This window comes from Delphinus delphis, chromosome 16 (assembly GCF_949987515.2).
Source record: "Delphinus delphis chromosome 16, mDelDel1.2, whole genome shotgun sequence".
Taxonomy (NCBI): domain Eukaryota; kingdom Metazoa; phylum Chordata; class Mammalia; order Artiodactyla; family Delphinidae; genus Delphinus; species Delphinus delphis.
The window spans coordinates 36,989,259-37,061,347 of NC_082698.1; the positions used below are offsets into that span (position 1 = coordinate 36,989,259).

Here is a 72,089-nt window from a genome sequence, read left to right on the forward strand (position 1 = left end):
TGCCTCTTTCTGGAAGGTGATGAATTTTCCAAGGGTTTGAGCTAGAATCTACCTGGCCCAGACGACACGGGTCTCTGGAGCTTTTGAAACTGTAGGGGCCTCTAAGGGGGGGCTTCGGCACGCGTCTTCCTGGTCAACTGAAAATCCAATATAACAAACTGTTATAAAGCACTTATAATGGAGATTCATTAGTTAATCGTGCAAAAAAGTTAACGTATTAAGGATTTCCTGCTCTTTGCCTGTTTCTAGCCAGCTCATTTTCATCCTGTCCTGAACTTTCCAGACAATATTTGCTAAGAACCTTCTGTGTGAGGCACTCCGCTGGGAACAGAAGCGGTTCCACAGTGGACTTGTAATTTAATTGCCCTGATGGATTTGGGGGTGCGGAATGTAATGTCGAACTTATACACTTTGTGGATGGAGCCTGTATTGTAGGAGAGTCTGCAGTAGGGCAGGTGGATTTTGTGTGTGTGTGTGTGGTACGCGGGCCTCTCACTGTTGTGGCCTCTCCCGTTGCGGAGCACAGGCTCCGGATGCGCAGGCTCAGCGGCCATGGCTCACGGGCCCAGCCGCTCCGCGGCATGTGGGATCTTCCCGGACCGGGGCACGAACCCATGTCCCCTGCAACGGCAGGCGGACTCTCAACCACTGCGCCACCAGGGAAGCCCGGGCAGGTGGATTTTTACCGCCTGTACAAACCATGTTTGTATCTCGCTGACAGCTGAGCGTGAGATTGTCCGGGACATCAAGGAGAAACTGTGCTATGTAGCCCTGGACTTTGAAAACGAGATGGCCACTGCTGCGTCCTCCTCTTCCCTCGAGAAGAGCTACGAGCTGCCTGACGGGCAGGTGATCACCATCGGTAACGAGCGGTTCCGCTGCCCAGAGACCCTGTTCCAGCCCTCGTTCATCGGTAGGCAGCACACCCTGCCCCTGCTTCCGGGGAGACCACCCTCTCCTCCTGCACCCAGCCAACCCTCAGCCCCCAGCACCCTTCTGCGTGTGGGGACATGTGACAGGGGCCACAAAACCAAGTGCATTTCTAAACCAGGGCAAAGGAAAGAATGTCACATTTTTAAGAGTTAAGGAGACCAGAAAAGGAGTTTTCTTTTTAAGAAAACATTGTCTATGTTGTAGTCAAGCCCAAAGCATTCTTGGTGTGTGGTTTACAGTGAAAGAATCAGATACTCTCTGTGCTTAGGACACAGTGGAGCCGCCGGATGGATGGATGGGAAGGATAGGTTGAATGCTGAGTTTGGGAATAATAGGGGGAGAGAAAAATGGAAATGCCCAATCCTACGTTAGCACTGACCTTGGGAGACGGGTTAGCACAGTTGTCTACAGAGGGCAGGCTCCGGGAGGGGTGAGCCTGGGTTTGAGTCTTAATTCTCTATTCATGACCTTGGACCCTGAAGTCTCAGGGTCCTCCTCTATAAAATGAGGACTGTCATAGTACCTATTTCATAGGGTGGCTGTGAGGATTACACGAGCTGGGGGGGGGGGGCACTTAGCCCAGGACTTGGCTGACATGAGCATTCAATGCTTATTAGATATTGGCTGTAATTAATCACTAAGCGTTATTAGTATTACATCACAAAACTGCAAAGATTGAAGAAAAGCGAGTCTTTGTCCGAATAAAAGGAAGCTTTTTTTTTTTGGATGATTCAGCATCATAAAGCTTTGAGGAGTAAAAACAAGGCAGCAACCAAAGAGAGACTTGGGGAAAGTTCTGAGCAACGGCTGCAACATTGGCTCAGCATGGAAGCTTCTGCTGGCAATCTGAAGACTTGGCTTCTTATTTGAATCATTTATAGTAGTGAGTCTATTAAAAATTAGGGATATGATGTTGTAGCCCCCCACCCTCCCAGAGATGCTGAGGCAGGGCTTCCTCCCTAGACAAGAGGTAGGAGGACATGGGGCATTCGAGGACCTTTCGGTCCTGAGATGGCTGGTTCCCAGAGCATCATGCCTGCCTAGCTTCGGTCCAGTGTAAGATCATCCAGTTGCTCGCATCGTCTTCCACGTCAACCTGGGCTTTATTCACCACCCAAGGACCATGGCCTGTGTCTCTTTTCCAGGGATGGAGTCTGCTGGCATCCATGAAACCACCTACAACAGCATCATGAAATGCGATATTGACATCAGGAAGGACCTCTATGCTAACAACGTCCTGTCCGGGGGCACCACCATGTACCCCGGCATTGCCGACCGCATGCAGAAGGAGATCACGGCCCTGGCGCCCAGCACCATGAAGATCAAGGTACAGTTCCGTGACGGACCCATGTATGCTGCTGGCAATGCCAGCCCTACAGCCAAGAGGTGAAGGACTCTTCAGAGGCTGCATCTTGGTCACACGCACTCACGGGTTTTAGAGCTAGGCAGTGGTTAAAAGTCTGCAAGTCCCATACTTTAAACGATATAGGTCAGTTCAGTTCATAAAGAAGTTGAATTATCTTGTACAAAATTTAATCTGTACTTATCCTTGTCAATCAGCTACTTTCAGCAGCTGCCGTGAAGGTCCGTAGAGCCCCCCATGTGTCCATATCTCACTAAAATACACATTTTGTTGTTTTTCCTCATCATAAAACTAGTGCATGTCATGTATAGAGCATTACAAGTATTACAGATGAGCCAGACTTATTCCTGAAGAGGCGTAAACCCTGTAGATTCAATAGTGTACACTCCTCCTCCAGTACTAAATGTGACTCCATCTCAGTGGCCAGGAGTTAGAATTTTACCTTCATCTCTCCGTCTGACATACCCTTTGATACAAGTGCTCAAAAGCTCAGCATGACCCCAGGATGACCCAGCTCAGTCCTTGAGCCATCAGAGCCCCTACACTGTGTGAGTTTTGAGTGACAGTCAAAGAAACTCAGATTAAAAGGCCATCATTCTTTGGAGGCAAACTTACACGTGGCTGGTGACTTCTCAAAGGCTGTTATCACTCTGAAATCAGGAGGCCAGGCTGGGACCTTCTGATCCATGTCCCAGGGAGCAGGAGAAGGGGCCCCCTGGGGGCAGTTCACACACGAGAGGTGTTCAGACAAGTTCTCTGTGATTTGCACTCCATTTTTGAAAGGGTCTGCAGCTAACATAACAGGGAGGGATAGACGGAAGCCTGCTCTCTCTCCACCTTAGAGGCTCGGAATTCTGCGGGTTAAGAGGAGAGAGACTGTTTTCTGAGGATTTGTGATTCTCGGATGCCCCTCCGATGGGCACTTACCACCTCATCTTCCCACTCCGGAGGGAGGGACATGAAACCAGCTGCTAGGGTTGCTGACAAAGCAACCTAGGTTGGGGGTATATGACAGACACCCAGCTAGAGTTGGGTAGTTTCTAGTTCTTCAAACTTGGAGTGTTGAATAGAAATGAATGTAGAACTTTGAGATCCAGTGTGATGAGAGCAAACCATTAAAAACCTGGCACAGTAAGATGGTGACATTAGGGGAAACTGACACTGAATGGGGGTGGGGGGTGGTCTATAGGAACTCTCTGTACTGTCTTTACCACTTTTCTGTAAAACCAAAATTATACGAAAATGAAAAGTTATTTCTAAAACAAAACAAAAACATACCTGGGAGAGGTCCAGGTTTGCATACTGGGTCTGATACGTACCAACCGGTGTGGTGTGATCAAGGTCAATTACTTAAACCTCTCTCAGCCTCTGTGTCCTCATTTGGAATATGGGAGTAATTCAGTACTTACTCTTCAAAGTGGTTATGAGGATTAAATGAGACAGTACATGTGCTCGGCACATGATAAGTGCTCAGTAAATATCACGTACTTGTATTAAAAATAAATGTTCAACCAGAGCTCAAGGGATAAACAGAAATTAAACCCTTTCACCACCGTTTCAGAAATACCTTATCTGTTGGCCCAAGTGTCCATATTCATTTCTACCCAAGTATCCAAGTCTGATGTGGAATTTGGAATTACTCAACTATAGCTATTTTTAGAGTTGCTGTAGGGAGACATACCCTGCTCTCTGAGCCTAAACCATTCATTGATTTAAGAAATGTCAACATGTCCTTACATGTCAGGCCTATGCAGTGGGTAGGGCCAGCCAATGCAGCCTAACCCGGACCTATCCCAGGGGAATGTTCATCCCAGTGGGGGACGCTCGGGTCCCTCTGTGTTAAACAGTGCGTCTCAGTGTACTTAATCAGGTCTATAGCAAGTTCCTGTGTGGTAAGCTCTGGCACAATCAAAACTTCTTCTCGAAGTTGCTGGTGTTCGTGTCCACAGAGCGTATGTGTCGTGCTGAGTGCTGAAGAACAGCTTATGAAAGTCGGGGACATTGTCAGGGCTTAAGTGGAGGCCGTGCAGGATTTGGGGCCAACTTTCAGTTTGCCCAGTAGTAGACTGAATGCAGCAGGGGTGTCATAGATGCTTTGGAATAGATTGTGTAAAAGGAAGCTGGGAAACCAAATGTGCTCATTGAAGAATATTTAAATCCACAACTTATTCACACCCCATGGGTTAGGGTTCAGGTTCGGGTTCAGCATCTAACAGCCAAGACTGTCCCTGTTGCCCACAAAGCTTCAGCAGGGGTCACCAAATTCGGACCATGCTGGAATGCCCAGGCCCCGTTCTAGTGCATTAACGGCCCTTCTTCCTCATCCTGACCAACAGATCATTGCCCCTCCCGAGCGCAAATACTCTGTCTGGATTGGCGGCTCCATCCTGGCCTCTCTGTCCACCTTCCAGCAGATGTGGATCAGCAAACAGGAGTACGACGAGGCCGGGCCCTCCATCGTCCACCGCAAATGCTTCTAGAACACTTCCCTGCTCTCTGTCTGTAGCACACACTGTGAATGTTTTGTGGAATAATGCCTTCAGTTCTTTTCCAAATCATTCCTAGCCAAAGCTCTGACTTGTTACCTATGTGTTTTTTAATAAATCTGAAATATGTTACCTGTAACCTGTAGCCTTGGCCTCTGATCAGCACCGGGCTGATCACGTTATTTCTGTTAGGCTGACCTCACCCATTACAGAGTGGCTCCCTCTAGTGGTACGGCCGAGGACATGACAACCAGGATGTGTAAGCTTCCCAGGAAAGGGTGGAACCACATTAACGCGGGAAGTGCCAACCCATGCCGTAAGTCGGAAGGATTTGAAAACACACAGGAGATAAACATAAACATGGGTTAAAGGGTATCAGCAAGATAATCCACACTGACTCACAACTTGCTGAGTCATTATATAACGTTGCTCTCTATAACTTCCTGACTGGTAGCCTGGTGGGTGAAAATAAAACAACAACTCTGCGTGTGCGTGTGTGTGCTTGTACACACACATATATACATATATTATACATGCACATATATATGACTTTTTATATATAACATATTAAACTTAAATATCTATTAAAAGAAAGTATGACTTAAGTTTACCAGGGGAAACATAGATTTTTAAAAAACAGAAACAGTGCTCTAAAATCTCACTACACATCTAAACCATCTGTTTCCCTTCTCCTAATCAATATCTGTCTCTGAAAATGATACTACAGTTACTTTCACACCAGAAGGGATGGGAAAAATAACAATACTTTCCAAGGACCACTGGTGTCAATCATCACCACTAAGGGATTCACACATATCTTCACTCATTTGTTCTTCAGAACACTTTGGGGAAAATATTATCATGTCCATTTTATTTTACTTTATTTTGACATTAATTTTTTATTGAAGGATAGATTTACAATGCTGTGTTAGTTTCATGTGTACAGAAAAGTGATTCAGTTATACACACATACATATTTCTTTTTTCAGATTCTTTTCCCTTATAGGTTATTACAAAATACTGAGTAGAGATCCCTGTGCTATACAGTAGGTCCTTGTGGGTTATCTTTTTTTTTTTTTTTCCTGGCCGCACCACGCGGCATGCAGTATCTAGGTTCCCCGACCAGGGATGGAACCTGTGGCCCCTGCGGTGGAAGTGTGAAGTGTTAACCACTGGACCACCAGGGAAGTCCCGGTTATCTATTTGTTATATAACAGTGTGTATATGTTAACCCCAAACATTTTATAGAGGAAGAAACAGAAGTGTTCCCTTAATATCATTATATAGGAGAGCTGCCAACTTCTCTTTTACCCAACTGGCCCAGGAGGTACAAAGATGTATATAAATACTTTCCCTGCCCTAAAGCGTCTTTGTCTCAAAGCACTTTTCTGCCCAGGCTGTTTAGCATCCTCGCAGCTCCCCGGCTGGGTGCCACTTGTCCTCCTGGGTGTAAACATCTGAGTGCGGTCAGCAGCCACTGGCTGTCCTTGGGAGTTAGGAGGTGGATCTCCATCCATGGAAGCATCTCACTGCGGAGACCTCAGAGTCAAAGATTTAATGCCTATTTGGTCCAGAAAATCCAAGCTTCCCCTGGTCTCCTCTTCCCTGTAGCTTCAGCTAATTAAGATTAATACTACAAATAATAAGAGCTGGCATGTGCTGAGTAACTGTCATGACCAGATCCTGCCAAGCCTTGTATATTAGGATCCCATTTTATCCTACAACAGCCCTATGGATTGGATAGTCTCACGGCCTTTTTACGGACGGAGCAACCGAGGCTACGAGTGGTTAAGGAACATACCCAATGTTATACTACTGGCAGAGATGGGACTTGGGCTTTGTTCCAAATCCATACTCTTAGCCTTGAAGCCAGCCTTTCTCAGAGCAGGTCACAGAGGTCAACCTCATCGGGACCTCATTTTAAACGGACAGATTTCTGGGAAACCCAAAGCCTGCCAAAGTAGGAGGTCTGAAGCTGTGGCTGGGAACTTGAGCTTTATTCAGATTTCTCTGGTGATTCTTCTGCACGTCAAAATTTGAGAACCACTCTTAATGTGCTATGATTGAAATTTTCCAGTTGCAAGTTTATGCTTACCAGGCAAGGCACTCCATGCCCACTAAATTGAAACTTAAGGATTAGTGTACAAATGCTTGGAAACAGATTACTTTCAAAATTGAGGCAAAGATCACCAAGCATTCCCGTTGTAGTCACTGCAGGGTTTAGGTAAAGCGAACCAAGTTGACTGTAGTGTTGTACTTCACATTCACCACCAGAGGGCGAGAGCTCTCCGGTAAAGAAAAGGACGTTTAGAACACTGTCATCTGGAAACCGGCGTGGCCCGAGGCAAAAATCAGGAAAACCTGAACCACCCACCGAATGTGCATTAGTGAAATGTTCTTTCCTTGTGAGCACCCAGCCGCAGTGCCTAAGCACCTTCTCCCAGTCATAGATCAGTGACTCCTCCCCTTCATGCCACAGATGCCCATGACTTGGAGGACTGGACAGGTGGCAGCATCTCTCGATGAGCCTCACATGAATCTCCAGAGGAGGTAAACCCAGCAACAGACAGGTTTGGCTGCTTCATGAGTCCTCTTCTCTCCCCTAACAATAGCAAACCAAACTCTATCTAACACTTCTCCTATGACCACCAATTTTCCCAGAACGGGCCCATAGAGTCCCTGAAGATGACATGAGTTTTTAATAACATTGATCAGGCAACCTTTGCTGCGAGCATATGAGCAAAAGGAAGCACTATTTTTTAAAAACGAATAATTCTCCGTTGTCTGTGTGGCATCATTTGTGTAGTCAGGCCGAGCTTGAGTACTTCTAGCAGGATTTCAAACAAAGAACAGCCTGGAAAAGAATTTGCAGTTCCCGCAAGGGAGGGGCCTGTCTGGGCCAACACAGTCACTGACTGCAACTAAGCTTATTCAAAAAGATCGGACCAAAAAAAAGAGAGAAGGAGATGGGATAGCTGGGGACGTGGTTCTTCTGCATCAGAGTAGGAAAACCAGACGTTTAAGTAATGTTTATTCCTGGGACAACCAAGTCAATTCAGGTAATGTTTGAAGGGCACACACTAGAGATACAAAGAACAAGGTTCTGTCTGTATGGGACTTACAATCTGTGGGGAAAATGGACATTAAACAAGTAGCTAGGGTGCATCGTGAGGATTACAAAAGTGGAAATATACGGGGTAGGAGCTCTTATGACCTCAGGGGAGGCCTCCCTGAGGAAGTAGTGCTTAAGCAGAGGTTTACAGAGTAAGAGATAACTAGGAAAAAAAGCGTGGGGGGCGGGGGGAGTGAAAGGATTGAGGCTGGACAAGGCTGACAAGTAGGGCATATAGGGAATGTGTTCCAGGCAGAGGCCCAGAGATGGGACAGGGTGCTGCAGAAAAGAGAACACAAAGAATTGAACCCACACATAGATTTTAGAAGTACGACTATACTTGACTATAATTTTCCAAAGTAGAGTTCATAACATTTTCTCTGTGAAATGTCTGTCTTGAAATCAGACACCGATTACAAGCTATTAAGGCAACGCTGAGTGAGAACTTTGTTATCTCTGATTCGCTTGCCATTCCCGAGCATTTTCTTACAGGTTAAATCAATTCCTCATCTCAATTTCAGAAATGTATCTGGGAAAAGAACACCCTAAAACCACCATCTCTCACTCTAATTTGTTCCTGATGGCTCCAGCTATTCCAGACTGTTCTTTACGTGGCAACTTCATGCCCCTTAAAGATGGAAGGGAATATAAATGATTACCATTTGCCTGATTGGTTTTGTAACATGTTATCTTCAAGGAAAACAGATGATGACACAGGCTCCTCTGTAGCATAGTTCATGACAGTTTTCAGTGGCCTAAAGCTCAGGGGTCCTTAAGCAGCTTTCCTCTTGTTGGAGAAAAAGCACTGTACTCACACCAAATTAAAAGATGTCCTTTTCACATTCTCATATTCCTCTTAGATCCTGTCTTCTACTTCTTTCCCTCCTCATTCAGTTTTTGAACCTTATTCCTCAGTCCTCTCTTTGGATTACTTCTTTCCTCCCCCACTTTAGATCTCTCTGCATCTGCTACAAAGTAAAACTCCTTAAGAAATGGGCTAAAATCATTTAACTTCAACCTTCCTTTACAAAACGGCATCACCTAATATATTAAGCAGGTGAATCGTATCCTCCAAATTTAGAACTAGCCCTCATTCTTAAAAACAGAAAAAGTTGTGATTTCAGATGGATGTTCTGATGTAATATTCTTGTGAATTCATACACCACTGCATTTAATGAAAAGCAAAAGTAGTATTTTAGAGCGCTATTACTGTGGCGCTAGTTGGTTGCAGCCCAAATAGCTGACCATCCTTGATAAAATAAAATTCTTCTTCTGAATTTGGTTCTAGTGAACTTGATAAAGGCCTGGGACTGGTCACCCACAACAATAAGACTGTGATGAGAGTGCGTTCTAGAAACCTCAGGCGCCTTCATCATCACCTCTGATTTTATTATTAAAAGTTGGCTTTAAAAGAATTAACTTAATAATGTATTGCTCTGTCAAAACTACAATGAGATATCACATCACACCTACTAGGATGGCTATAATAATAAAAAAATAAGTGTTGGCAAGGATGTGAAGAAATTGGAACTTTGTACATTGTTGGTGGGAATATAAAATGGTTTAGCTGTTGTGGAAAAGGTAAGCGTAGAACTACCATGTGACCCTGCCATTGTACCACTAAATACATACCCAGCAGAATTGAAAACATACACTGAAACAAGTACACGTTTGCACTTGTACAAACAAATAAGTACATGCATGCTTATAGCAGTGCTATTCACAATAGCCAAAAGGTGGAAACAACCCAAATGTCCATTGATGAATGAATGGATAAACAAATTGTTGTATACACATACAATGGATGAAAAGGAATGCACTGATATATATGTTAAAATGTGGATAGACCTGTAAAAGGTTACGTTAAGTGAAAGAAGCCAGACTCAAAAGTTCACGTATTTTATGATTTCAATTATATGAAATCTCTAGACAGAAAAACCCATAGAAACAGAATGCAGATTGATGATAGCCGGGGGTGGGGGAGAGGAATGGGGCTAAATGGCTTAATGGGTAAGAGGTTTTACTTTGGAGAGATGGAAATGTTTTGGAACAAGAAAGAGGTGATGGGGCTTCCCTGGTGGCGCAGTGGTTGAGAGTCCGCCTGCCAATGCAGGGGACACGGGTTCATGCCCCGGTCCGGGAAGATCCCACGTGCCGCGGAGCGGCTGGGCCCGTGAGCCATGGCCGCTGAGCCTGCGCGTCCGGAGCCTGTGCTCCGCGACGGGAGAGGCCACAGCAGTGAGGGGCCCGCGTACCGCAAAAAAAAAAAAAAAAAAAAAAAAGATAGAGGTGATGGTTGTACAACACTGTGAATGTCCTAAATGTCACTGAATTGTTCACTTTAAAATGGTTAATTTTATGTTATGTGAATTTCACCCCAATAAATTACTTTTTAATAAAAAAATTAAGATTATGTATTGCCCTGGAAAGAATGTCAGTAAGTACAAAGCTTTATTGCTGAAAAAAACCTGCTACATCGGTTAATTCACACACCTCATTTCTGTAGGTAATGAAACCTTGCCCAAAGTCAAGGATAGAGTAAATTCCTTCTGGTTGTTTGTTTTTCTTGTTCATCAGCTTTATATTAGGAGGACACAAAATGGAGCTTATTTTTTGAACAACCTATAAATGCTTTTTCTTGAAAAATTGAAGAGAGGAATTTTAAACATCCTCTTGGGACTCAAGAATACAGATTCACCACTCATTACATAGACACATCTGGGACGCACCCAGATCGTGACTAATTTGAGTACACAATTTTAGTTTTTCACAGTCAATGCTGGTTAACTCGATGCAGATGAATAGTTAATCCTCCTTGACAGAGGTAAAACAAGACAAAACTAAACTAAACTATTTGTCTCCATTTGGTTTTAGAATGTCTTTTGGTCTAGATAATGCCCAAGACATTGACTTCAAACAAATTAAGTAAAGCCGGTCTGCGGTCTACAGTATTCTAATTCTACCCTCTCTCCCCCAGGGTCCTTCTCCATTTTCCTGTTTTCTCTCCCTCATCCTCTGCATCTCCCCAGACTAACTAAACTAATATTTTTGTCAGCTGCCCCCAAGAAAAATATATTCTTGCCTCGTGAAAAGCCAAGATGCTAGAAAAGGAAACAAGTTTCTTAAAAAAACAGAAGAGTTCTTTGCATATTGGTGTCTTCACAATAAATCACAAGCTAATGTCTTCTAAGAATAAGGAGCTGAAAGTTTACCTTTCTTCCTTTATCTCTGCCAAATACATGACATTTCTCAAGCATCCTTTTCACAGAAGACATTCGCCTGCTAGAAAATTCTGCAATACATGCTGGAAGAGAAACATCTGCTTTCCACATCTGGGACAACTGTAGCTGGTTTTGCAACAGAAATTTCGATATAAGTCCAAACCATTATAATAAGGCAGTTTCCAGCACGACCGAAGTGGGTGCAGCAGGGGAAGAATTGGGGGGAAAAATACTGAACCAATTCTAGGATGTGGCCTTAACTGATACTGTATCTCAAATATAATGCCACTTTTTCCACAAGTAAAATTCTACTAAAAAGAAACCAAGAATAACTTCAGTAGCTGAGAATAATCCACAGACATCCTGCTTTGCTCCAAGGTCTATGGAGAAGAGAATGATTTCTGCATGAAACAAAGAAAGTCATTTCCATTCCATCTCTGAGAAAAAAAGAAAACAAATTCAGTAACTATTTTCTGAGTATTATATTAGTTTGCTAGGGTGGCCATAACAAAATACCACAGACTGGTTGGCTTAAACAACAGAAATTTATTTTCTGGAGGCTGGAAGTAAGAGATCAAGGTGTTGGCAGATTTGGTTTCCTCTAAGGCCTCTCTCCCCGTAGACGGCCATCTTCTCCCTGTGTCATCACAGGGTCTTCCCTCTGTGTCTGTGTCCTGATCTCTTCTTCTTGTAAGGACACCAGTCACATTGGATTAGGGCCCCCTCTAGTGGCCAAATTTTAATTCAATTACTTCTCTAAAGGTTCTTTCTCCAAATACATTCACCTTCTGAGGCACTGGGGGTTGGGACTTCAACACGTGAATTCTGCGGGGGGGACACAACTCAGCCCGTAACAAGTACATACCAGGTGTCAGGCACTGAGTACAAACAGACCAGCATTCAAAACCAAAGGAAATTCTCAATACTCTGTAATGACCTATATGGGAAAAGAATCTAAAAAAGAGTGGGGCCATATATATATATATATATAACTGATACACTTTGCTGTACAGCAGAAACTAACACCACATCGTAATCAGCTATAGTCCAATAAAAATTTTTAAAAAATACAAAGGAAGCTCAGGTGTAATTGGTTCATTTTCTACAGAAGCACAAATCTGAAAAGAAATGAACTAGCTTTGCCTTCGAAGGTAAGGAAGTGGCAAATGGGGCTCTGGAATGGATTCATATTCAAAAGAGGGAGCTGCACTGCCTGCTGGGAATGAGATCTTCCAGAGGAAGCTCTTCCAGGGAACGTCTATGGTCACACACCCACCCACTCACACACACACACACACACACACACACACTCACACTCATACAGGCCTCCACGGTGACTCACGTGGGCTCTGCTCCCGGCCAGCCCAGCCCTCCGCGGTGTGGCCACATCTCTGATGGTTCCTCTTTCAGACACAGAACATCAGGAACTCATTCTTCCACGCAGGGCGAGTCATAGGTTTGCAGCCTCCAGGAGTCCTTCAGCTCTGTGACAAGGTCCTCCTGGGAAGTCTGGTTAGTTGGGTTTGCACCTGGCAATAAGAAAACCATACGCCCTTCAAGAGCAGCTTTTCAAACTTCGTCTCAGGCCTGAGATTCTGCGTCCCCTTGCAAGGGAATAAAAATGCCAAGAATGCCCCACTCCCTTAGGGAATATGATATATCTTTTTAATGAAAAATGAATTCCCTTCTAATTCGCTGTTCAGAAGCGATATAATTGGCTCTGAATGCTCAGAGTAGCTCTTTCTATTCTCTCCAGAAATCTAAGAAGCCAAATGTTCTTGGCTTTCAATTGAGTCCTTTCTATCTCTAGGTACCATTCAATGCATCGTTTTTTCATCAGACACCTCTCATTGGACACCCTCTTGGTCTACTACTGTATCTTTGGTTTCCACTCTCAGGATATCGTTCATTTCTCAACTCTCCCTAGTCCCAACAGTCATTGTTACTTGAATAAATTACATAATCTTTTCCTGTGATCAAGTATGTCAGAATATCATGCTGTCCTTAAATGCTAAGACGTCGAGGACAGCATCACTCAGGGGAAAGTGGGCTGTCCGTGGAGCCAGGCTCGCAGAGCTAATATGCCCTTAGCTGTGGGAGACTATAGACTCAAGTCCCCGTGCATTGGGCAAGCAAAGCTCTTGCTTCTGGAGTCTGGGACCTGAACTCTCCAAGCCTACAAGTTGTCATAGGCAGAAACGAGTCACTGAGCTGCCCACAGTAGGCTCTTTATGAATGAGAACTAGAGTAGAAGCTAGGTGACATGATACCTGTAGTAGGGAAGAGACAAGTGGGGGCGGAATGTTATCTCGTCCAAGCACAGAGTGCCGGGAATATTCCTTCTAGGAATACAGAAATCCTTGAACTAAAAAGTGGATGCTAGGACATGCAAACAAGATCATTTAGGCAACTCAGATATAATGCCAGGAGGACAGCAAAGTCTGGGAAAGCTGAGGTTGGCACAAAAAACATTGGGAAGAGAGAAGGTTAGATCGGATGAGATTGACTTCCATTCTCTCCTTTTATTGGGGCTACATTTTCTTCATAATGTTTTCCTACCAATTCAACTTGCCAACATACTCCGCCAGTCCCCCATTCCTTCTGTTAATCTATTATCTTTTGATCCAGGTAAATGCCTTTCTTATCTGGGTACCAGTCACAAATTCCATTCCAAGCCTTGGTCATATTATAACTTGGTATTCATGATACCCTATTCAGTTTAAATATATTTTTCTTCCTATTCCCTGTGCCTCGGTTTATATAGATACTTTAATTATGAACTTTCTTTCCAAATGATTTTATTTATTCTTTTTGGTTGAGAATTATCAGTATTTCCTATACCTCATTTTTTCTCCCTGTCATCCCTATTGACTTTCACAGAAATAGGCTTTACATTTCCATCTGAGCCTTTTTTTATTCCTCTCTCAAGTGTCTCTGCTTTTAGTCCTCTAAATCAAGTTAATGAATCATCGGCTATCTCAGGTCCTCTGACACCTGATCCCTGAGTAGAAGCTCAGGGCTCTGGTCTCTACACTAAGATTGACTACAGACTCTGAGCCAGGATTCGCTGACACTGAAAACACACGATGGGCTCAGCTGTCTGCAGCCGTGTTTCTTCTCACATCCTCTTTGACCACCGCAGGGAAAAGTCTCAGAAACATATGGCCTGTCTTGGAAACCCCCTGGTACTCAGAATTTCTTATGTGGAACTACATTTTACAGGAATAAAAATAATACAGCAAAACATCTAAAGCTCTGAAAACACATGCAGAGACCTCTAAAAATACAACAGTATAACTTTTAAAAATTGTGAATCACTACGTTGTACACTTAGAACTTATATAATATTGTACACCCACTATACGTCAAAAAAAAAAGTTAAAAAATTCCAGACATATTGTTGTTTGCGGCACAATTTATTATCTGGTCATAGTATTTGGGCACATTAATAGGTATTGATTTAACTCCATTGTAACCTCTCTTGAGACAAAGCAACCCAAAAAGAAAGCTTCAAAATGTGCAAAAGTAATAAATATCAAACTTTCTGATCTAAAATGTATAAATATAAAATGTCAGTCATTTCTGGAAACATCTTAAGAAAATCCAGCAACCACAGGTCCATGGGTAAGTGTCTGGCGTGGACGGTGCTAATCTTCGGAACATATCACCTCAGATCCAGTACGATTATTTTTATGTCTTTTACCAACACATGTTTGCATATCTAGGAAAGAAAAAATTGGCTTTACCTCATGATGTTTAACATGATTCTCTTTAGGGAGGGAGTATGGATTTCCTAATTTAAAATGTTTCTAATTTTCAAAATATTTCCACTCAGAACAAATACAATCGTATGTATTCATTTTCAACAAGAAGAAAATGTTTACAAAAGGTGCAAGTAATTTTCATTTGAAATAAATTCTAAGTTCAAAATACTTTCTCTGACGTCACAGCCAGGGAACAGCCAAGCAAACAGAAAAGGACTCAAATAATGTTACTTTGGGGCTATACAAAGCTAATCAAAAAAACAGGATTACAGTTTTCATTGAACTGTTATGAAAAACTAATTTGGCCATATCAAGCAGAAATAATTCAGGACACATTTGATATCATTTTCTTTAATAATCGTTTGCTTGCTGGGACCCTGGAGAAAACTGTTAATTGTTTAAGTATCACACAGATATGTAAATGGAAAGGAAACTTTATGTATAATCAACTCTGCTACAGAAATACTGTCATTCTTTTGTAAGTAAAATAGTAATGACAAGAAATCAGAAGAAAATACAAAGACTGCTTAATTTTATGAGATAAGAAAATTCCAAAGTAAGCAATAAAGTGTTTTATCCTATATTATATTGCTACTATTTCTCTCCTTAAAAAAAAAAAAAAAAAGAGGCTTATGTGTTTTATAGCTGGAAGTCTCTACCTCTTAATCTCCTTCACCTATTTCACCTGCAAACCCCCTTCCCTCTGGCAACCACGCATTTGCTCTATTTATGACTCTGTTTTGTTTTGTTTTTTAGATTCTACATATAAGTGAAATCATATGGTATTTGTCTTTCTCTGTCTGACTTATTTCACTTAACATAATACCCTCTAGATTCATCCACGTTGTCGCAAATGGCAAGATTTCATTTTTTTATGGTTAATATTTCATTGTGTGTATGTATATATCTCACATCTTTTTAAGCCACAGGGGTGTAATATATAGCGTAAGGAATATGGTCAATAACATTTTAATAACTTAGTATGGGGACAGATGGTTACTAGACTTACCATGGTGATCATTTCATAAGGTATGAAAATGTCACTATATTGTATACCTGAAAGTAACATATTACATCAACTATATTTCAATCAAAAAAAAAAAGGAGGGGGTGAAAAATAAACACGATGTGCAAAAAATAACCAACGTTGTCTACTCACACTGAACAGCCTGGGGTCCTTGGTGTGTGGATGAAAGCCCTTCTTTTTACAAGCGGAAACCTCAAGCATGCCAGCACTGGTGAGCCTGAAGATGCCGGTGCTAAGTTTCAGAGTGAAAAAAAGGTACAAAAATTAAGGATCATTTGGGCTTTCCAGATGCTTTCATTTGAATGGCACAAGCATACATATTCTTCAAATGGAATGGAGAAAGAAACGACACACTAAAAATTCTACAGTGATTTTTTTAAACTAGTGTTGTGCTGATGGCCTAGAGGAAGACTGAAGAGACCAATGCTACTGCCAAGTGCCTGAACTGCTGTGTGAGACCTTGGGAGAAAAGCTGAGACCCCATAGGAGGAAATTACAGGTGATGGATATTTCTAATTTCTCTAATACATGCATATCTCATTTTATTGTACTTCACTTTATTGCACTTCGAAGATACTGCATTTTTACAAATTGAAGGTTTGTGGCAAGTCTGCATTGAGCAAGTCTACTGGAGCCATTTTCCAGTATTTGCTCACTTCACATCTCTTTGTCACATTTTGGTAATTCTCACAATATTTCAAACTTTTCCATTATTATATTTGTTATGGTAAAGTGTGATCAGTGATCTATGACTCGCTGAAGACTCAGATGATAATTCGCATTTCTGAGCAATAAAGTATTTTTAAATTAAGGTATGTACATTGTTTTTTTAGACATAATGCTACTGCACACTTAATAGTCTGCAATGTAAACATAACTTTCATATGCACTGGGGAACCAAAACATTCATGTGACTCATTTTATTGTGTCAGTTGCTTTATTGTGGTGATCTGGAACTGAACCTGCAATATTTCTGAGAAATAAATAGTATTTATAGCTGCAGCAAATATTTACTGAGTGCTGGCTGTAGTGCCAGGCACTATGCTAAGCCCTTTATGTAGACTATCACCTAGTTTCACCTTCACATCAATCTGTGATGGATAAGTATCAGGGATGAAGAGACTGAGGGTCACAGTGGTCAGGTATCAAACCGGGATCCCAGTATCAGTTTGTCTGATTCCTCTGCTCATAATCGTGCTATGATAGTCACTGTCCTTCACATTTAGGAAAGTTTTGGAGATAATTAAGCTAAGGCTGGGAATTTTCTTCTCTCTCTCTCTTTTTTTTTTTTTTTTTTTTTGGGCCGAACGATTCAGCATGTGGGATCTCAGTTCCCGGACCAGGGATGGAACCTGTTCCCCCTGCAGTGGAAGCGCAGAGTCCTAACCACTGGACCGCTAGGGAAGTCTCCAAGGCTGGAAATTTTCTCACAGCAGAAATCATACAATAGAACTAAGATCTCAGACGGCAAACTGGAATAACATCTGCTTTATCCACTTCAAGGTCATGTAAAGAAGGAAAACCAGTAATTCTACCACGGAAAGGACCTTTAAAAGCAAAAGATGGCAGACCTACAAGTTATGGAAGCCAGCAGGCACCAGTCTCTTTTTCCCAAGGGCATGGTTTGCCTACTTATCCAAGTGCTACAACCTGGTGTGTGGACACACTTGAACCTAGCAGACCCAGACAAAGCCTTACTTGAACCCTCTCAATAGCCACACTTACTCTTTATGCTTCGGTGAACAGACAATGGCAATGGCCTCTGGCAACATGAGCTGATAAGAACAGTGAGTGTGGAGGTCAACACTGGATAAGAATGCAGTTTGGGTTGGATGTGTCTATAAAAAGAAAAGAGGACACTCTTATTGGACAATCCTATTGGACAATCAATAGCTGAGTGCTGGTCAAAGTCAGAGCCCACGCCAAGAAAAAACTCTAGTTATTTGCTTTTTCTTTTTTACCGTCATTAATCAAATGAGGATTCTGAAAATGTCTTGCTGACATAATCCTTCCCTTTATGCATCTATAGAATAACTACAACTTTGAGAAGAGGCTCTTGGGAGCGTTTATGTACTTTCTGCTTATTAGGATAACATAAAACTGAAAATTTGCCAAAGCCTTTACATAGATCTTCATTTAATCATCACAACTCATCTGGGAGATATTTAGTGTCTCAGTTTTATGTACAAGGATCCTGAGATTCCTTTAAGGAACTAGCTTGCAAGGAGCACAACTGTGACTGGAAACCCAGAGACACTTATATACAACACCGTGGACATAAAAGGAAAAGTTTCGCTGAATGTTCCACACTATGCTGGTATCCCTTCATGGATCCCCATTCCCTACAGATGAGGGAACAGAGCTCTCCAAGGTGTTGAAGATGTTTGGGACTCATCTCGCATGACGGGAGGGAAGGGGAGACTATAAATTAAAAGAGCTGTCTTCCAGGTTTGGGGCTATATACAGACCTGTGTTTAGGAGAGACAAACACATGCACCCACATGATTTGTAATTCACAGTAAACCCCAACCACCCTTGAAAAAGGGTTGCAACCACTTAAATCATGTATCCAACATCCCCGTCATGCTGGGTCCTGGCTCCATCACTCCCTAGTTGTATGACACTGCAAAGATTCCATAACCTCCTCATGCCTATTTCAGCAATTGTAAAATAAGGATAATAATCATTTTCTTCATGGTATTGTTATGAAACTTAAATGAGACAATCCATGTAAAATTCTTAAAACAGTGCCTAGCACAGCGATAGGAATCAAAATCATTAGCTTTTATGATTGCTGTTGTTATTGCTGTTTTTATTATAATGTTGTCATTTTTTAAATTTAATTTTTATTTTATATCGAAATATAGTTGATTTACAATGTTGTGTTAGTTTCAGATGTACAACAAAGTGATTTGGTTATACATATACAGATATCCATTCTTTTTCAAATTCTTTTCCTATATAGGTCATTACAGAATATTGAGGAGAGTTCCCTGTGCTATACAGTAGGTCCTTGTTGATTATTTTATATATAGTAGTATGTATATGTTAATCCCAAACTCCAAGTTTATCCCTCTCCCCCTTTCCCCTTTGGTAACCATAAGTTTGTTTTCTATGTCTGTGGGTCTATTTCTATTTTGTATATAAGTTCATTTGTATCATTTTCTTTTAGATTCCATGTATGTGATATCATATGATATTTGTCTTTCTCTGTCTGGCTTACTTCACTTAGTATGATAATGTCTAGGTCCATCCATGTTGCTGTAAATGGCATTATTTCATTCTTTTTCATGGCTGAGTAATATTCCATTGTATATATGAACCACATCTTCTTTATCTATTCCTCTGTCGATGGACATTTAGGTTGCTTCCATGTCCTGGCTATTGTAAATAGTGCTGCAATGAACATTGGGGTGCATGTATCTTTTTGAATTATGGTTTTCTCCAGATATATGCCCAGGAGTGGGACTGCTAGATCATATGGTAGTTCTATTTGTAGTTTTTTAAGGAACCTCATACTGTTCTCCATAGCAGTTGTACCAATTTACATTCCCACCAATAGTGCAGGAGGGCTCCCTGTCTCCACACCCTCTCTAGCATTTACTGTTTGTAGACTTTCTGATGATGCCCGTTCTGACTGGTGTGAGGTGATACTGCATTGTAGCTTTGACTTGCATTTCTCTAATTTAGCGATGTTAAACATCTTTTCATGTGCTTTTGGCCATCTGTATGTCTTCATTGGAGAAATGTCTATTTAGATCTTCTGCCCATTTTTTGATTAGGTTGCTTGTTTTCTTGATATGAAGCTACATGAGCTGTTTGTATATTTTAGAGATTAATCTCTTGTCAGTTGCTTCATTTGCAAAAATTTTCTTCCATTCTGTGGGTTGTCTTTCCTTTTGTTTATGGTTTCCTTTGTTGTGCAAAAGCTTTTAAGTTTAATTCGGTCCCATTTGTTTATTATTTATTTATTATCTTTTTTTTTTTTTTCATTACTCTAAGTGGTGGATCGAAAAAGATCTTGCTGTAATTTATGTCAGAGAGGGTTCTGTCTATGTTTTCCTCTAAGAGTTTTATAGTATCCCATCTTACATTTAGGTCTTTAATCCATATTGAGTTTATTTTCGTGTGTGGTGTTACAGAGTGTTCTAATTTCATTCTTCTACTGTAGCTGTTTTACACTTTTGCCAGCACGTCTTATTGAAGAGACTGTCTAATGCTGTCATTATTAACTTGAGGGCATAGGCGCATAGAAACCGCTTCATGCCTTTACACATAACTATGATCTGTTGAAGAAATGCAAGATTTCAAAACCCCTTTCTACTTTATTTAATAAAATGAAGGTAAAATCCATTGATACCTATTTATAGAAAGATAAATGTCCGGCAGGGAAAAAATAACTATTGGTCTGCATAGACCTAGATCAACTGAAGAATAGAAATTAACTTTTAAAGCCCAAACCTTTAGTGAGGGCATGAGTGGGAGGGTCTGACTGCCTGTTACCTGATTCAGTGAAAACCTTCTATTCATACATAGAGCCTTCTATGCCTTGATGAAAAAGTAAGAAGTGTTCAAAGAAGCTCTATTGCTATGGAGGCAGCAAGCAGATTGTCAAACAGACAAATCACTTTCCCTTCAACTTATTTCCAGACTGAATGCACACTGTTAAGACATTCTGTTGTTTGTTTGTTTTTTCATCGTTTCTGTTTTGTGTCTTTGTGTTGCACCTTAAGATATTCTGAGTCCTTCATTTCTGCCAAGAGGAATCACTCCAGCTCCAATAAGGACAGCTCTCCCATGGGAGAATGGTGCTCCAATCCCATGCCCCCATTCTATGGAGATAAAAATGATGATGATGATGGTAATGACGATGATGACAACATCAGCAGCTGATGCCATTTATCACAATTGAATAACATGACAGGCACTGAACTAATCACTTTTCCAGGAATTAATTTTACAAGATGAGATGAGTGCTGTTATTATCCCCATTTTACCAGATGAGGAAACTGAGCTAAGCAGAAGAGTAAATAACATGCTTAAGGGCATAGAACTAGTTAAGCTGAGACGTCTAAATTGAAATCCAGATCCGTCTGATTCTGATTCAACCTTTCTTTCCGATGACAATTTATATCCAAAAAATGTTAGCTCTGGAATTTGTTGCTATCGTTATGCCAATAAAGACCATCACAAAAAGTCATTACAACCACTGAAGTTTAGAAATACAACATGTTACTGATTTCCTTGAACCACAACAATCTGACATGGTAAAATTTAAAAAAAGCAAAGTCTTAGGATTCTAAAATTATGCTAAATTCATTATTTAAATGACTTCATTGTTGCATACATTATATGTACATGTCATAAGGGAAAATCTTTTGTTTCTGATCTGGGAAATGTTTTATGAGATAAACTAACACTGACTTTTCAACATAAGCATAATTTAACTGTCATTCTTTCTCAGTTTATGTTACAATTGCTTTGCTACAATTTGTTTTCCTTTAAAATGCATTCTTGTTACATCAAACTAAATAATGCCTTTAAAATGACCCAGTTTCTAAGCAAACGGTAAGGCGCATACTGGTAAGGAAAACAAACAGACATACAGAAAATTTTTGCAAAGTCTTCATTATAAATAATTTCTTGTATTTGAGAGGTGATTTATAGTTTTCAAGGGGCTTTCACATCTAGTATGTTGCTTACAGCTCACACAAATCGGTGAGGGAGAGAAGGCATTCATTAGCTCTACTGGATCAATAAGGGAACCTGGAAACAGGACGCTAAGAGTCCTGATCGAAGGACTGTACCGGCACACAGTAATTTGCAGGTGGAGCTAGGACTAGTCTCCTCTGCCCTCCTGAATTACAAAACACCAAAAGCTTGGTGAGTGTGTGTGTGTGTGTGTGTGTGTGTGTGTGTGTGTGTGTGTGTGTTGAGGTGTGGGTGAGGATGTGTGTCCTGCCCCTCCTCAATACTTCTCTATAAAGCAAGTAAAATAAAAAATGGCTCCTTCTCACTCTTCAGAGGCCCTTGGAGGTCCGTAGGATGTGCCTGGAAACCCTGACTAGCATCTCATGCCGTGAGATGACTTGTTCCTACCCCAGGCCCAGATGCATGAGACTGAATGGAAAAATGTCCCCAGATAGATGAAACCATGGATAGGAAAAGTACACTATCATCACCAAATATCATCAGCTACAATATTCTGAGCTCCTAGAAAAAATGTGCTAAGAAGTTCACTGACATTATCTCACTGTCACATGAAGTCCATTATTATGGTCCCCATTTTATGGATGATAAGCTGATGCTCACATGGCTTAAATAACTTGCCAACATTCCTATAGTGAATTCCTAGCAGAGCTGATATTTAAACTCATGTCTTTTGATTTGTAAGCCCTTTCCTGCTCCTATGGTGGCCTGGTGGATGTTGGAACCCAATGTTTTTGGCCCTACTCCGTGGCTGTTTATACAGCGACGCGTACATCCTTGGCCTGTAGGGGAGGTGAAGTGGAGGGTAAGGTCCCTATTTGATATGTACAAACACGTTTTTAAAAGAGACCTTTTCAGAAATTTTCTTAAAATAATTTACTTTAGACCCACAGCCATGGGAAAGAGAATGTTACTAATTGTCTAATCATACTAGTTAAAAATCTGCCTAGGTCTCCATTAGACTACATAAAATCATCAAAACAAGTCAGCTGATTTCCAAATGTTTATCTCTCTTTCAACTTGAGATGGTAGGAAAGAGCATACTATAGCCCTCTCCAAATCTGGATTTGACAGATGTAGACACGGCCTAACATTGAAGAAAATGCTTTAAAACGATGACATTTATTCCACTTGAAAATTTTAAAAATAAGAAACTATTTCTTAAGCTAAACTTCCTCCAGAAGGAGAACAGCCCGCCAAAAAAAATAAATAAATAAACTGAAACCCCAAATGTGAAACATACATGGATCCATCCCAGAGTGAGGAGATTGTGCTGATCCTGAACACCGAATAATTCTTCTACATTCTCCACGTCACAATAGTCTGGTCCTGCAGACTGTTTTGGCACGATTAAGTGGGTAATAGTAAATTCATTATGCGTCTGAAAAGCAAATAGCAAAGAGAATAATAAGCATCTGACAGAAAAAAAAGGCCTGAGTAGGAAGTATAATGTTTTAACAAGACTAGAAAGTGCCCACCACTTACATCATCATCCTCTCACCCCGACCCATCACAATTCAAAAGCAAAGCCCCACACCTGAACACGGATCATCTGCCCAAAATTTGAGAGTCAGTTGTTTGGAGCCTGAAACCCATTTTCACAATATAAAATGTATCATAAATAGGAATTAGCATCCTGGGCTGGTCCTTGGAAGTTTAGCTAGTAAATAATGGTGTGTTATATTACATCTGCAGTGGAAAAACTCAGAACAAAACAGTAGCAGGTTTATTTGGCGGGGAGATGCTAAGTAAATAATTTTGTGGTTTTATTGAAGGACATTTCTAAGGTTTGTGAAGGTTGATGGTCTTGTTTTTAGTTTATTGTTATTTAATTTCGCGTGAAGATTTACGACTTTCTTCTACTATGGTGGGGGGCGTAGAATTCACTGGGATTTTCCATAATTAAGGTAATGTTTTGGATTGGCAATTAGATAAAGAGAAAGGAAAAACAAATTGCCCCTCTTAGGTAAAAGATAAGAGTTGAAAGGAAGAGGGCTGTAAAGTAGTGATAGGATCCTCAGAAAAAAGAAGTTTGTGTGCTGAGGAGCTGTCCATCCTTGCCCAGCGCCATCTTGTCTCTAGTCTTAGGGCACTTCTGCAAACTGGGCCCTATTCCTTTGGCCTTGATTACAACACTTCTCTCCATCCCAGCTCCTCCTTTCATGGCTAACTTTATGTATTCTAAACGTATGTAGTATAAACATCGGCTTTCAAGGAACCCCTTCTTGACCTTCCCAGGCAGGGTTTCCCAGGTACACCTTCCCATGATACCCTGCACTTCCACTGAGAGCACCCAGCTCCATTTATAATTAATCATCTCTCTGGTTCTTTATAAGCATCACATGGCAAAGACTGAGGCTGTCGTAGGTGACTGAATGCCTGTCTGATGAAGGAATGAATGAAGAATGAATCAATGAATGAGTGAATCAAACTAAGTACAAAATGTGGTGTTGGGGAAGAAGCGTCCATAGCATACTGCCCCCTGCAGGGCAAAGAAGGTGGCTGTGGGGAGGAGATGCCAGGTCACTCTCCTTTGCTTGTCTCCTGTGTTTCTTCTGCCTTGGGGGAAACGTGATGATGCAACACTGGAATACAGTAGGAGAATGTGTGTTGAATGAAACATCCTATTCAGTTAAATAACAGTTTCCAAGTAAATGTTTAGGGATGAAAATGTGTCTGGACTTAGAAACATAAACTGATACCCCACAGAGGGTACAAAGGCACTTCCAAAGAAACACTGTTCCTCTTTCTTGAAGTAGGAAATTAAATGTATCTTCTCTCTTTTATCTCCTTCTAGTTTGATATTGTCTTTCATCACTTATTTCTGATAAAATCTTCCATACTTAAATATGACCTGTGCTATAAGACTGCAGTTTGTTGAAACTACTGCCTTAAAGAAAACAACAAAACCCTAGCTTTATTCTGCATGTATCTGAAAAAGGGTGGTGAGATTATACCTACCACAGACAAAAGCAGGTTGAGTTAATCATAGGAATATATGTGAAACTAACAATTGCAACGGAAATTTGATTCAGGAAACTAGATGGTTCTGGAAATCTGAAAGCCACCCTTTTTCTAAACAAAGATTTAACTTATGGTTTGATTAGTTAGTTCTTTACAATAAACTTTCATAGTATCTCTGAAATTTTACAATCCATTTTCTAGAAGGATAATTCCATTAATAATGACAGTAGTTTTATGAAATTAATCTATATTGAGTTAATTTCATAATGTTTACGAAACTTAGGATGCTTTTGCTCTGCTCAGCTTATCACAAGAAAGCCAGCTCTACTGAAAGTATCCTGTGCAGGGAAGATATGAAACAAACACCATACCAGTTTCCCACAGAGTATTCCACAGGTTTCTATTCCTCTCACTGTATTAGATTCTGCCAGGAGCAGAAATCTGTGGCAAAGATCTCTTGATAAAACGACGTATCTCAGTCCTTCAACCACTAAATCTAAGAAACAGAAAAGGGAGAGAAGACAAAAAGAAGAAACCTTACATCCCATCCTTCAAAACTGTTTTTAGCAAGTGACTGCAGGTAAATATAAATTTCAAAAATGAAACAATCAGGTGCTCCACTTTCTGTATTTCATTTTAAAACTTGTAAAAGTGAACATCGACTAGAAGGAAGGTAAAATTACCCCTTGCGTATAAATTATTCATATACAAGTGGGAAGGTGCAAGCACGTTTACATCTTTGTGCCTCGTATCCACTATTTACATGTATGTGTGTGTGTTCTTTTGGCGCAAGGTGCACAGGCTGCATAGACTACATCTCATATTCTATAAGTGGTAGGATTAACCTTTTTTGTGTTTGCCATGTGTTACTTATATCTTATGAAAGTTGGTGATCATTAGGTAAAAGCCCATGTTTTTTGAGATAATTGGCAGTAGAGTAATTTATAAAATGGTTGCTTATCATAACTCTTTCAAAATAAATGGAAATATAAATTCCACTTAACAGTGTCTGCTGGGAAATTTTCCCGTTTGGTTTTGGAAAGCTGCCAGCACTGATGTAGCAGTCCAGGCAGCACTAACTTTTGGCAGAAACACATAACCCCTTTGGAGGTTAACACCCATATTTAGGTTAACGCTAAATATTTAAATTTAATGACTGAACAAGGTTCTGAACAAACAAGTTTTCCAGCATCTCCTTTCCTCTCCAGTGTGTTTACCTTTAGGATTCAGTGCTTCTTGGTCAAAATACGTGAAAGGAAAAAAAAATGCTTGGAATTTTTCTCTCTTAAGATCTCTGTACCACGATCAAATACAGTGCTGTTTATCATGGAGCCTCTGTTCTACCAGGGGGTAAATCACGTTTCCGGAATTCTGAGGTTACATATAGCAAAAGTCAGGTGATATTGTCATTCACACCACATCATGTAGGGGAACTACCACAACTAACAATAAAATGAGAGGACCCCTCCCAGATGTCACAGAAATATGGTTCCACTAGAGGAGATTCCACGTCTTGTGGGGTGCATGTCCTCACTTACTCTGAACAGCACTTAGAGTTGCAGCTGGCTTTAAGGCCCTGTTTACGGGAGGCGAGCGGCCAGCGTAATTGGTTGCATCACTTTTATTAGGCTGATCTGCAAATACATTCAGCAAGGAATTGTTCTGGTGTGTGGAAAAGCAGGACAAAGCACTCCCATCAATCTGCTCTGACTGCGCTGGAGTTTCCTGGCTTCGCATCTGACTCCGGGCTAATTCTTGCTTCTTGAGCTGATCTTCGAAAAACAAGAACTGCTCCGATTCTAGCTGCTGCTGGCGCATCTGAGCGATCCGCTTCCTTTCTGCCTCTATCAATCTCTGATGCTCCAGTTTTTTGAGAATTTCAGCTTTATATTTGTTCTAAAAAAATGTGGTTGCCAGAAGAAAAGGTTAGTTTCCAAGGCAAAAGCATCAAACTGGGATTAGACAGTTTCAATCTTCTAGCAGACGGAGAGACACAGCTAGATACTGCGATATGCCCACAGGGACACTCCTGAGACTGCCAGGAAAATATGTAACATCGTGGCAAAAGCCCCTTAATCTGATTACAGGAGCAGTTCTAAATCCACTCATATTTTACCAGAGACGGGCCAGGACAATCAAGTTCCCTCCACCCTCCGGTGCTTTTAAATATTAGTAATCAAAGTCAGGATTGTCTGCACAGCCTGACTGATCAGACCATACCTCAGAAATAGTTATATCACCCTGGACTGCACTGTCCAATATAGTAGCCACTAGCTACATGTGACTACCTAAGTTTAATTCAAATGAAATGAAATTAGAAATTCAACTCCTCAGTTCTCACTAGCCACACGTAAAGTACCACGGGCTAGTGCCTCCCGTATCAGAGAGTGCCAAATAGAGCATTTCCGTCATCATACAAAGTTCTGTGGGACAGTGCCACCCTAGAAGCTTTTGCATTTGACTCTATAACTCATAGTGCTGGAACTTTATGGAGAAGGGGGAATCACTAACAAATGGTTCTCAGAATGTGGTCCAATCAACTCTATCAAAACAAACTACTAGGAGTTTTGTTAAAAATGAAGATTCCCAAGCTCCCCAGTCTTAACAAAAATATCCAGGCATTATTAGGTCAAAGAATAAATCTTTAACAAGCTTCCCAAATAATTCTGATGAAAACTAGACTTTGGGAGCTACTATAAGGCAGGGGTGAGGTAGGGGACAGAGCTTACAGCAGTGTAAGCTTACATCAAAACAGCTTACGCTTTGATATGCACTCTGGGTCTTGTTATAGAGCAGACTGGCCTTCAGCGGGTCTGGGGTGGGGCCTGAGAATCTGCATTTCAACAGGCTCCCCGGTGATGTGAGTGTTGCCTGTAGCAAAGGCTTTTCAGTGTGTCTGTTCATCTGTCCAAGGCATAAAGCCTGCCATTCCATCCCCCAAAGATTTCTACATGTCATATACTTGGGATCCTACTGTGGACTAGGAAGTAACTGGTGTCACCAAAGGCAGACCAGGTTAACAACTGCTGAGGCCGCTCCTCCCAGAGCGCTCCTGAGAGGACCAGCATGCACATTGCTGAGTAGGGAAGGGAGCTTAACTGGGCTGTTAAATTAAATCCCTTCCTGCTGTTCTGTCCAAGCCGCCAAAATCACTTTTATCTTTCATAGTTCAAATCAAATCATGAGTAACCACACTGGAGGAAATCTTCTCATCTCAACATTCCTTCTGTCACTCAGTGCAAACAGCTCACTCAAACCTGCCTTCTAGCTATACCAAAGGAAGCAGAGAAGGCCTGTGACCACACTCCGAGGTAACAAGATTGGACTGAACTGAGAGTCAGTAAAAGTGACAACTTCCAAAGCACATAAACACATAGCCAAACAAAAAAGCAAAACAACCTTTATCATTATGCTGTAAACATTAAGAGTTCAAGTGTTGAACTGGAGTATCTTACAGACTGACTGGTCAGCTGCTTCTTTCAATGCCCTTCAGTCTCAGACATCATTTTCATTTTCACTCTCTATTTAATAAGAATCCAGGAGCCATCGCCCCTTGGTGATATGATTACATTTCACTCATATGGTTAGCCATTATTCCATCTGATGTTATACTGATTACAATATTTAAGAATCAAATTCACATTTCCAAGGCATACGTAATTAGACACATCAGAAACTATATACTGTTCTCCCTACCGCTCTTACTGTCTCCTTTCATTGCTAAAACGCAGCCATCTGGCTCAAGATTACATTGGCAAGAGTTGGTCAAAAAGCTCTGCTTAAATCACTGTAAGAAGTCTATTTCCTAATGCTTCACTTTATTAGATGTTGACAGGAAATAAAAATACCACATCCTTGGTGCAAGTGCTTAACCAGGATATCAACATGAATTTTTTATGGGTTTTACGTCACTGTATTTTTAATTTTTAATTTGAATGCATACGACATTTGAAAAACTCATTAAAATGAAATTCAAAAAATATTTGCACAGAAAACAGTCATGCAATAAATGTATCAACTGAACTTACTTCGCTTTGCAAATATTCTTGGTATTCTACGTTATATTTCTTTAAAAGGTCCTTTTTCAATTCATCTGTCCTTGGGAATGCAATCTCCTTCAGTTTCTTTTAAAAAATATATATATACATATTGATTAGTGGGATTTTCAGTATAGTCAGCTTTCAGATCATCAGCTGAGAAAGAAAAACAGCTGGTATGTGCATTAGAAATCAAGACACAAGTAACCAAAGATGATCGCGGAAAAATCAATCTTTTCTAGGGCTCCAAAATATAACTTTTCAGTAGAGAAGAGAAAAAATTATCCCCCTTGTAAGACCTTTATCGACTTCACTGGTTAGATAAGCATTTTGTTTAGTAGGTACCTCATTTTTAGGTAGTGGGTTTGTAACCGCACATTCCATGGTAGGTAAATTTTATGGCATCATAGTTAGAAGGGACCTCAGAGAACACCGTAAGTAGGGATCCCTAGTCTTAACAGACTGTAAAAAGGAACTCAGGCACTTTTTATAAAAATATAGATTCCCAGGCCTAACCCAAGACCTACTGAGACAACATATTTAGAGAAGGGTTTGGGATCTGGATCTCAAACAATTTCCCAGTGATCATAATTTAGGAAAATCTGATACAGTCCAAGCACCCACCAGCCCCGCCTTTGTAGAGATGAGGAAACAAAGGCCTAGAGGGATTGAAAGGCTTGTCCAATGTCATACAACTAGCTAATGGCCTCATTAGGACTAAAACTCCTAACTCTAGCCAATCTTTTGTCATCCATCCATCCATCCATCCATCTATCCATCCATTCATTTATTCAAGCACAAACAGAAAATGTATATGCTTTTGGAGAATTCTTTCCCTACAAGTAAAAATAAGAATAACCCTAAATTAGAGTCAAAGATCCACCTTGGCAGCCTAAGACCTTGGTTTCCATACAGAATTTTCTGAGTTTACGTGAACAAGAGAGTTGAGGGGAAATGCTACTCAAAGGCCTGATAATGAATGACCCTTCAGATAGTGTACAGAAATTTTAAAATGTAGATGACCATTTGACAAAAATTTGTGTTCTGCTTACAGGCACCCCCAGGCCTGACATAGCTGGTAAGAAAGCTTTTATTCTGTTATGTGGTAAAATATTTTTTGAGAGTAATTTAAAAATTCATACTGTGATTGACTTTGTATACGTTGTTTTACCTTCCATCATATAAAATCAATCCAAACTACCTAAGACAAATGGAAAACATTTTAAAATGTTATCTAAAAGGATATATTCTTAGATAATGATATTTGGAACTATATATGCAGCAAATGTTGATGGTAAATAAATACATTTCAACAACCTTCTTTTTCCTTTGGAATATTTCAGGCCACTCACTAAACACTTTGTTGTCTCATAGGCTAGTACTATAAGAAGAAAATACTAGAACTTTGTGGCTGCCTTAATAATCAACACTGATATTCAAATAGGTTTTGGGTTCAGAATTGTATGGAATAATCAAAACCAGCCAAAATGACTGTCTCAAATAAGTATGGGGAAATAGACAACCATTCTCTCAATCTCTGGGAGGAATCATAAAATAATTCCTTCTTCACGTCTTAATATGATTAAGTACATTCTTGATCTTTTTCTTTTTTTTTTTTTTTCTCGTTTCAAGTAGCCATCCCACAGTAATGATGATTAAAGGTCTAGGAAGAGATCGAAACATCATAGCTAATGGAATGAATCTTTTGTGCTTAAACTCTTGAGAGGATGAGACAGAGGAGGAGAGGCAGGGGATGAATCAATAATGGATACTTGTGGAACATTTGAACCCCCCGGGGGAGAGTCTATCCCACAATACCTTCATAATATCCTGCTTTTCGGGTACTGCACATTGCTGGTAATCTCGATGGTTAGGAAGCTTTTCTACAAACAAACTGCAGAAAAAGAAAACACGTCTTTAGCATTAAATGACAGGAAAAGCTCAATGATGGCTTCTAATTTGAGAGTGAGCCTCCTTTTCACAAAGGACATGGTTAATAACATTATTTAATGTTCTATATTCTTTCCATTTGCCTTTCCATCAAAGGTTGGCCCAAGTATGATTTTGGTATTACAGGGTAGTTAACTGTAAGCACTGAGGTTAAGAGAGTAAAGTTGGGATGCTCCCTGAAGAGACCACATCACTTTGGTTTTTCTGGGGTCTTTGGCACTATATCCCACTTGAGCATCATTTTACTTATGTGTAGTGCTGGCAACACTGAGGATCACGTGAAAATGTAAGAGTTTGGAAAGATGGATGTAACCCCTTCTCACCATTGAAAGACTCAAAGGGCCACTGATGAATCAGTAGTGGCCATGGTGTCTATGTTAAAAACTCTTAAATGAAAATTCATAACTCAGAGAAATGTCAGCCAGAATCCTTAATGGATTAAGAGGTGCTAATTAAGAGTTAATTATTTTTCACCACCTTTTGAGGAACAAGGGACAATAAAAATGAAGGGAAATCAGTACAGCAAACCAGATACGTTGCTTCCAGGTAAAGTGAAGATATTACTTCCACGAGGGCAGGAAATTCTGTTTTTGTTTTTTCCTTATTGATGTATTCTTAGCCTGTAGAATGGTGCCCCTCTCATAATGAATGTTCAATAAATATTTGTTAAATGAATGAAAAGCTCTTAGAGCAAATACTGTTTTTGATCAACTAATATGTTATAACTACTGATGTTCTGTTGTTTACAAATCACACATACACTCATCATCTCAACTACAGAATACAGAGGAATGGTATTATAACTCTTATCTCTCAAATAAGAAAAAGCCTAAAGAAATTACATAAGGTGTGTCAGTTGCCTAGGGCTTTTGTAAGTAGCATAAAGTCGTAGACTTTTGAAGAGACCTCAGAGATTTTCACCCATAAGTCTTTCATTTATGTAGATGAGGAACTGAACTCACAGAGGAAAACTGAATTACCTATGGTTATATCGTTAATGACAGGAGAGAATTCAAATATTCTGATTACTCAGTAACTCAGAGAGTGTAGTGGCCCTTTACCACACTTACATGTTGTGTGCAAAACCCAGAAGAAGGTGAAAAAAATATTATAATTTAGTAACTTATAGTTCAGAAACTAAAATGGAAAATATGTGCTATCAATAACAGTTTATAACGTCCGATTTCATGGTTATTGCTTAACTTGATAGAAACTTGATTTTTCCCAGGTAGGATGAATGTTGCCAACCATTCTCTAAATTTCCAAGAAGTTAATTAACTTGAATAAAGTGCAGAGCCCACTTTGCACACCATATTAACTGCCTTTAATTTCGCCCATGGTAGAATCATGGATGCAGTATTTAAAACAGTTGATCTTGTCAGCTTCTCGAATGGTCTCAGGTTAAGTCCCCAACTAAACTAATACAATTAATCAATGTGTGATTTCCAGTTAAAACAAAAATAAGGGGTTCAGCTCAGATGAAATAATTTTTGGTAACAGGAGATCCTCCCAATCAGTAAGCTGGCAAATTGGTATAGAAAACCCAAATCCCATTTCTTTTAGTTCAAACTGGGATATCTTACTAACAAATATCTATCTAATGTGAAGTGTGATTTTTTTTTTTTTTTTTTTTTGCGGTACGAGGGCCTCTCACTGTTGTGGCTTTTCCCGTTGCGGAGCACAGGCTCCGGACGCGCAGGCTCAGCGGCCATGGCTCACGCGCACAGCCGCTCTGCGGCATGTGGGATCTTCCCGGACCGGGGCCCGAACCCGCTTCCCCTGCATCGGCAGGCGGACTCTCAACCACTGCGCCACCAGGGAAGCCCGGTGAAGTGTGATATTTTTACATGGCTGTTTTGATGGAGCCACTTTCACTCAATATTTTGGAAGCTCTTTTATACATACAATTCTTACACAGCTAAAGAACTGCCTTAAAAAAAATACTAACTACAATGTGAAACCAACTACTACACTCTGTCCCGGAATCAGTTCCTTCCTAGGATCGTCAATTTATCCCCTAGTCGCAACCCATCAAATTAAATATTTAAAATGTTAATGGCACATTCCAGGTATTGTAGATGGAGCTACAATATGATGTCTGCTTTCATAAAGCTTGCATTCCTGTGAAGGAAGAATGACACAAAACAAGAAATTTTATTTGTGAAGAGAGGGAAGGGGCATGCTGGTTACTGCACTGGCCTGTTGAAAGGTGTCTGACATCCCTGAGCTTCGCCCCATCCCTGATTATTCATCCCTAAGCTTCAGAGATGGCGTAAGGCCGCCTTTGAGTACATTACTCGGTAACTTAAAAACCTGGACATCTCATGCTTTGGGAGATTGTAAATTCAGTCTGAATGTGAAAACATGCCGGCATCTAAGCGGTCTCACCAAAATACCATGTAAATATTTTCCCCAATTTTCTCATTTTGAAGACCTCCAAAATAAAACACTTACGTTATAAATTTATTATAGAGAACAAAGGCATTTTCCAAGTTTCCTTCTTCCAAATACACGGACGCCATTCTCTCCATTTCTACTCCGGATCTAAAGTAGCGGCGCGGAGTGATATCTTCATTGATGGTGATATTACAACCCAGCTTGCTTAGGGCGCGGACTCGCTCTTCCGGGCTGAGGGAAACATCCCTGTGGTCCGGCATGGCAGCTAACTTTTTCTGCAAAGTCGAATTTGAATCTCTGGTTATAAGAAGAAATGAACATGACTGAAATTATACATGTATTTTCTGTACTAAATACCTGACATCAATACCTAAGGAAAGTTTTTCATAAAAGCTAATGGTACGATAAAAATAATTCTTTTTGCTTAAACGTGTGGTCTACACACCAAAAAGATACACATCTCCAGGGTAAACATACACTCTTTTGGACTAAGACCTCTTATAGGTTTCAGCTACAAATATGTGGCAGTTTCTGGGTATGCAAATGTTTTAGGTCACTTTAGGTAAAATATCATTGACCCTTATATCCTCATGGAAGCAAACCAAGAGATGGATTCCTACCAGGGTAGGGATCATGTCGTTATACTTGAAGGGCCTCCAAGAGATGGCTTGGATTCGAAGTTACTATCAGGATTCAATTCTATTCCAAAACACATCTGGTTTTATAAGTAGCTTTCAGGGCCTCCCTGTATCTTTACCAAGTGAATAAAACCCCACCAATAACTCCAGGAAAAACCTTTTCAAGCATATGGCCATTCCCCCCACCCCTTTTTTAACATAAAGACACTCTCAGAGCTTGACATAATAGTAACTACACCATTAATTATTCCCTGACTGAGAAAATAATAATGATTACTAAAAAAAAGTCTGTGATATTAATATATTTGTATTTTATTAATAAAAACAACATCTATACACATCTGAAAAAACATGGAACATATACATTCAGGATAATTATTCAATTCTTCAATAAAAAGTCAGTGCTTCTGAAAGGTGAAAAAGCCAAATTTTTTCTGTTAAAGGCCATATAGCAAGTTTCTTAGCCTCAGTGGGACATATAGTCTCCATGGCAGCTACTCAGCTCCGCTGGTGTGAAAGCAGCCATAGCCCCACGTAAACAAATAATCCTGACTGTGTTCCAAAAATATGTTATTTGACCACAGGTAAATGTTTCAATGACATCATAAAGTTACTGGAAAAAAAAAATCTATGGAAATCAGGCCATTTTCTAAAGCAGACTTCTAGCCTCCTGTGTGCACAAAAGTAACTCGTCCGTTTTTTATTACTATACAGTCTACCCTGAATTATAATTATTTGTATACAAGTTTGTTTGTTTGTTTGTTTTACGGTACGCGGGCCTCTCACTGTTGTGGCCTCTCTCGTTGTGGAGCACAGGCTCCGGACGCGCAGGCTCAGTGGCCATGGCTCACGGGCCCAGCCGCTCCACAGCATGTGGGATCTTCCCAGACCGGGGCACGAACCCGCGTCCCCTGCATCGGCAGGCGGACTCTCAACCACTGCACCACCAGGGAAGCCCTGTATACAAGTATTTTTGACTCCTTATGAACTCCATGAGGGAAAGGAATCATTTTACACTCATCTCTGTCCTCTGGAATGTAGTATATTCCCTGCAACACAGATGATAACCAATAAATGTATCAAATAAAGGAGGAAGAGAGACAGGGAGCAACATGATTATAATTAGATTATCTTTTTATCTGAAGGAAAAAAATAAGATTTATTTTCCCTTTATGGGAATGGTGCTGCCTTTCCTAAGTTTAAAATTGATTTCAGAGATAAACTGGGAAATAGCCTAAACTCTTCATCAATCTGTAGTGTTTCATTTGCATATGAACTTCTTAGATGTAAATAAATTTTCCAGAGGAAAAAGCCTTAGTGTTCATTTTTACATTGACATGTCCACTAAAATTTTAGTTATTCCTACATAATGTTCTAGAAAAACACACAAGGCACTCCATAAGGATGACTCCTTCCTCTGCAGAGGTGGAAATGGGTCAGCCTTTATTATCCCACAGTGCCTTGACAATATGGGGTCAGAAAGTGAAAAGTTCCTACAATTTTCTGCTCCTCAAACATACTCTCAAAAGCAACTGAGCATCTGTGAAGGACTTTTTCCTCAGAGAGAGAACACTAACCTATTTCAGAGCAAGAACCAGGCTCTATTTCTTTATGTTCTGGTGCTAAGCTTTGTGTGTGTAGGGTATTCCGCTGGTAGCAGTATACCGCTGCTCCCAGGGCTACAGGGGTAGTAAGTGGGTTTGGGAGGGTCATCAGGAGGAAGGGGAGGGTAATGACAGCTTTCGTTTAGCAAGTCCCAAGGACAGGCTGGCAACATCAAAACTACGGTTTCCAAAAGGTGTAAGGCACAAAGTACAAAAACAGGGCCATGGAGATTACATAACGTTCCTATATTCACATTCAGAGACTGATCTGGGACACACAATAAGCTCATGGGATCCCAAGGTCCCTGTTATTTCCTCTCCAGCATGTTATTTCTTCTAAGATGTAGCTCAGGAAGGTGTGTATTATGTTGGCTGTAAGGGGAAAAGATGAAAAGGATGAGAGTTTCAAGTATTCACACATCTACACAAAGATCCCAAAGCAGCATCTAGGTGTTAAATAGAAAGTTATTTCCTTGGTCATTACCACACAAGGTAAGCCTCTACTTTTTATCTGGGGAGAAGCTGAGGCACAAAGAAGTTGAAGTACCTGCTACAATGTCATTGGTGTTGTGCTAAAGGACTACACTCCTGGAATCGAACCAGATAAATTAACATTTCACACTTCCATGGAAAAAAAAGCATTATTTTTAATTCTAGCAAAGATGGGTTTATTAATCACTTCCTCAAAGGAGAGGACCACGCAGATGGATGAAAACGGCAAATGCTCAACTTCCTGAATTGTGAGTCATTTCACATTCAGTGTGTTTCTGTTCTTCTTTTTGGGTTTTCAGACCACATGTAAAATATTGGTTGGTGCCACCTACCAGGGAATTCACCGTTAACGGCTGATCCATGTTGTCCTGTCTGCAAAATGATGGTGTTTATTGTTTCTTCTCAATCACTTCATCTGTTTCAAAGACAAAAAGCAGAGCTAAGGTTATTTCTTGAGAACTCAAGTCTCAAATCCCAAATGCCAGGCTTATTTCTGCCTCAGAAAAAATATGAACAAATTGAAATAACTTATATTATCTGAGACGACTGGAAATCTCTTCCTGAAAATACAAAACTGCAGGTGGTTATAAGGTTTCTTGAAGCAGACTTTTAAAACAGGAAGTGTGAAGAGAATTAGTTATTGCCTAGTACCCAGTATGAATCTGCTGGGTGTTATCTTACTTAGAATACTATGCAAGGTTATAAAGTGGATTTACTTGCTTCGAAAGGAGAAAGAAGATCATTGTGATTGAGAGCATGGACTCAGACCTGGAGCCCATCTGGGCTTAAACTAAGTCTTACTGGCTGTGGTAGGTAGAATTCTAAGAGAGTGCTGTGATTCCCGCCCCTTGGGATCCACAGGTTTGTGTAATCCCCTCCCCTTGAGTGTGGCCAAGACCTATAACTGGCTTCTCATCTCAGCAGAACACAGCAAAGGTGATGGGAGATTACTCCCATGTTTATTATATTCTGTCACATGGCAAAGACGAAGAGATTCTGCAGATATATTAAGGCCCCTAATCATTTGAGGTTCAATTAATCAGAAGGGAGATTATCCTGAGTGGGAGACCTCTCTTGCTGACCTGGAAGACTCAGCCAGCCTGAGTTCCACAGCAGTAGGGAGATGAATTCTGCCAAGAATAACGGCTCTTGGAAGAGGACTCCAAGCCTCAGATCAGATCCTTACCCTGGTCGACGCCTCCATTGCTGCCTTGTGAGACCCCGAGCAGCGGACCTAGTTGTGCCGTGCCTAGACTCCTGACCCACAAAACTGTGAGATAACAAATGTATGTTGTCTTAACACATGAAGCTTGGGGTGATTTGCAGTGCAGCAATAGAAAATGAATACTCTAGCTGGGTGACTGCAGGTAAATATCTAACCTTTCTGTGCACCTGAATAAAGGGGGAAAATAAGAGTACCTATGTCATGTCATTGTGGTAAGGATTAAATGACTTAGCACACAAAGTGCTTAGAACAGTTCCCAGCACATAGTCAATATCATATCAATGTCCACTATTACTAGAATCTTGATTTTGCAGTTGAGGAAACTGAGGCTCAGGGATGTTAAGTGAATGTACCCAAGTTCAAATAATCACTCGATAAATGTTAGTCTCCTTCCTTTGTATGCTAGTTTAGGTCGAGCTCTGCATGATCACTTCCCACTTCTAAATTTATGTCGGCTTACATATTCCACTAATCACTTATGCGACTCTGAACACATATTTTCTCCTCAGTTCCTCATTCATGAAATGAGGGGGTTAAGCTACACTCTTTCAAGTTACAACATTCTGTGATTCTCAAAAACTTCAGAAGTAGATTATTCAATCCTTCCGTGCTATTTTCTGACCTGAATCCATGGCTGGACAATCCTTCCAAGGAAAGTCACTTAGTGTGTTCTGATCTTTCCCCTTCATCCTCTCCAGTGATCCCTGGAGTACACATCAAGCTGTCGGCCTGCAGGTTGCAGAAATGCCCAAGAAAGAAAGGACCTACAGAGAGCCCCAGTCACAGTGTAGTTTTAAAATCCAAATTAATCCTGGGACCACTGAATGTAGGCAATCCCTTTGGGGGAATTACCACTTCTTGGTGAGAATAAAACGGAAAAAAAAAAAGACGTTAAAAGAGTTAAGGAGACAGAACAAAGAGGCTTATGGAGAATTTGAGGCTGGGTGGGGAGAGAACAGGACAAGGAAATACTAGGTACTCATTGATTAGGGTCTCCTAAAAGCCAAAGATGAATTCTTTTAGGGGTTACTCAGATCCTTAAACAGAGCACAAATAATTTAAAAAGTTGGAAACATTAGCACAGCACTTCTAAAATCATATAACCCTGAGACTTGTTTAAAATGCAGATTCCTGGAACTCAAAAGGATTTTGGATCCCCTAGTTTTAAGCCCACCAATAGCATTGTTAGGATGTGGTGCAGGTGATTTTCATACATGAGACTTCCAAACAACGCTTTGAAAGACACTGCATCTGAGAATGTATCAAGCAGGATTCTTAGTTGCAAGCAAAGGCACTGACTCTTGAATCCACAGAATGATAATGGAAAGGTCACAAATTTCCAAGAAGGCCAGAGAAATTGGGCCTGGAGGCTACATACCCAGCAACATGACCCCAAATCACACAGCAGCACTGGTCTGCTGCCTGTCACTGGTGGGCGGGGGAGCCAGTGGCTTCCATCACCGACACCAGCTGCTGTCTGGGAAACCACCTGTGGAGATGCCACATATTTTTTCATGTCACTAGTTTCTATTTCAAAATATGAGATGGAGGTGCCTGACTGGCAGAACCTAGGTCACACGCCTGCAGCCAGGCTGCAAAGGTGGTTAAAAACGCAAAACGCAAATATCTAGCACTTCACACTTCCATAGGAGGCAAAGTGGGATGTGCCAGGTGAGAAAAGGTAGATTCAGGGCTGGGCGGCCAGAAACAATGGTAAGTGCACAGAAAAATCAAACTTTTCCGCAATGAGCTTCTAGACGTATAAAATGCTTAATTCAATATATCTTGAACACCAGAATTTATTAAATTCCTATAGATGAAAACCAATAGTTAAATCTCTCTTTAACTCTATTAACTCCCACACACAAATTTATTTATAATTCAGAAACAGAAACCAACTCCCCTCAAATCTAATAAGAAAGAAGTTTATACATTGGTCAGTTAACTGCTTCTTTTTGGACCATTAACTACTCAGTGGCAGTGGTCCTGCCTTAATTCCTTTATTTTTCAATCTGCAGTCCTAGCACTTATCCCCTGCAATATAAACAATTACCCATGTCAGCATAAACAGGTTATGTTCTCAAGACCAGTAGATGTCAAAGTGTGATACAGCATCCCCACGGGGTCTGCAAGGTCAATATTATTTTTGTAATATTACTAAAACATTATTTGCTTTTTTTTTTACCATCCAGCTGTATAGTGGAGAGTTCCATAGGGTACAAGTTAATGGCTATGCTCACTTGTATCTTCTTGTAAATGTCTGCTACAATTTTTAATATGATAAATATAAATAGATATAACCCACAGAAACAAAGCTTTTTAGTGCCCTTAGTAATTTTTAAGGGTGTAAAGTGGTCTCATGACCAAAAAATTTGAAAACCCGCTGCTCTAGATCAACTACGCAAACAAACAAAACAAAACCTCGCCATGCTACTTCAATCTAACCAGAAATATAGTGGGCCATGAGTATCTAAAAGATGAAAAAATAATGGTCAAGTATCACCTTCCATTTGTACTACTAAGGTCTCACTAAAATAATTAGAACACTGAGGGCACAATAAGAGATACCTTACCTCACAGAACCCAAGACCCACAAGAGCAAATGTGGCAGACTGCTATATAATCTGCAATACCCATTCTCTTTTTCTAATATAAAAATATAAATTTTTAGTTGATACATAGCCTGGATGTCTCTATGCCTCAACTGCCCCCAAGGAAATATGGAAGCAGCTCTACGATTCTGCCCTTTAAAACCAGCATCAAGTAATGCCAAGAACAATATCGAATCTGTTAACACAGTGTTTCTTTTGTGACCTTTTTAGCCTAAATTATTAATTCCCTTAATTTTCCTTCTCTTTCTTTTTTTTTCTTAAATACTTTTTTTTGGGGGGGGCAGGGGTGCTAAGCTCAGAATCCTGACTTACTTGCATACACAGAGCCAGATTTTCCAGAATACAAAAGACTAACCAGGCAGGAAAGAGTCTCCTGAGAGACCGGGCACACAGGACAGCCAGTGAGACCATCGCCCAAATGTGTCATTTTCTCACTGGTACTCCTTTCAGGCTGAGTGCTGTAGGGAACTGGATAAGCAGGGGTGGCAGATGAGAGAGGCCAGAACACCTCATGCCACACGCTGTAATCTCATTTCTAATTGGCCAAAAGCAGCCTTTCTTCTCCCCACTGGGTTAGAGTTCAGGTTTTCCTGGAAGAACATGGTGCAATTTACTTAGTTGGAGATAAAGCAAATGATCATAACCTAGACTGTGGGCCGCAGTGACCTAATCTGATTTAGATAAAAGGAGGTTAAAGGGTCACTCCCATGCTTTAAATGACAGAGGCAGAAAGGAGTATCTCCTGAGTCACAGGAGGCTTACAGATTGGGACCTGCTTCAGGAAAAAAAAAATGACCTAAGCCCATCCTTGCTTTTCATTTGGAAGGATTCAGATGTTAAAACCAAAGATTATTTTTTTATACTCAAGAGATTATTTTTATACAATATTTGTAAATCAGAAATTATCATCTGCTGTGACCCAGATGATAACATTATTTGTACTAAAATATTGATAAATATGAAACTTGATCCGAATATTAGAAATAGCTTTTATTGTCTTTTTTATATACTTGTAAGTACTACATGTGAGTACCTGCTAGGTATCAGGCATTTGTCTCTTATTCCTAGAAGGATATCCCAAGTTAAACATACCTCAGCAGTGTGGTTAAGATTAGATCAATCAGCAAGAATGCAGTTGCTACAGGAAAGATTATTAAATAAAACACCATGCCCAATATAGGTTTTGTATTTGTTGGTTTTTTTTTTGTGATACGTGGGCCTCTCACTGTTGTGGCCCCTCTCGCTGCGGAGCACAGACTCCGGACGCGCAGGCTCAGCGGCCATGGCTCACGGGCCCAGCCACTCTGCGGCATGTGGGATCTTCCCAGACCGGGGCACGAACCCGTGTCCCCTGCATCGGCAGGCGGACTCTCAACCACTGCGCCACCAGGGAAGCCCCCAATATATGTTTTAAATTACTTTTAGGTAAGTCTAGGCTACGCTGAGGGCAATCAAGTTGCACTTTGGGACAGAAAAGAATTATTTCTCATAGTGCAGTACAATTTTTATTCTGACACCAGGTGAGATGGTTGGGCACCCTTAACCCAGCAGCTCAGGGTTTGGGGCTGTATATGTATGTGTAGGAGAAACCAGCTTCTAACCACTTGTGAGGTGGGAGTGCTATGGTGTCTTATTTAACCCTTTTGTGTACTTTATCTTCATCTATTAAATGGGGGGAAATAACACCCTTCCAGAAGAACTCAGTGGAAGCTTACATGAGGTTAAAAAAAAAAAACACAAAAAAGAGAACTTCCTGGCGGTCCAGTGGTTAGGACTCTACGCTTCCACTGCAGGGGGCGTCCACTTCCATCCCCAGTTGGGGAACTAAGATCCCGCATGCCACGCAGCATGACCAAATTAAATAAAGATCATTAAAACACACACACACACAAATTCTATTACAGTTCCTGGCATGCAGTAGAAAACTCAAAGAAAATCAGTCCTTTTTCACATCAAATGGTTAGAAAAGTAAGATGACGTAGGCTTCTATTATACATAGCAGAGATGACTAATGTTTAACTACTTGCTTCATTGCAATTAGTCTTTGACAGCCGCTGTCAGTTGTCTATCCAACAGCCGCCCACTCTCCCCACCCCCGCTTCTTCCTGCCAGCAGGGCCCAGCCTCACTAGAGATATTCACTTTTCCAGACTCCCTGGCACTCAGGACTTGACTAGTTGGCAAGTGACCAAATCTTGGACAATGGGACCAGAAGGGAGAAATCTATTGGGAGGACTCTGAGATACTTTCATCTCTAACACAAAGAGATAGTCTGGAGAATATGCGCCTTTTCATCAGCTGGACATGTGTCTTCATGTAAGACTTGAAATGCAGCAGCCGTCTTGCAACCCAGACGGGTCAAGCCTAAGACCCAGCTGGATGGCAGAGGTGGAGGGTAGAAGGAGCCTGGCTCCTTGCAGACACTGTTGAGCTGCTGAGCTTACCTTGAAACCATTCTCCTCTGAACTGTTATTGTGTAAGACATAAGTACCATTGTTGAAGGCACTCTTAGGATTCTGTAATCTGCTGCCCAATTGATACAGGATTCCTCTGGCAACATAAGGAAATGTTTACCTATGTGAATCCAATGGTGAAAGTGGTAATTCTGAATACTAATACTAATATTAAGAAGAAGAAGAAGAAGGGGAAGAAGTTTGTGAGATTTAACAATTTTTGAAGGAAATATTTCTATAATATTACATTCTTCTTTGATTAAAATATAAATATTATTTAACTCTTTCTTCATGATTCAGTTTTATTTCAATGTACCTGCCAACAGCAATGCTTCCCTCCAGTTCTAATTTGTTTTCATCTAGAAAATCACTTAAAAAACAACTTCTTTACTAAACTTCTCTGACTTCAGTCTTTCTCTCCTTTTAGTCTATCTTGATTACTGATAAAATAATTTAAATTTATTTGTAAAATTAAAGTTTAACTGGACATGGGTCTGAAAGGATCTCCTGTGAATAAACTATATGCTGATTGCAGTGACTGCTACCTGATTTCTAATTTGGTTGCTCAAAAATCATTTTTCTTACCTTTTCTTTCCTCTACTGTCTTCTACATAAGAGCAAGTTGAGTTCTGGGCAGGTGAGGTAGGACTATGTATATCACCTTTAATTCAGCAAAAGAGCTATCGTAATAATAATTATATTATTATGATAATATAATATCATATTATAGTAATGGGTTACTAATTATATACTAACCAAAAGCTTTCCTTCCCTGGTTATCTGAAGTAATGCATTGACCTCCATTCTCAGCCCCCACAACCGCCTTATCAAATAGGAAGCAGTTGAGTCTAGAGATTAGACATGCAGCCTCCAGGGTCAGACCACATGGGTTCAAAGCCTGACTCCAAGCAATAACTGCAGAATCACAACTACCCAGACTGCAAAGTGGGGTTGATAACAGTAACTAAGGAAAGACCTGTTGAGAAGGTGAAGTGAGAAAATGCTTGTGAAACCAACAGCCAGCTGCTTGGTGTCAGGAAGCACTCAGCAAATGATAATGACCATTATCTCCATTTTACAGGGGAGGAAGCTTGAGCCTAGACTAGACAAGCAACTTAAGTAAGTGGTGGAGCAAGGACTCAAAATTAGGTATGTAATATCCCAGAGTTCATACTCGTAGTCACACAGCGATACTCGCAATTAATATTTAATAGCTGATGGTGAAATCAGGGGAAAGTCAAATTCTTGGACTTTGGACAAGAGTGATAGGATTTATTGCAGAAATGAGACTTCAGTTCAGCATTACATCTGTTTCATCGTCTTCCGGCCAAAGAAATAAAAGGGCATCCATTCCCTCCACTTGTTTCTTAGGCAGAGTGATGCGATGTCTGTGGACTGACCACCTGGAATATGTAGTGAAGAAATTCAAATGCATAATTATTCGACCAAGACACAGTTTAATTCAAAATATGTGCTGGTTTTTAATGTAACTTCTAAATTGTGGTACTCAAATTACTTGGCCATAAAAAAGAATGAAATAAATGTCTCTGTAGCTACATGGATGGACCTAGAGATTATCACACTGAGTGAAGTAAGCCAAAGACAAATAACATATATCACTTATGTGGAATCTAAAACATAATACAAATGAACTTATTTATAAAACAGAAACAGGGCTTCCCTGGTGGCGCAGTGGTTGAGAGTCCGCCTGCCGATGCAGGGGACACGGGTTCGTGCCCCGGTCCGGGAAGATCCCACATGCCGCGGAGCGGTTGGGCCCGTGAGCCATGGCCGCTGAGCCTGTGCTCCGCAACGGGAAAGGCCACAGCAGTGAGAGGCCCACGTACCACAAAAAAAAAACAAAACAGAAACAGACTCACAGACATAGAAAACAAAGTTATGGTTACTGAAGGGGAAATGGGGGAGAGGGATAAATTAGGAGTATGGGATTAACAGATATATGCTACTATATATAAAATAGCTAAACAACATGTATTTACTGTATAGCACAGGGAACTATAGCCAATGTCTTGTAATAACCTATAATGGAAAAGAATTGGAAAAAAAAATATATATATGTATAACTGAATCAGTTTGCTGTACACCTGAAACTGACACAATATTGTAAATCAACTATACTTCAATAAAAAAATAAAATAAATTCTGGTATTCAAAAGGCATTTCATATGCTCACAAGTATACTAATTTATGATTCTGTTGTACTTTTTAAATGAGGCGATTCAATTAATATCTTCATAAAACAATTAAAAATTCATAAAACATTTGGAAAATGAATTTGAAGTGTTGGGGAGAAATTCAGTTAATTTGCCAAGATAGATTCATTTGAGCTTAATTGTGTTATCTTGCTGTTGAAATACTAAAATTTCATGGAAATTATGCATTCTAAAGATAAGCCACCCATAAGCCACTAAACTCTAACATCCACTTGAACATACTTCCCTTTTTATTGCAATTTGCTTTTAAGAAAATACTATCCAAGGTAACACTTGCACTGTTGGTGGGAAGGTAATTTGATACAGCCACTATGGAGAACAGTATGGAGCTTCCTTAAAAAACTAAAAATAGAACTACCATATGACCCAGCAATCCCTCTACTGGGCATATACCCTGAGAAAATCATAATTCAAAAAGAGTCATGTATCACAGTGCTCATTGCAGCACTATTTACAATAGCCAGGACATGGAAGCAACCTAAGGTGTCCATCGACAGATGAATAGATAAAGATGTGGTACATATATACAATGGAATATTACTCAGCCATAAAGAGAAATGAAATTGAGTTATTTGTAGTGAGGTGGATGGACCTACAGTCTGTCATACAGAGTGAAGTAAGTCAGAAAGAGAAAAACAAATACCATATGCTAACACATATATATGGAATCTAAAAAAAAAAAAGGTTCTGAAGAACCTAGGGGTAGGACAGGAATAAAGATGCAGAGGTAGAGAATGGACTTTAGAACATGGGGAGGGGTAAGGGTAAGATGGGACGAAGTGAGAGAGTGGCATGGACATATATATACTACCAAATGTAAAATAGCTAGTGGGAAGCAGCCACATAGCACAGGGAGATCAGCTCGGTGCTTTGTGACCACCTAGAGGGGTGGGATAGGGAGAGTGGGAGGGAGACTCAAGAGGGAGGGGATGTGAGGATATATGTATATGTATAGCTGATGTACTTTGTTATAAAGCAGAAACTAACACACCACTGTAAAGCAATTATACTCCAATAAAGATGTTAAAAAAGAAAAGAAAATACTATCCACAAGTTATCTAATTCAATGAAGCATAATGAGTCAGAAATACATTTTTTAAATAACATCATCTTCTTGCCTGCCAGATGCCTGAAGCCCAGAGATGAGGTCAGTCCTTGGGCATTATTAATCAATTTTATTTAATTTTCATAAATTTCCTAAGGGCAGTGCTTGAAAGGCATGAATTTAGTCCAGCACTACTTTCTTTCTTTTTTTTTTTTTTTTTTTTTTGCGTTACGCGGGCCTCTCACTGTTGTGGCCTCTCCCGTTGCGGGGCACAGGCTCTGGACGCGCAGGCTCAGCGGCCATGGCTCACGGGCCCAGCCGCTCGGCGGCATGTAGGATCTTGCTGGACCGGGGCACGAACCCGTGTCCCCTGCATTGGCAGGCGGACTCTCAACCACTGCGCCACCAGGGAAGCCCCAGCACTACTTTCAAAAGCAAAAGCTGTCCCAGAATACCTCTCATACGCTGCTTCTCCTGTGTTCCTCAACCAAAGGAAATATTCTAACTGTTCAACATATTTCAATAGACAGCTGCAGTCACATTTTTGGTTTTGAACTAGACAATCTCTTCAACGAGGTGGACAAAACCAAAACAGGCTGTGTCCCTTCATAACTTTCCCTGGCAGGTTACTTTTAAATGTTTAAAGAGCCCCCTCCCTATACTGCCAAAGTCGTTAGCAAGTGGCCATCCACTGTTTCTCTTTGTTCGCCCTACTCACTTCCTTCTTATTTTCCTTCACTGCAGCTTATACCCCTCTACTCTGATGTAAAGTTTCCTCTGAGTGTGGTTCCTGGGCCACCTGCACCATAATTACTCAGTGGAGGAGGAGGGTGGTTGTTAATAAGAAACAGATTTCTATGCCCCATCAAGTCAGAATTTCTGCCAAGGGTGCCCCACAGAGCTCTATTTTTATCAAGCAGCCTAGGAGATCTTTATGCACATTGAAACTTGAGACTCACTGCATCAGATAAAACTGCTCTAAGACAGTTACAAATAACCCCCTAAATACCTGCCTTGATCAGCTGAACAGTACCTACTTTAGAACAAACTCCTGCTTTGCTCTAAATGAAGTAGAGGCATTTCCTTTTTCCTCCCGCTTCCCTCACCTTGCATCTTACCTATTAATTTTCTGTCTTTTAACATACTTTTATTCCATGGGACACATTTCTTTCAAGGCTTCATTTAAGGCTTAATCTGAGCACTGTGTCTATACTCCATCCACTTTCACCAGGGTATCCGACTGTGATTTCTCACTCAATAGTTCCAAGGCTAATAACTACTGTATATCTTTCCCACAAGTATCAGCTCCAAGTAAATTCATTCATTCATTCATTTATTCAACATTATTTATGAAGCTCCTACTTCCTGCTAGGAACAAGTGAGCAAAGACACAGAGGATATTGATCTTTTGAAATTTACCTTCTGCTAGAGGCAGGAGGTTGAGCACAGAGGTACTAAGATACTAAACAACTAACTGCACAAATATATCATTAAAACTGCGGTAAGTGCTACAAATACGAAATACAACAGAGGTGGTTATGCATTTTTTGGCAAAAATATCTCAGAAGTGGTGGTGTGTCCTTCTCAGTACATCAGGAGACACTGATTTGCCCTGTTATCAGCAATGTTTACTCTGATCACCTAAGTTATGTCTGCCATGTTTCTCCCCTGTAAAGATACTATTTTTCCTTTTGTAATTACAAAGTGTCTTATAGGGAATTACTTTGCCAATATGCAAGTATACTTTTGCCCATTCATTTTAGCATCCAAAGATTATTCTTTTCTGAAGTGATTATTACTGTGGTGTTTGAAAATGGTGAATTTTCTATTTCTATCCTTCTTTCTATATTTATTAGTTTAGTTGGAGTTTTTGTTGAAGGTTGTTTAATTTTTTGTACAAAATTTTAAAATTTTAGGCTGTCAAATGGATCTATTTTTTTCTTTTATGATATCTGGATTTTTCATCATTCTTTAAAAGGTCTTCAAACTGACTGATGATAAAAATTTTTTTTAAATATGTCTACCAATCTTTTCTCCTAGTAATTTTATGGTTAGTTATTTTTGAATAAATACCGTTGATCTGTGTGGAATTTATTTTTATGTAAGTAGTATGACAAGGATACAGATTCTTTTTATCATTAGGCAAAAAGACCCTGAATCTCTTCAATTTTGCTTAGCTTCTTATTTAATTCTCAACTCTGCTCAATAAGGTGATCTGCCCAAACTAGGAACTAAGTACATATTTATTAAATTGAAGTAGTCTGTTAATTGTACCTCAATGAAGCTGAAAAATAAAAGTCTGGGAGTGATGGATAAACTTACATAGAGAAGAGATATCGGCAATTCAGAGAGGAGGCAAGTATGCAACTGTGTTTGAGATACCCCAGGACTGGACTGAGAGTGGTAAAAAGAATGTAGAAGGATAAATAGCTATTGGGAGCGATTCTGAGGGGAAAAAAAACATAGAACCTGGAAGTTAAGTGGACAGACGGGGATATAGGAGCGTAAGTAGGCAAAGATACTGCAAATGTTGGCATCTAAGGGAAGTGGAGATGGTGATGCTTCTGACTTCAACAGAGAAAACTTCTGTATCTCAGTGAATGGCATCAACACCCAATTACACACAACCTGGCAAAACTTGGAAACAGTCACCATGCATCTTCTCCCTCCCTCAACTCCACATCCATTCTACCACTTATAGTTGCTGAGTCACCCTCCAAGATATCTCTCAAATCTGCATTTTCTCACCATCTTTCCTTACAGTACCCAATCTGTGTCACCCTTTACTCTGTCTGCATCGCTCGAATAGCCTTCTAATTGGTCTATTTGTTTCCATCATGCTCCCCTTTGTTTAATTCTATATACAACAGGTATGCTATTCAGATATTGTCATTTCTTCACTTAAAACCCTTTAATAGCTTTCCATCACTGTCAATATCATGCATCTTTAATAGGTCCCACAAAGCTGGGTCTGATCCAGCTGCCAACCCACCAGCCTTCTATTCACCCTCATTTCACACTTCTACTTCCTCTGTATCTTTCCAGTGTTAGTTTAAGCTTCTCTTCCTCAGGCAGATATTTTTGACCACTTCCAAACTAAGTCACACTCTTGGTCATATACTCATGAAGAAATACCATACAAACCCAAACTGAGGGATTTTCTACAAAAAAAACTGGCCAGTGTTCTTAAAAAGTGTCAAGATGATGAAAGACAGAAAGACTGAAGGAATGTTTCAGATCAAAAGGGACTCAGGAGACATGACAAAAAATGCCATGTGTGATCCTGTATGGGGTCCTGGACCAGAAGGAGGACACTGGTGAAATGTGAATAAGATCTGTAGATGAGACAATATAGTATTGTAACAATGTTAGTATCCTGATTTTGATAACTACCGCGATTATATTAACTGTTAATATTTGGGGAAACGGGTAAAAAGGATATACAGAAATTCTGTGTACTATTTTTGCAATTTTCTGGAATTCTGAAATTATTTTAAAATTAAATATTTTAAAAATGTTCAGTTAGTACCTTAACAATCCCTTCAACAAGTAAAATGACAACAAAAGGAAAAAAGTTTGCATCATATGCAACATATATAATATTGATTATGTCTAAACTATAGGGCATATTTGCAGAACAGTAAAAAAGAGATACAAAGTTGAATAAAAATCGGCAAATGGAATGAACACGTCATGAGAGAAATATAAATGGCTAAGCAACACGTGAAAAATATTAATTTCACTAGTAATTAAGAAACTATGGATTTGAAATGGTATTTCCACTTATTTGATTGATAAAATTTACATGATTGGTCATACTTAATATTGATGAAGACTGGAAGAGAAATTGGCAATTAAAAAAAATAATACGCATTCCTGTTGACCAAGCAATTCTAAGTTTCCCCCATAGACTGTCCTGCCCAAATAATACACTAATACACACACACACACACTCACACACACACTTGCTCCCACTGTAGCATGGCTTAAAAATATTACAATTTTGGAAATTAAAATACACAGCCATCAAAAGGAGGTTATTTGAAATAAAGAATCTGTACAGGAAATGAAGCCATTAGAAAAGACTTACATCTATACGTGCTGAACCAGGAAGTTGTCCGCGTTACAGCATTAAGTGAAAAAAAAAGCAAGTTGTAAAATAGCATATAACGTATGACTCCCACATATGTATTTAATGTATGTTGGCATTTGCAAGAAAGGTATCTGAACAACATGCACTGGATTTTTCTCAGCTGTTCTCTCAAGGATGAAATCATGAAGGATTTCATATTTAACTTATTCATTTCGGTACAATTTGTTACAAGTATGTATCACTTCATTATGACAAATTATACTGTTTTTAAAGCCTATAAATTCTCAGTAGGTAGCTCCAGATTTGAAGCCTAGCCCTGCCAGTTTCTAGATGTGTGGATTTTGATCAATTACTCCCTGAGTCTGTTTCCCTTGTCTAACGTTGAGACCCTTGCCTCACAACGTTATGAAGGTAGTGGTAGTTGAAACAGTTATTCAAGGGCTTTCTAAACCCAGAGAGGCTATCTGGCCTGATGACTGGGCAGCCTTGGTGTCACACCATAACATGCAGCTGCTGGAGAGCAGTTTATTGGCTACAGACCTTCAGGAAAACAGCACGGGAGAACACTGCTGCATGAACCCTTCAGTCAGTCCTGCCAAATTCAAAGCCCCAAGTGCTCACCCTGCTCCCTTCTGCCTTTCCTTAATCCTCTCTTCTGGACCACGTACCATGTGTCCCTAGCACAAGAGTAAGGCTTGTTTGCATCAGGTTAGTCCCCTGCTCAAAAAAGCAACTGATAACCTAGTGTCTACCCGAAGAGGTCTAAACACCCTTGCTGGCCCTCAGTGCTGTGCACTATTAGACTTTGCTTTCCACTGCTTCCCAATATAGAAGTCTTGCCCTACTTTTCTTTTTGATCAAACCCTCTCTGCCCTATCCCAACATCTGTCATTCAGAAGGAGGTGCAACATTCTTTCCTGCCAACTCTGTGGTTTTCTGATTTCTTCCACCTGAAAACAGGTATTAATAAGAAAATTAAACACAGTGTTGGCTGCCATTATAAAAACTCCAAGGCAGCCTTGACGGCTATGTTATTCCATAAAAATGTATATGAAAATCAGAGGAATAAATGCATCAAGCTTAAAAACAGAAGCACAAATTTGCATATAAAATTAGATTTAGCTCCTAAATAGGTTTTTCTCTAAGTATGGTTTATTGACCACCTGCATCAGAATCCTCTGAAAAGGCTGTTAGAAGAAGGCTCCCAGGCCCCGCCCAATCTTACTGAATAATAACCTAGGGGGTGGCACGGAAGTGATTCTGGTTTTTTGAGACTAGTTTGCGATGCACTGCCCTAGTTACCTTTCTAAGTCTTTCAATAATATTACACTTGACAAAAGACAAAGAACCTTGATGCCATAAGCATGTGATGGTCATTTACATTTCTTTCAAAAGCCACATTTGAATTTCTTGAACTTTTCAATACTTGGACAAAAAAAAGTTCCACACCCACCAATGATTGTAAGTGATTTTCATCTTTTTTTTTTTCCTTAAAGTACTACATTGATTCAGTAAGGAGTTTCTCGGCCCCATTTTTACAAAAACAGGAACGTATGAAGGATTTATTCCAGGCTTCTCTTTCCTAATCTCATTCCATCTACCACTTCCAATTGTTCCTCTTGTTAAAGAAAATTTATCCTGTGGAACAGTTTATAAACCAACCTCTCAAGGACAAAACAGATTGGAAAAGGAACTGAAGTCAATCTGTCAGAAGACTGAAGCATGAACCCACAGGCATAAAGGCCTCTCCATATTTCTTCTCAGTGGTTGAAATGCATACTTCCGGTGTTAAAAGACAGGGCTCCAGCAACAGGTTAAATAAAATTATACGGTCCTTAGATGAGCTGAATTTAAACTTGATCACCATTACTGACTGCAGTTTTCTTTATGCCTTTAATGAAAAGGTGCACAGTTGATTACTGTCCTAGCCACTCAAGTTTGAAGTAACACTCCCAAAAAAGACCCACAGTGGAGTTTCCCCCAGTACCTGCAAAGGCAAAACAGGCAGGCAGCGTTAACTGGGGACTGGAAGGGTTAAAAATGAGTCATCACTGGCCTCCTGTTTCCAATAAACCAGGGTCAAATCAAGTCAAGCAATCAAAATGAATAATTTGTGATGAGTCCCTGAACAGCTATCTCTTGTATGAGGCTGGGCTGAATCTTTGGTTCATTTACGGTGAAAGCACTGAAACCTAAGTATAGCAAAAGTTTAAAAACAAAAGACCGAATTCACCAAAACTCAAACTTAATCAAATTTAAACTCACAAAATTTTAAAATAGTTCCTTTAAAAGAAACTGGACTTTAGTTAACTAATTATGTAATTTGCACAAAAGGGTAAAATCAAACAATGCAGACTGTATTTTTAAAAATGAGATTTAAAAAATTTTCCTCAACTAAATAGTATCTGTGAACTTTACACAAGACCAAGAAAAGTTTTTGCCTCCTTAGAAAAAAACAATACTAGTTACAGATTTCTGAAATTTATTTATGAGAATAAAGAATTATAAGGACTAATGTAATGTTAAAATATTGAAATCAGTGATGACATACACCTTGCTAAAGAAGTGCTGGAGGAATGCAGAATTTTTGATTCTTTGTTGCTACAGCAGTCTTCCCACCTATAATTAAAATCTGGCCTCTCTTTTTTTTTCTTTTTTAATTGAGGTATAGTCGAAGTATAATATAATGTTAATGGCAGGTCCAATGATAAAAACGCCTGGCCTTTTATAATTACACGTAATTATGTCAAGTCAAAGAACAGCTAAAATTTACTCTGCTTTTACTCTATAAAATATTCTGAATAAAAATGGTTATGAAATGTCATCATAACTTCACCATGGCTTCTGAATGGGAGATATATAAGACTCTGAGAGTGTGGACAAAGGTGGATGGCATAGAAGTTTTTCAGAATACTGATACCTTTCCAATAATATAATGTACACATAATTATTCGTAACATCTCTCTTCTCCAGCGATTCTTTACATCTAACGTAAATGTCTCCCTAATATGTGTTATACAGTATCTATTATATTACATATAATATGTAGTATAATGTATATATTTTATAATACATACCTTATATATAATGTATACATTATATTATGTATACACGACATACACTGTATAAAATGCATCTAATATATATTATATAGCTAAATAATATTACATCACACAATATATATAAAACATATAATGTATATATTATACATTATATTAGGGAGACATATCCTGCGGCCTCCAGCGAAGGATCACTAGGTACAAGGAAAGATATTACAAATGAATATAATACGTATTGCATATGTCAACTGTTAGGCAAAAACAAAAAATAAACTACTTTTAAAGCATATGTGAAAACACAAATTGGACCCCTTCTTAAAGTATTTAATGAAACACATTTACAAAATACCCAAACATCAAGGAAAAACAGCAAACGTTTTGTACAATAATCTGGGTACTAATCCTATCTATATAGGAGATGACAAACTCTGCAGTGGAAATGACTGGAGCCCTGGATCTCATTAGGACAAGCCCCCACTTTTCTCTCCCCAGTCAGTGTCCCCAGCACCTGGCATGTGATCAGGGATACACACAAGTTAGGCAAGCAAACACCGGAGTCGGATTGTCTGGGTTTGATGCCCAGCTCTATCACTCTATCCCAGCCTATGGCCCCGAGTGAATTACCTGGCCTTTTTGTGCCTCAATTTTTTAATCTGCAAAATGGCACCTATTCCATAAGGTTGTTTTATGAATTAATAACAATAGTAACAACTAATACATGTAGCAGTTAACCTTGTGCCAGACACTTCTCAGTACTTTTCATTTATACCTATTTATTCATTTAATCCTTCCCCAAACCTTATGAGACAGAAACTAATATCCCAATTGAAAGATGAAGAAACTGAAGCTCAGAGAAGTTAGTAACTTAATCAAGGACCCACAACTCGTAAATGGCAAAAAGAATTCATGTTCCCAACCACTCCATCATCCTTGAGATAACAAATGTAAAGGCTGAGTACAGTGCCTGGCATATAGCACATGTTTAATAACTAGTATTTATTAATAAGTATTTGTCAAACGTTTGCAAGATTCTGAGGTTACACCAGGGCTCGGCAGGAAAGAATGCTGTGATCAACTGGTGAGGTGTTCCGTGGATGTGGAATACGTGTGTGATCACACTATGCCCCAGGTTTACGATTCCTCTTCCACATAAAACAAAGAATCCTGATGTCTGGCTGTCTGATGTTTTCCCTTCTTCATCTCAGTGTCTCTGGGATCTTATGTCAGGCTGTCATTATCTGACATCACATTTCACCTCCACTCTCTCCTTCTGTTAACCCACTCACTCCCCATCCAACTGCCAAAGTGCTCTTCCGAAAAGATGCTTTCATTACGTACTCCTTTCAAGGAACCTACCTTGAATTGGCTACTTGATCTAAATCAAAATTCCATCCCCTTGCTTTCAAGGGACTTAATGAGACATGGAAGGAACATGCCTTTAACTCTAGTTCAAGGGCTCGGGTGCCTACTTATCAAATGAATACTTGATAAGAATGGCCATGTTTCATTATGCAGAGAATAGCAGTAGTGTTTGTGTTACTTCACAACAGTAATAAGCAATTTTTAAATTTTATTTATTTTGGACACAGCCCAACAGGAAAACCTTTTGAAATGTTTAAGGATCTCATTTGATTTTTATTCAGGATGAAACAAGCTTGATTGGAGGACAAAAAGGGAAGAATATCAGAGAAAAATCTGCATTATTATATGCACCATAATGTTAATATCCAGACAAATTTCAGTCAGCTTTCTAATCGTTCATCCTGAAATTAGATCATGAATCATAATCACAGGGTAAACCTCCAATGACTGGGGACGTTAAGTCAGAGCTATTAAAAAAAAAAAAAAACGGAAGGCATAACACTCTTCATATTCAAGATCATACAATGCACTCATTTATTTTGAAAGGCTAGCTAGAGCTAATCAAAACATATGAATTACTGGTGTTTATATCAAGGGGCTGCTTTTAATAAATACAAGTTACTCAGTAGCCAGTGGTCTGAATTAATGTCTGTAAGCCAACCACATCAATGGACAAACATAACGTGGATTTAATTTAAAATTTAGAAAGAAAATCAAATATGAACTTTGAAGACTTAGCAATTTGCCAAAAGTTTAACTGGCTTTTCTACTCAACATGAGGAGATGAAGGATGGTACTAGAAGTTCATCTAATTTGCTTAGAAATGCAACTAATTTCTGACAAAAGGCATATCCAGATGTAGCTACATCTAGATCATTCCTGAGTTGAACATTACGATGTCAACTCAGGATTTCTGAATGTACACTCAACACATCCAACTGGACAATTCACATGTTCAGATAGCTGAAATAAGCAAGTCAGTAAGTACCAATACAGTGGTTTTTTCTTTGTTTGGTTTTGTTTTGTTTTAGCGGGATCGTTATTGTTCCTTCAGTTGAGGAAGTTGGTCTTAGTTGACTATCAATTGGCTCCAATTTAATGTTTGATGTTTGATGATTCATATAAAGTTATGGCTAAAAATAATCAATACTAGAAGAGGTGATGTAGTAAGGTTGGGAAGATTCTAGAATTGGTATTCATTTAACAAATATTTAATGGGCAGCTGAGATCCATTAGCCCTCAGGGGTAGAGAACTGACTCTCACATTTTCAAGGATGACCATGAGTCATTTCCCGTAGTTTCAATTGAAGCTACTCCTAAATCTTTCACAGGGGAGAGAAAAAAATGCTAGGATTAGACAGAATCACAAACCCAGTGGTTTATAAGTGTGTCTAATTGGTAAATGTATCCTCCCTGAAGGCACATGGCATTTTCTGGGCAGCATCTACTATTTCTTCTACCCCTCCGATCCTGAGCAAGAATTACCAGGTTTTGCTTCTCTATAAAAGGCAACCTCGCTCTCTGGATTGTAGCTGTAAGTAGTCTTGGGAAGAGTCCTTGAAGAAGGAATGTGATCGAACTGTGTTAAGACCTTTGTGCCGAAAGTAAACAGAGGTAACTATTACTAACAATTCTTTATTTTTTATCAGTCCTTCTCAGAAGCTAATCCCCAAAACAGTCTCCTCTCCAGGAAATAATCTCTTTGCTGAGGACACCCTTGGGACCATGATGCTCCCACTTCTCCTTCCAAGCCTTTCAATGGGAATGAGTCCTATAAAACAGAGCAAAAGTATGCAAGAAACTGGCCCTAAAGTATGTTCAAGAGCAGATTCCCAAGAGGTAAGCAATTTGCTATATACGTGCTTGAACAGAAAACAAGCAGCCTGTTCATTTTCCAGGGAGATTCTAATAACATTTCATGCCTTTGAATGAAGATGTAATGGAGCAAACGGTAAACAAGAGGTACCTACTTCCCAGTGCCTTCCCAAAGGCATTGACTCAGTATTAAAAAGAAACATAGATATTTACAGTGTAGCTATAAAATGTCTACAATAATAGAGTCACAGAGTACATTTTTATACATATATATTTTAAAACAGAGTACCTTTTTGAAGTTCAATTTAGCATCCATCCCACAAACATAAGACTGCCAACTGAAACAAGATCTGGAAAAGCATAGAAGATAGTGGCTTAAACTCTGTGTAAAACAACCATAGAAAACTACTCCCCGAAACTTGAAACAGAAAATCAAACATTCACGTGTAATTGAACGGCTGGAACAAATCTGCCATATTGACCTTGACAGGGCCTTGAATCATGAGATCATAAATCAGCATCCTGGTGATATCCATTATAAACTTAGAAATGCCTTAAAACCTAAGACTTCATTTTATTCTCAGTGATTAGCAGGATGTTTGGAAAGCACTGGGCTCTCTGGAGCTTACTTTGAAAGATTCAAAGATTCAAACACCGATTTCCAGAAGGCCACCCCGAAGCCACCCAGACACTTAAGATTTTCTTCAATCCTCTCGATCAGGTTCTGTTTCCTGAATTACTTATTGTTTATTTATTTATTTTCAAATTTCAGTAATTACAGCACCTTAGGCTCTTGGCTATCAGCGGTGTGGCTTGTTTCAGAGAGTTCTGGAAAATTATGTTTTAGTGACATTCCACTTCTTTGTGTGTTTCATTAAAGGCTCTCCATTAAGGCTTATAAATTATTCAGGTGAGGGAAAATGCCTTATGAGTGGCTCATAAACGGCGTAACAGTGGCTCATAAACGGCGTAACAGTAAGCATCATCTAGAAAGGCATGACACACGGTCCTGCAAGGACGCCTGTTTTTCCAACCGCCGCCCCTTCCCTCCCCACACCTCGCACCCCCAAAGACAATGCGGGGGGTCTCTCTGAACGCCGACACCATCTCCGAGGCCGCGCCCCAAGCCTAAACCAGAAACACCCGCGTGGAGGTAGATCACTGCGGGCGTCCCACCCTGCCCCCAGGAGCCACGGCTTCCTGCTTTCCCCATCAAGGTGAAACTAACCCCTCGGAGCCCGCTGGGGGGCGGACAGAGGCAACGCAGGTTGAGGCAGCCGACCGCAGGACTCGCAGGAAGGAAGTGAGCGGCCGCAAAGCGCATTTTCCTCCCGCGGAGCAAGCCCGGGACAGGACGTCGCCAGCGGAAGAGGGGCCGGCGCGCGCCAGGCCACCGGGCACACGCGTCCGCCGTGCACACTTGCCTGTGCCGGTGCGCGCACACACACACAGACACACACACACGCGCGCGCGCGCCTACTCACCAGCAGCCCCTGATGTCCGGAGCCCGCGTGGGATGGCGACTGCAGCGGCTGTCCCCGCGCCTGCCGTGTGGCCTTGGCATCCGTCTGGCCGCTGCAGCCCGGGCCGCGGTGGCTTTTGCTAGAAGGCACTGCAGTAGGGTGATAGGGCACCCAGCGAGCAGTCGCCCGCTCCCGTCACTCTGCCGACCCTCCTCCGCTTCTCTACGGACTGATGGAGCTTTGCTACCTTCACTCGTTTGGCTTCTGTGCGTTCCTCTCTTCCTCCTCCACTTCGCTGCCGTAGCTCCCCAGCGCCCAGCGCAGAGAGCTCCCTCGAAAACCCACGCGCAGGCCTGGCGATCCCGAGCCTGCAGCAGCCGTCCCTGATGCCGCCGCCGCCGCAGGAAAATAAACTGTCACTGCGATGGTCCCGGCCTCCTCTGCCCCGGCCCCTGGGTGCCGCCTCCGCCTCTGCCTCCGCCCCTTCCTCGGCGGCGGCCTCCCGTGTTCCGCAGAAAACGCTCGCGGGTGGAAGCAGGTCCCCGCGGTTCGGCCTAGAGTGAATGTGAAACAATCGGGTGCGACTTTCTCTTCTGAAACCCTGCCCGTCCCCTTCTCAGCCCAGAACCACGTGAACTCTCATTTCGCTCCACCATCAGTTTCACTGAGGGGGACCAGAGTGGGTGCCTTTTAAGTGCACACGTGAGGTGATACAGCTGGATTTGACCGTGAACTCGCATCGCAGTCAGAGGAAGGATAGGGTTTTCGTGAAAATCCCACTTACACCGTATTAGGAATTCCACCTTGAGATTTATCCATAACCCCCCCCCACACACACCGTGAAACAGTTTAGTCCTCCTCCCCTCTCCCTGCTCTGTGTCCTGTGGTAATGCAGGCTATTATGATATCTTTGGGATATTATATTATTATCATGTGCATTGTTTTTAGTATGGTCCTGGCACTGAGCCAGGCACTCTACATGAAATCTTATTTCATCCCCTCCATAGCCCTTATAAAGGGTACTCTTACTTTTCCCATGACCGAGGCACAGAGGAGCAAGGTAATTTGTCCCAGGTGACCCACCTGGAAAGTTGTAGAAGTTAAGATTTAAATTCTGATCAGATACCAAAGGCTATTCCTATTGGCTTTTAATGTGTAAATCTCTGAATGTGTAAACATTATACAAACACTACTACTTCTGAGTGAAATGCAGACATTTTTTTACTTTTTCTGAGTTTGGTTGGGAGGTTACTTCCAAGAGAGGGAAGTGACTGCAGAGAGAGGAAATGGAACATGAACTTTTTCTAACCTGCTTTTCTTCAGGAGACCAAACTTCTAGCCCTGGTTCTGTCACCAAATGAGCTGTTTGGCCTAAGGCATTTCACCCTCTTAGGGCTCATCTCCCTGCACTGGTTTTTGAAATGGAGAGGTCTGGCTATTACAGGCAGCCTGCAGCCTTGATTTTTAAGAAGCAGTGGTATCATTGTTTTTTCTAATTTTGAATTTGAGTCTAAATTTTAACAAAAATTCAGACTTTGGGCATGTGCTGGAAAGTTGGAAGGACTGGCAACTTTTGCTTCATGGTGGGTTCTAGCAGCCATCAGCTAGAACTAAGTAGTAGGTGTATCCTTTAGACTGGGAAGATGCTCTTCAGTTTTCCCCAGTCCCCACCACTCCTATATGCCCCATCCCCTGACATTGAGGATATGGTAGACATTTGAGTGTGTAATTCAGAACTAGATAATCTCATGACCTACTAGACAATCTAAAATTCAGTGATAATTAAGAAGATTAATCAGGGGCTTCCCCAGTGGCCCAGTGGTAAAGAATCCACCTTCCAATGCAAGGGAGGCGAGTTAGATCCCTGGTTGGGGAACTAAGATCCCACATGCTGCAGGGCAACTAAGCCTGCATGCCACAACTACTGAGCCTGCACACCTCAACTAGAGAGACCACGTGCTGCAAAACTACAGAGCCCACATGCTCTGGAGCCTGTGTGCCACAACTAGAGAGAGAAAAACCCGCATGCCACAACTAGAGAGAAGCCCATGTGCTGCAACGAAAGGTCCCACGTGCAGCAATGAAGATCCCGCGTGCAGCAACTAAGACCCCAGGCAGCCAAAGAAAAAAAAAAAGATTAATCAGATTCCTAAAAAGTATTATGAAATAAAGAATGCACATAAATATTTATAGTGGTCATTGATCATAGACTTGTTGCCTAGAATCCCAAACTCTCATAAAAGGCAAAATAGCTCAGCACTCACTGTCTCCTCCCCTTAGCAGCTAGCATCATGGGACCTAAGTTCAGCCAATCAGAGTCTCCTACCCAAGTCTCTGAATCTGCAGTCTGATTCAAAGGGACCTTTTAGAAATAATACCATTATCTGTGGAGTAGCTTTCGTGCCCATAGACAGCAGTGCCAGCAGTGAGAGGTGGGACTGTCCAATGGCAGTACCAGTAGTGTCCTAAGTGGGCTGCTTGGGTGGTGTGGCCTGTTCTGATTCCAGCTACCAAGCTGCCCTGCCTGTTTCATGAGCCGGATTCTCCAACCTTTCTGTCTCTTTGGTATTCTATGTAATGGCCTTCCAAGACATTTCTCTTCTGCTTAAGTTAACCAGAATTGGTTTTAGTGTTTGCCATGAGAACTCTGACACAGTGAGGTTGGGTTGATCCAAGCTCTGCCTCCCTTTCATTAACTGAATTAGTGAAAAGTGGGCACAGAAATATTTATACATCTTTTACCTTAGAGAATTTTAAAGTGTTCTATAATTTTGCTTGCACTTTTAAAGATTCTATTTCAATATAAATTCCTTTAAAAGATAGATTTTTTTTGCCTTTATCAATTATATTAACAAAGATTGTATATAAATAAACATTGCCCATCAATACTGGTGAGGATGCAATGAAATGAGCCCCCTCATCTGGTGGTATAATTTGGATACGCTGCCAGGGAAGGAATTTATCAGTATGTTAACAGAAGCTGTAAAATACACACATCCCTTTGCCCAAAGTAATTTCACTTCCAGGAAGCAATGTATCCTAAGGAAATCTGAAATGAGGAATCAGATTTTTCCACTGGGATATTTATCACCAACTTTGGGCATTAGAGTTATGTTTATGATGAAGCTGCTTATGATACAATGTTAAATAAATAAGAACGATACAAAACTGCAAAAACATATAATCTCAAATAGGTAAAAACACAGGGAAAACATCTAGGAGAATTTATTAAAATTATCCCTAGAGATTTGTTATAGGCAATTATAATTGCCTTCTTTATACTTTACTGTAATTTAAATTTTCTATAAAGGGCATGATTTCATCTTCTTTAAGGAAAAAAAGATTTAATAATTAAAAATAAACAATATTGGAAGCCAGAAAAATATAAGGTTGTATCTATCACAGTGCCTCATTCAAAATAGGTACATAATAAATGTTTGAGAAAAGGACAAAGGTAGGAATAAAGAAGAGAGAGAGGAAAAAATGAAGGACGCACTATTTCACAAAGAAGAGTGATGAATTAAGGGACTCCCCTGTCTTTTGTTTAGTTGATGGTACATATAGAAACAAGACATTACATTCTAAATTGCTTTATTAAGTAATGCTGCATTTGAGTATTTCCCAAGTGCGATAAGTGGCAAAACATTAATACCTTTCTCACTGTATAAGTAACAGGGAGTCAGCACTCAGAATTTTCTGCTGTTCCACAACATCAGAGATAGATCTGTTCAGAGAAGCTGGATGAGCACAGGGTGCTGGTATTCAAGAAAAAGAGGCAACCTCTTGCCTCTGATTGGCCATCACATGGAGGTCTGCCACTCTCCTTGGGGCACCCAAAAGTCCACGAGTTTGGAGTAGTCTTTATTCTCCCCATCAGTCGACATCCTAAGAGAATCTTATTTGTTGGAACTGACAGTACCAGGAGAAAGTGGGCAGTGTTGAATTTACATTGATTGAGGAACTGAAATTAATTTGTACCCTCCTGTAATTGTTTGGTGTTTGCACATAAAATGGTGCTACTTGGGGAAATAATCGCCCTTACAGGAGGTCCTTGCTGAGACCAGATGGACTGGAGTTCTTGTTCTTTGTTTCACAGATTTAGAGTTTCCTGGCTCTGGATTATCTTTAAAATCAAAGGGGAAGGGCTTCCCTGGTGGCGCAGTGGTTGAGAGTCCGCCTGCCGATGCAGGGGACGCGGGTTCACTCGCCGGTCCGGGAAGATCCCACATGCCGCGGAGCAGCTGGGCCCGTGAGCCATGGCCGCTGAGCCTGCGCGTCCGGAGCCTGTGCTCCGCAACGGGAGAGGCCACAACAGTGAGAGGTCCGCGTACCGCCAAAAAAAAAAAAAAAAAAAAAAAAAAATCAAGGGGGAGAATGAATTAAAATACCCAACTCATTCTATTAGAAGAAAAATTCATCTCATAGGTTGTGTACTTAAAAGCATGTACCTCAGAAATTACTATATTCTTAAAAACATGTGTTCTTAAAACTCTGGGGTTTGCTTTTGTTTATACCAATAATTCTCAAAGTATGGAAGTGACCCTTGAAATCTTTTCAGACAGTCAAAACTATCCAGTCTACTCAGCAAGGTCAAAACTGTTTTCATGAAAACACAAATCCATTCCTTGACTTTTTTTTTCATTCTCTCATGAGTTTGCAGTGGACTTTTCCAGAGCTACATGGATGATGTTGCCACAGCTAGAATGCAGGTGCAAGTGTGAGAATCCAGTCATCTCTTATGAAGCCAGATGTGAAAGAGATTTATAATAAAATAATAAAAACTCACTAGTTTTTGTTGTGTCTGGGAAAAATATCAGCGGAACGAATAGTAGTAGTGTTTGGAGCAATAGATTTTTTTCTAAAGACCTTTTTTTGCAGTCTGACTTACAGATAAAAAGGATGTGTGGGGAGGGACAGACAGGTGGAGCGAGAGCGGGAAGGAGGTGGTAGAAAAGCATCTGACCCTCGCCCTCACTGTCAAAACATATACATCTCCCCTGGGGCTACTTCATGCAATAGAAATCCTTCTGTGGTAAGCTTTGACTATTATTTAACAGCTATTCAGTAGGTTTGAGCAGAAACAGTGCAAAACACACAAGATAGCACTGTACTTGTTATTTAAATTTAAAATGTATTTGGTCAACAGAAAAAGAGTACCTTCTGTTTATAGAAAAATGTGCCCACTGGAGTTTTCACTGGACTGAATAATACCTTCCTAAAATACAACTATTAAACTTATCTATTGCTATGTAAGCAAAGACATGACCTTTTCCAAGGACAAATAGTAAAAATAGCAGATCTCTAAATATACATTTAGGCATGTGCTGCTGGGCTTAAAGCTTAGGCTCATAATGTAGATAAACACTAATATCTTTGTCTGCTCGGGCTGCTGTGACAAAATACCACAGACTGGGTGGCTTAACAACAGAACTTTTTCTCATAGTTCTGGGAACTGGGAAGTTCATATCAAGGTTCTGGCCGACTGGGTTCCTGGTGAGAGCTCTCTTCCTGGCTTGCAGACACCCACCTTCTCACTGTGTCCTCATATGGGGGTAGAGGGGAGAAAGAGATCGCTCTCTCTCTCTTCCTCTTCTTATAAGACCACCAGTGCTGTAGGATTAGGACCCTACAATTATGACCTTATTTAACCTTAATCACTCCCTAAAAGTCCTGTCTTTAAGTACGGTCATATTGAGTCACATCTGGGGAGACCCAATTCAGTTGCTAGCAACCTATTTGCCATTTGAAGTAAGTCCAAAATAGACCTTGAATGAAGCCACATAGTTTCATACAAGTCACATGAAAACTGCAGGGTTCTTTGACTCCAAGGCACAAAATAATCATGACTCTGTCATTGTCATACACTCATTTATTCAGTTTCTCTGACTAAATGTCAAACTTTGCCATCACAGGTCACTCTGTCATAATCCATTATGTTTTCAGAGACTCGAATAAACACAAAACACACTCTGCCCTCCAAAAAGTGAAGGGAGAAATTCTAAGAGGTTGTTGTTATTGCCTTTCTTTGACTTAGTCATGTTTTTTTACTCAGAAGGATCTTTATCGTTCTTTGAGGTGGAAAATAGGGTACATTTTCCTGAAGAAGCAGAGTTTTCAAATTTGAGAATCAGAAGTTACCACAGATATCATCTAGTCCAACTTTCTTACTTCACAGAGGAGGAAACTGAGATCGTGAAAGTGACGTTGACTTGTCAAGGTCACTGTAGACTGCAGCACCACAGCCGCGTCTTGAGTCTGTTCCATTACATTCAGGAAACGTGGTTAGCTCGCCACTAGCTAGTGTTGTTAGATTTTACCTTTACCGACTGTACATTCCTTTCCCAGACAGGATGCCAACTGGTTCTCTGAACCCTGTGAAACCAGAAGGCCATATGTGAGGCCAGAGGGTAAAGGGTTATGCTTCTAGAAGGGGTACAATCTAAAAGTGTGGAGGACAGAAGACTGCAAATCTGCAAAACATATGACAATAAGGGTCAGAATTAAAGTGGAACTCAAATGCCACATAGAAACAAATGGGTATCTGTTACATAGTATAAAGGATAAATGAATTTGTGAAATTGGATATGAAGTGGCAGGGTAGTTGAGCACAAAAAATGGGTACTTTTAGTTGGACAAATTGTAATCAAAGGCAAGTTGGTTAATTTCTCTAAGCCTCAGTTTCTCGATGGGTAAATACAATAGAATTTTTTTTCTTTTTTGGCTGCACCACAAGGCATGTGGGATCTTAGTTCCCAGACCAGGGATTGAACCCGCGCCCCCTGCAGTGGAAGCACAAAGTCTTAATCACTGGACAGCCAGGGAAGTCCCAATGGAATTCTTATGAAGAGTAAATAAAATCATGTCTTTAAAGCATCTAGCACTATGTGTAAGGCAGGAAGGGGTTGAAGGAGGTTTTGAAGCCTGGACTACAAAAAGAATGGTGCTATTGTTAACCTAAAGCAATAAAATAGCCAGTTATTTTTATGGCAAAACGGGTTTACTTGGGAGCAGCAAAGAATTGCAATTCAGGACATGCAGCTATGGCAAACCACATGCAAGTCTGATGAAGCAAAAGAGAGGAAGCTCTACTTTTATAGAGGAGACTGGGAAGGTGGGAGGAGCTGTTATAAAAAAAGAAGTCCAGGGCTTCCCTGGTGGTGCAGTGGTTGAGAGTCCGCCTGCCAATGCAGGGGACACGGGTTCGTGCCCCGTCCGGGAAGATCCCACGTGCCGCGGAGCGGCTGGGCCCGTGAGCCATGGCCGCTGAGCCTGCGCGTCCGGAGCCTGTGCTCCGCAACGGGAGAGGCCACAACAGTGAGAGGCCCGCGTACCGCAAAAACAAAACAAAACAAAACAAAAGTCCAGTGGAAGAGACTGGGAGGAGTTCAAAGTACAGTGGCTTTTCATTGGCTGAGTTGTGACAGTCTCTCATTAGCTGAGCTATTACCAGGCAAGGTGAAAATTTTCCTTCCTCCTGCTGGTGGTAGTAAAGTAGTGTCTTTTCCCGCCAGAGGTGCAAGGTACGCCTCTTTCTGTTGGAATCTGTATTTTTTAAAAAATATTTATTTATTTGCACTGGCCCTTAGTGGCAGCAGGCTCCTTAGTTGCAGCACATGGGCTCCTTAGTTGTGGCATGCAAACTCTTAGTCGAGGCATACATGTGGGATCTAGTCCCCTGACCAGGGATTAAACCTGGGTCCCCTGCATTGGGAGCACGGAGCCTTAACCACTGCACCACCAGGGAAGTCCCTGTTGGAATCTGTATTGATGGCAAGTGGTATGTGTGGGAGAGCTCGCTCTTCTGGCCCCTCAATTCAATTTTTGTGAGATTTCCCTTTATTATTTTTCACATTATTATTGCTAGAAAAAAAATCAAGCAATAATATAGGCTATATGAGACGGTGATGTGTTGGAGATGATGAAGAGCAGTCAAGTGGAAATGCCTAGTAATCCTGGGAAGTTAACCTTAACGTGTAGATTTGAAGGACATTTGCTGAGTGGTAATAAGTAAAAGCCAGAAAATGGATGAAAGCCTCAAGGATGAATGGGGAAGGCCTGGGCACCACGGATTGAACCTTAACAAATGTCCACACGTACTGGGCTGCAGAAAGAAGAAGAGCCAGAAAAGGGCAATCTTAGAAGAGAGCCAGGCGTAACTGAGTGTGGGGAATATTAATTACAAAACCGCCACCCTTTACTGGCCCTTCTCTGAGCCAGGCCCTGTGCTGAGTGATTTGCTTACATCACCTCACTTTATCCACACAACCCAGCAAGGTAGGTCATATCATCACCTTCTTTATTTCCAGGTGAGAATATGGAGTGATGCAGCCATGATGAGAGCTGGCAGTCTGAACCACAGGGACAGAGGATCTCAAGAAGTAAGGGGTGGTGAACAGGGCCACATGCTGCAGAGATGGCAAGGAGAACAAAGTCTGAAAGAAGGCAATTGGATTTTCCCGTTTATGTCACTGGTCGTGAAGAGTACATTTTCAGAAGAGGGGTGGGCACATCCACCATGTTACAGGGAAGTGAAGAGGGGGTATTGGGAAAGGAACGGGGAGCCAGCTGTGCACCAGTTACCCCAAAGGAAAGCAAGGACTAGATTGGTAATCAGGGGGTAACAAGAGCCCAGTAGCTTCTTCCTCCAGGCAGGGAAGCTGGTGGCGAAAGGAAGATAGAAGACTGTGGAATATGGAAAAAGTTAATGAAGACAGTAAGATCCTGAAGGATGGGATCAGTAATGCAGGCGTGAGGACTTGTTTTCAGAACAAGAGAACAAAACTTCCCATGTTCTACTGCCTTGGAACTCTTTCTTAGCACACTCTTGTATTCAAAGAAACATCCATTCAGCATCCAGGCTTTAGATAGCAAGTTAAAACTTTGCTGTGTGACCCAAAGATGCCAAAGGACTTGTTTTCGTGGCTAAATGGGTTTTTTTCCCCTCATTAATTAGTATCTTGTAAATGGCAGTTACTCCAGGGTTTTTGTTGTGTTCCTTTTCTACTCCAAGCCCCTTGTCTGTATCGTGAAATCTACATAGCTTCCTAGACTCTTTCCAATGACTTATTCTCACATTATTCAGATTCCCTACAAGGAGAGACCAGGAATTAACCTATAAGCAAGAAGCCTCTCACCACCTCCTGCTACCTCTCCAAGTCCAAGAAGAGAGCGGAAAATTGAGAACATATATGAACATGTATTCTCGTCACAAGCAAGTCATCTGTGGCAGAAGGAAAGGATGAAAAGAAAAGTATAGGGTCGAAGGCCTGTGGTATCCATCCCAAAACAAAGTTCTTTGATTTAACATCCCATCAGGTAGAGGCGCTTCAGGGAGATAGGAACAGACATCAGCCATGCAGTAATTACTGACCCCTGAGTGTTCAATTTTAGGATTCCAGGTGGGATCTAAGGAGTTAAGGTTTGAGTGGAAGACCCTTTACACAATCTTGGTTCAGCATTTTCCTCCGTACTTGGATCATCAGAACCATGAACATGGACCATGTCTGCAAAAAGTGAGGACATTTACTGCAATGATTAAGAGAAAGGACTTTGGAGTCAGCAGACCTGGGTTTGAATCTTAATGCTGCCACTTTGCAGCTGTGTGACCTTTGAGCCGTGAATTAACTTCTCTGAATGTTAGTTTCCTCATCTATAAAACAGGGATAATAATATACTTCAAAGGGAGTTTGTAACTATTCACTGAGCTGTTGTAGTAAAGTACTTAGCACAGTGATCAGCACCCTCAATAAATAGTCACCAATACAGTTGATAGTGAAAGAGGAGTCCCAGTTAGCAGGGCAGTCAGATGGGCGGAGTCAGATGGAGAGACATCCCTGAGCCATCCTGCAAGTTCTTCAGCCACAGAATAGTGTGTGTATGGAGTGGGGTCTGAGGGCTGGGGGCACAGAGTCTGCCTATCTACCTACAGGCCATTTAGCATGCAAATATCTAAGCTTACTTTCCTGGAAAGTGGTGTGCTCTACTTGTAAGCATTTGGATACTCTTTCAGCCCTGATATCTGAGCCCAAAAGAGATATCTGCAATGCAGGCTAGACTAAGGAGACAAAATGCATCTGTCAGCAGATGTTTCATTAAGATCTGATTCAACTTGATTAAAATCGGTATAGACTTAGCCTAAGGAAGCTGTTGCAATAGGAATAACTACTCTAGCATTGTCTTAGTGCCTAGAGAATGATTTGAATTCTGGAAGCTCTTGGATGACAGGGGATGGATTTATATGCGATTTTTAGTTTCTTCTTTTTTTGTAGTTTTTCTAATTGTATGATTTTTCTATTTTTTCAATATTTCTGCCAAGAACACCTATTACAAGTATAATAATAAATTTCTTAAAGGTATTAAGGAAATACATCTCTCTCACTAAACACACCAGTGTGAAAAACCAGTTTGAAAGGGGAATCGGGCCACTCTGTTCAAGATGGTTTGGAAGGAATTCCCTGGCGGTCCAGTGGTCAGGACTCGGTGCTTTCACTGACGGGGCCAGGTTCGATCCCTGCTTGGGGAAATAAGATCCCACAAGCCAAGCGGAGTGGCCCCAAAAAAAGGGAAAAAAAATGGTTTGGAGAGGAGAGGGCTTGGAGGTAAGCATCTGGGAGTAAGATGGAAAACTTTGGATTTATCCCCAATATGTTCTTTCCTTTTTTTTTTTTTTTTTTGTTTGTCTTCCTGGTAATGGAAAAGAAAATCTGTCACTGAAGGACAGGGATATCTGAAGCTGCCAGAGGGGTTGAGGGTGGAGGGTGAGGCTGGGATATAGCCTTTGTTTCAGGAGACAGACCTGGTTGATCGGAAGGTTTTATAAAAGCTAAGGCCTCCAGTGAGTCTTCTGCTGAGGGTATCTAGGCTATGCCCCTGAGGCCCTGCCTTAAACTAAGAACTCCCAGTGGGTGCTTTATAGAGTAAATCTAGGATGAGACTGAGGCTTGGCTTAGATACCCTTGGTATCCACATCTGCTTGCATACTGGCCTGTTTATGATGATAACACATTCCTCCCCTCTTAGCCAAGGCTTGGTAGGATACAGTTTGTGATGGCTAATGTTATGTGTTAAGTTGATGAGGCTTAGAGATGCTCAGATAGTTGGGAAAACATTATTTCTGGATGTGTCTGCGAGCATGTTTCTGGAAGAGATGGCATTTGAATTGGTAGCTTGAGTAAAGAAGATCACCTTCACCAATGTAAGTGGGCATTATCCAATTCAAAGAGAGCATGAAGAGAACAAAAAGGCAGTGGAAGGGCAAAATTGCTCCCTCTGTTTGAAATGGTACGTTCACCTTCTCCCGCCCTCAAACATAGGTAGGTGATCCCAGTTCTTAGGCCTTTGGGCTTAGACTGGGACTACACCATCAGCATTCCTGGGCCTGTAGCTTACAGATGGCATATCATGGGACTTCTCAGCCTCCATAACAGTGGGAGCAAACCCTCCCCATAATACATCTCTCTATATACATCTCTCTATATTTACCTCATTGATTCCATCTCTCTGGAAAACTTTGACTAATATACCATTTAACCAATGACTCAACCAACATTTTGAGGCAAACTGCACACGATTTGCTTCTTATTATTATAAAACTAAACTATTTCTAAAATAGAGACCTCAAAGAGGAAAATAAAAATCATTGGTGATCTAACTATCCAGAAAAAACCAACACATTGTTGTCTTTGTTCTCAGATTCATCTATACACACACACACGTGTACATGCATATATACACTCCATATATCACTCTGTATACTTATTTTACCAAATTAGTATCAGAATATACATTAGAGTATTTTAAATAACCTTTTCTTCCTAACATATTGTGACCATTTTCCCACATCTATGTTTTTTTGGCAGCGCCACATGACGTGAGGGATCTTAGTTCCCCGACCAGGGATCAAACCCAGGCCCACGGCAGTGAGAGCACAGAGTCCTAACCACTGGAATTCCCCCTACATCTTTAAATATATTCCTAAAATATAATGTTTACATCCAACTATGTCAGCTCAACAGATCATTACTGGATGACTTTTTTTAATACATTTTTTAATGTTACATTTATTTTATTTTTATTTATTTTTGGCTGCGTTGGGCCTTCGTTGCTGCGTGCGGGCTTTCTCTAGTCGCAGCGAGCAAGGGCTACTCTTCATTGCGGTGCGCAGCCTTCTCATTTCGGTGGCTTCTCTTGTTGGGGAGCACGGGCTTCTCTCTAGTCACGTGGGCTTCAGTAGTTGTGGCTCGTGGGATCTAGAGTGCAGGCTCAGTAGTTGTGGCACACAGGCTTAGTTGCTCCACGGCATGTGGGGTCATACCGGACCAGGGCTCGAACCCATGTCCCCTGCATTGGCAGGCGGATTCTTAACCACTGCGCCACCAGGGAAGGCCTACTGGATGACTTCTAAATGCCTAGCACCAAGAGAGATGCTTCAAGAGTCCTGGTTCTGTCACTTACACACTCTTCACCCTTAGATAAGTTACTGAACCTCTCTATGCCTCAATTTTCAGATCTCTAAAATAGTAATGATAATAATATCTACTTTGATGTTTGTGTGATGATTAAGTAAGACAATGCTGTTAAGGTATGGTTCCTAGCGTATAGCAAACTCTCAGCCAATATAAAATAACATTATTACCATTATTAATAATGTTATTTAGCTTGTTCTGACCACACTTTTCAATGACATCTGTTATCCTGATCTTGCACAGCTGTTCCATTTCCCAGCAGGAATTCCCACATTCTTTTCTTCGGGGCCATATAGTTCCAGGACACATAAGTGCCCATGTTGGTTTAGAAAGAACCAGCACAGTCTTCACTTACATCAGGGCACATAAATCTACCTTTACCTTTTATCATAGCCACGTACACTCTACAGTTTACCATCCCATTTAAACCTAAAGAAGCCCTTCAATTCAAAATTACTTTTGGGAAGAGATTATTTTAACAACAGACTATGTATATAAAATGAAAAATAAATTAGAAAGCAACTTAATATCTGAAAACTGTTTCATAAAACTGTTAACTTTCCTCATCATTTGGGCAAAAAGGTAGGACATCTTTAAGAAGCACTGGCACTTTAAGAAAAAAGTGATGTGAACTAGTGGGAAAATAACCAAGATATAAATGAAATACACATTGTAATTTAAGGTGTGTGAAAATATACATACAGGGAGAACTAAAGAGCTTGGGAAAAATGCATGTAGACACTGATAATGAATTTTCTCTGGGTGACTTTTAAAAAACTGGTTTCTTTATTTTCCAACTAAAAAAAATAAGCAAGTATTACTTTATTGCTTCAAATGAAATATAGCAAATGGTATGTTTTTAAAAGAAATAGAAAGGGTATTAAAATTTATAGCAGGTAGGATTCCCTCCTTCTTTTAAAATTAAGCAGTAAACCAGAAGATGACTTCTAAGGCCCCTTCCTTCTCTATCAGTCCATGATTCTTTAAATTAAGAGGGAGTATTATGTGACATTTAATTAACTTGAAATGTAGAGTTGGAATATAATCAAAGTAGCTGGTCTTGGAGGGAAGATGATGCAATATACACAATCCTTCTTGGAAAACTGTTAGAAAAGTATTTTTCACTATCAAGACAATAGTGAAACTTTGAATAACTTTTTTAGATAAGAAAGTCAATATCAAATTGTGAACTGTTTGAGAAGTAAACCTTCAAGCCTAAGTTTTTTTTTTATGATTCTCAGCAATGATAGTGTATGCTAATCAAGAAATATTAAAACTAAGACCATTATTCAACAATCAATAAACAAAAATTACATCTTGCAAGAACCATGAAACACTATCCTAGGGAGCATTGCTGTGGAGAAAGAGAACAACAATTGAAAAAACTCATCAATGGTCCTCATGAAGCTGAGTTTCTCTATATTCTTGATTAAGACAAAATCTCTAGGGTTCTAGCAATTTGCAGGCCAGAGATCCAGCACCTTCAGAAACTGTATTATCCGGGGATTTTAACTCAGGTCCAGGATCTTGAGGTGATACAGATACTACTTCCTTTTTTCTTTAAGACTGGACCGAGGAGAGAGCTTATACCTGCTTTGGGGGATGAGAAGGCAGATGATTTACCCAACACCTAAGAGACTAAATGAACCAACCAAAATAAAGGACCAGAAATGGTTATGTATAGGCATTTTCTCACCACTTCTTTAATATATCAGTCAGCATTGATAGGTGTGAGTGAAAGAAATCAAGCAGAAAATATTGGCCAGAGCTCACTAATCCCAGATGGGTCCAAGAATCAGATTTGGAGTCAGTGCAGCCTGGGCCAGTGCTGAAAATAATGCTGCAGAACTGGTCTGGTAAAGGTACCACTGACACCATTGTTCAGCTGAGTCACTGCAATTAACACCACCAGTTCCATCAACACTGGTCCTTGAAGTGTTAGAAGACACTTCTTCATTGGCGTCTTGCATTTCTGCGTGTCTTGCAAGCAGAGGCACTGGTTGCCTTCGTTTCAGATTATCTTTCAAGGATGTTTGCACAGCAGAAGCCTTAGAAGAGGTAGTATTTCCCTCCAGAGCAAAGAGTAGACATGCTCACTGCCCATTATAAAAGATCCAGGTTCTTCTCCTGTAACACAACCACTGCGTGTTCAGGCATCTATCTGGCCCATTTGCATTGCTCCCATGAAAATTAGGATCAAGTGCATATGCTAATATTCATCCAGCTTGATGTGCCATGATTAATAGAGTCCTTTGTCTTTGACCAAGGGTTTAGTGTCTTCTACTAGCATCCACCCAACTGTGGCACGTGAACCTATTAAAGTAGGGCAAAGCCTCATACCCATCAGTTTTTGCACCTTGCTGCTAGAATTACTCCCATTGCTGTCTTAAGAAACTGTAGGCCACCACTAGAATGGAAATGGCAGTCTCAGCCTTTTTCCTCTTCCAAACTTCCAATTCTAAGCTCAGGTGACAGTTGCTTCTAATCAGTGGACCCTAGGTCATATGTCCATGTCTGAGGTGAACAGGAGTCCAGGAAATCCAATATTTGTCTTTCTACAGTTTTCAC

At 40.6% G+C, this 72,089-nt stretch overlaps 2 protein-coding genes across 7 annotated transcripts in view; one reads left to right on the forward strand and one right to left on the reverse strand.

Moving 5' to 3' along the window:
- The window catches only part of ACTA2 (actin alpha 2, smooth muscle), a 17,259-nt gene extending 12,338 nt beyond the window's left edge, over positions 1 to 4,921 (forward strand). Inside the window, exons 7-9 of the mRNA XM_060034516.1 lie at positions 722 to 913; positions 2,079 to 2,260; positions 4,633 to 4,921. Coding sequence (XP_059890499.1) covers positions 722 to 913; positions 2,079 to 2,260; positions 4,633 to 4,776 — 518 coding nt within the window. The 3' untranslated portion in view covers positions 4,777 to 4,921. The remainder of the gene's footprint in view (positions 1 to 721; positions 914 to 2,078; positions 2,261 to 4,632) is intronic.
- Positions 4,922 to 11,672: 6,751 nt separating this feature from the next.
- On the reverse strand, positions 11,673 to 57,506 carry STAMBPL1 (STAM binding protein like 1). Of its 6 annotated transcripts, XR_009522435.1 has the most exons (13): positions 57,079 to 57,506; positions 55,884 to 55,944; positions 36,030 to 36,112; positions 33,021 to 33,238; positions 30,435 to 30,510; positions 28,608 to 28,703; positions 26,118 to 26,475; positions 24,951 to 25,075; positions 22,859 to 22,996; positions 17,632 to 17,744; positions 16,039 to 16,138; positions 12,458 to 12,644; positions 11,673 to 11,940 (listed from the first exon to the last, which is right to left on the reverse strand). XR_009522435.1 is itself a non-coding variant. In XM_060034521.1 (12 exons), exons 3-12 carry the CDS (start codon positions 36,057 to 36,059, stop codon positions 12,594 to 12,596), a joined length of 1,305 nt encoding a protein of 434 aa, XP_059890504.1. In that variant the 5' UTR covers positions 36,060 to 36,112; positions 55,884 to 55,944; positions 57,079 to 57,506; the 3' UTR covers positions 11,673 to 12,593. The 6 variants fall into 6 exon arrangements, 5 of the variants coding, with proteins under 5 accessions (XP_059890504.1, XP_059890500.1, XP_059890502.1 ...); XM_060034521.1 differs by having other exon boundaries at positions 11,673 to 12,644; XM_060034517.1 differs by lacking the exons at positions 11,673 to 11,940; positions 12,458 to 12,644 and adding an exon at positions 14,519 to 14,836 and having other exon boundaries at positions 57,079 to 57,505.
- Positions 57,507 to 72,089: the final 14,583 nt, after the last annotated feature.

Coding starts and splice junctions, on each gene's coding strand:
- STAMBPL1 (XM_060034517.1), bottom strand. CDS start 36,059: ATGGATCAGCCGTTAACGGTGAATTCCCTG. Junction 25,076..26,117: donor AACTCTAAGTGCTGTTCAGA/GTAAGTGAGGAC, acceptor TCTGTTTCTTAG/ATTTAGTGGTTGAAGGACTG. Junction 17,745..22,858: donor TCACTCTGGGATGGATCCAT/GTATGTTTCACA, acceptor TTCTTTTTATAG/ACACATCCAACCCAAACTGC.